This window comes from Calypte anna, chromosome 1 (assembly GCF_003957555.1).
Source record: "Calypte anna isolate BGI_N300 chromosome 1, bCalAnn1_v1.p, whole genome shotgun sequence".
NCBI lineage: Eukaryota > Metazoa > Chordata > Aves > Apodiformes > Trochilidae > Calypte > Calypte anna.
The window spans coordinates 194,323,858-194,390,405 of record NC_044244.1 but is presented as its reverse complement, the minus strand read 5'-3'; the positions used below and the strand labels follow the sequence as shown (position 1 = coordinate 194,390,405).

The following is a 66,548-nucleotide window of genomic DNA, read 5'->3' as shown; positions in this document are numbered from 1 at the left end:
CCCAAATTCCCCTCATTTTCGTTATTATTTTAAGTTAGATCATATGCAGAACAACATATAAATCACTGAGGCATGAAATGGTTTGGGTTGGGAGGAAACGTAAAGATCATTTGGCTCCAACCCCCCTGCCATGGGCAGGGACACCTCCCACAGCCCAGGTTGCTCCAAGCCCCATCTATCCTGGGCTGAGACACTGCCAGGGATGGGGCAGCCACAGCTTCCTTGGGCAACCTGGGCCAGGGTCTCACCACCTTCACCAGAAAGAATTTCTTCCTAACACTCCATCTAAATCTTCCCTCTTCCAGTTTGGAACCATTCCCCCTCATCCTGTCACTTCATGGCTTTGTAGCAATTCCTCCCCAGCTTTCCTGGAGCCCCTTCAGGCACTGGAAGATGCTCTAAGGTTTCCCTGGAGCCTTCTCCAGGCTGAACACCCCCAACTCTCTCAGCCTGGCTCCAGAGCTGCTCCAACTCTTCGAGCATCTTCATGGCCTCCTCTGGACTCACTCCAACAGCTCCATCTCCTCCTGGTGTTGGGGACCCCAGAACTGGACCCAGCACTGCAGGGGGGATCCCACCAGAGAGTAGGAGAGTGGGAGAATCCCCTCCTTTCCCTGGTGCTGGTGATGCAGCCCAGGACAGTGGTTGGTTTCTGGGTTGCCAGAGCACTTTGCCAGCTCTTGTTGAGCTTCTTATCAACCAATACCCCCAAGTTCTTCTCCTCAGGGCTGCTCTCAATGTAACAAATAATAATTTATTTTTTTTTTTTTAGTAGTGTGGCATGATATTTCCAGGCAAGTTTGCATTAGACACTGTCCTGGTTTGGGCCAGGATAAAGGGAATTTTCTGTCTTGTGCTTTTGCTTTCAGCTCAGTCTCTTGTAAGCAGCTGCACTGCTGAAATGAACAGCAAGTTTCTCAGGCAGTGGCTGCTGCTGGGACTGATAACACTTGATGTTTATAGTTCCAGCTGGAGCCTGGGGTGCAGAACCAGGGACACTGCTCAGCTCTGACAAACATTTTGCCCTCCAGAAGGAGTAAAGAGATCCCACCTGCAGCCCTCCTTTGGGGAGGAATGGACAAAATAGATGCCAGAATTGACCAAACAGAGGATTCCATCCCATCCACCTCATCCTCAGGATAAATTGGAGGGATCACGAGGATCAAACCCCTTCCTGCTTCCCCTTCTTGCCCTGTCCCTGTTTGGTTGGGCATCCTGGGAGGATCCCATCCATTCCTCTGCCTCTGCTCCTGATCCATCCCTGCCTGAATCTGTGTGTTCCTACCTCCAGCTCCCAACTGCTGCTGACTCCAGGATTCCAGCCTGGACTTTCCCAGGGCTTCCCTGCAGCCTGGGTGGTGACGTGAGAGTTATTGGGGGAAAGGGAGAAGGAACATGGGATCAATTTTCCTGTATATTTGGATAGATTTAGTCATTTTTTTCCTATTTATCATTAAAGCTGTGTAGTTCAGTTTCCAACCCATCAGTCTCCCTCCCTTATTCTCTCTCCTTCCTTTATCAGGGAGGAGAAGGGAATTAATAGAGAGCATCTGTTAATTGGTTTAATTGCCAGGCCAGTGTTAAACCCTGACAGAGGCACAGGACAGCTTGGCATGGCCTTTCAACACATCTCCTTCAAGGAGAAGGGAAGGAGGACCCAGCCCTGAGGAGATCCCTGATGGATCTGTGTCCAGTAAGGTGGCAGGAGACACCAGTTCTATTTGTGATGCTGTGTGGCTAGAGGTAGCCAGAGGTGACCATGGTTTGGTCGTGTCTTAGGGACAAAGCAATATGGAAAGGGGCTGAAAGGGAGGTGAGCAAAGATCTGGAGAATAGATTATTCCAGGGAAGACTGAAGGAGCTTGGTCCCTGCTCCCTAGGGAGACCTCAGCACAGTGTTTCCTGTACCAACAGGGCACCCACAAAGGAGATGGCACCTTCTCTCTCTTTGCAAAGTGCCATGTGGAGAAGAAAAGGGGAACAGGTACAAGTTGCATCAGGATAGGTTTCATCTGGACATAAAAAACAATTTTTTTTTTATATACTGAGAACCATCATTCACTGAACAACCTCCCCAGGGACATGGTGCAGTCCACATCACTGGTGGTTTTCAAGACATGACAGGACAGGGTGCTTGATAATCTCATCCAGGCTCCCTTTCCCACCAGAGCTTGGACTAGATGAGCCTCCAAGATGATCCCCTTGCAGCCTGGGCTGTTCTATAAGACCAATCTTGATGAAACTCTTGAAATTTCTCATGAGATCAGTCTGGAAGTCTTAGGAGGTTTGTTGGCTTGAGGCTTTACCAACCCTGTAATCAGATTTTTTTTCCTTCTAATATCCAATTTTAATCTCCTTTGTTGCACCTGAAGCCAGGAGGCCTCCTCAATCTCTTCTTCTAGGCTAAGCACCACCAACCACTTGGTTATAATCAAAGGTATGATCATAGATCTCCTTTTCTAAATCTTTTTGTTATGATGAACAAAAATGATTGTGTCCATTCTTAGCAAAACAAAAGGTCTCAAAGAATCCCCTCACACCCACAGCAGAACTGCCCTGAGGTCAGTGGTTTGACTCCTGACTGTTCCTGGTGGAAAATCTGTGCTAGGATAAGCACATCTGAAACCAAGATTATTTAGGAATTATTCAAAACCATTAGCATAAAGATAAAACTTCAGGTCTTTTGAACTAAGGGATATGTAGGGGGAAGATCTCAGTTAATAAAGCATTTCTGTAGTCATTCAAAGAGGTTATTTATTTAACATCCCAGAGATTATTTTCCATAACTGGACAAAAAAATCCCATGTTCTGAGAAATGAAGGAAATATGATCATAATCAAATTAGCAATTATGATTTTCAGATTGATTAGAACCAAGCTAACAGCTTTCTCCTGTATAAAAATAAACTTTCTTATACTAAGATTCTTAAAACATGATGTAGGACCCAACCTATGTGCTGTTGAAGCAAGTTTACACTGAGGTCCCAGGCTATTGCTTCAGTAGCATTTCTATCCTATGAGATCTCTGTGTGGTTTTCCTCTTCTTTCAGAAGCTTATAGATTTAGAAATAATATTGTAGTAATTATGAATATCACAAGAAAATGATGGAAATAGTGTGGCATGAGAGAGGAATGTGTGTCCTTTGATTGCAAACTCAGATCAGCAATGGCATTTTTGCCTTTTGTTGATCCTGGGTCATAGCTGAGGTTCTCTGTCTTTCCTTCACAATAAATAATAAATAATATTAATAAATACATTGGCTAGAGAGTAAACCATCAATTGGAGGAACAAGAAGAGAGCATGGGACGCTGAATCCTTTTAAACCTTGGTTCTGGTGTGGAAAACACTGAGAAGAAGAGATGTTGCCTGCTGATTAAGGATCCAACTTTAAGCTGGGCATGTGCTAAGACATCTGTCTGTGATTCCATTGGGAACGGAGTGTACATGACCTATTTGCACTGAGAAACCAACTCCACATGTCCATGAGATGCATCTGGGATTATTCATTTCTCTTAGGTTGAGTGAGGCTGGCTTGACATGCAGATCTGGCTCTCTGAATTTACCTAATAGCAATGTTGAAAGGGTAAAATTCCTCCTTTTCCTAATACCTTTTAATTTTGACAGTGATCCCCTACAGCTCCAGTAAACAGTGGTCCTTAAGTGCTCTTTAACATGGCAAGCAATCAGAAGAGACCCTTGCACTGGGCCTTTTTTCCTGTGCCTCTGCTGGGCCATGGCTTAGTCTCCACAGCCCAAATTGATTTCTTTTAATAACTGCTTTTTCACAGAAGCACAGAATGTTTAGGTTGGAAGAGACCTCCAAGATCATCCAGTCCAACCTTAGACCAACACCACAATCTAACTACTAAACGGTGCCCTTAACGACCAGGTCCAAATGCCTTTTAAATGCTTCCAGGGGTAGAGGTCAGAGTCCTAGTCCTGGGTAGGCTATTCCAATGCCTTTTTCCTCCATTCCCTACCAGTGGTGACACTTTGCTACCACCAGGTGAACAAGAACTTGTAGAAGTAGTCGTGGGATTTGAAGCGAAAACCTTTTTCGGCGATGTGGGGCTGGAAGGATGTTTTATACCCTTTGGCTTCCAGGTCCATTTGGATGCAGTCCAGCAGATCCGAGATACCTGGGGCCGCTTTCCAGGGCCCGAATTTCACCACGGATTTTTTATCCATGTCCAAACTGCTCAAGGCATCCTGACATCTGGCCACGTCCTCCTCACTTCTGACCACGCAGACGATGACGCTCGACCGGCGGGACGCGACCGCTTCGGCCCTGGCGATGTGGATCATCAGCTCAATGTTCTCACTGTAGTTGGGCACACGGGCCAGGAACTGCTTCCTCGCCACCACCTCCCCAAAGATCTGTGGGGAATCTTCTAGCTGCTTGATGAGAGGGTCAATGTTGTAGAACAAAGCCTCCTTGTAGACCTCCTGGATGCACTGGGTGGGCACCTGGTTGCTGCGCAGGTATTCCAGGATGTATTTGAAGTGGGTGCCTGGCCTGTCGATGAAGAATCTCCCTTCAGAGTCAGTCCTGGGTTTGTGGTTGCCTGTGAACATCTCTGCCAGCTTGGAGCCAGGGTGCTTCTTTAGAGTGCTCAGTGTTGTGGTGTACATTTCCCCACCGACATTTAGCTCCACGATTGGAGACACCTGCAAGGGTGACAAAAAGCCACGTGTGTTACCCATCTGAAAGCAAGGAAAAAGGGGAAAAAAACCAAACAACTGATTGCAGCTGGAAATTGGGGTGATGGTGGGAAGAGCAGTGTGAGCTCCCATCTTTTAGGGGACAGATGGAAGCACCAATTGCCTTTATTTCTAAAAGCAGATGTAGGGTGTTTATACTGCCCTCATAGCCAGAGCAGCAGAGGCATTTCTAAATTTCTTAAATTTCCCACATCCTTGGGATATAGGAAAGTGTTGTTTTGCCAGTGAGGAAGAGGGACAAGAAGTACCCTTCCCAGGGAAGCTGTCAGCAACTACAGGATCCAACATCAGTCTCCTAAAACCCACACAAGCATTGTCCCTCCTGGCCCTTGTCCTTCCAGCAAGAGTGACCTGAGCTCTCTCCCTTCCCATGGGCAGAGGGCCAAAGGCTGTGCAACTCCCTTCCTCTCATCCAAGCCACTGTTTTCTCTTGAAAGGAGGAACTAAAGCTGTTTGAAACATCAGAAATGGGTGGAATTCCACTGGTCTGGAGGTTTAGATATAAATACTGAATGAAGACCGAAAAATTCAGCAAGTCAGAGGTGGAGGACAGAAGCTCTTTCTCAAAGCACTTTAAACACGTGTGATAGCTTTAGCTGGGAAGCAAACAAAATACTTCATGCAAGTGACGTGGATTTGAGAAGGGAGAACATAAAGACTGGGGGGTTATGTGTGTATTTATTTATGTATTTTATTGCACTGGCCACAAACACCTTTCCTATCTGAAACACATGGGAGGAGGCCTGGAAAGCTGGATCTAGTTTCTGGCTTGACCTTCCTGAAGTGCTGAAGAGTTTGTACAACCTGCCTTTGCCCTTGGACCTTTTTTATGGTACTCAGCAGAGAACCAGGAGAGGGAAGAACAGAGGCAGTGACTTTCCCTCCCCTCGCCGTCACTGCTGTAATGCAAGTCACATGCCTGGCCAGGACCACACCTGCCATTGGGAAGGTTTGAGTCAGTAAACAACTTTTTTTTTTTTTTTTCCAGAAGCTCAGCTGCTCTTTCTTGCATCTGACCACGCAGGGCTATGCTCCAGTGCTGCCAGTCACATGCCTGAAGGGAGCTGTGTACTCAGGAGCTCAGCTGGATCCCACGGGTACAGACCCAAGGGATGACGTGAGCTGATCTCACAGCTCAGACCAAGAGGAGGGGGAGCTCCTGCTGCCCTCTCCCCTTTCCATCCTTGTCCCTACCCATGGGTTCCTATTGCTCACCTCGTGCCAGCTCTGCTTCCCTTTCACCTTGCTGAGCTGAGGATCACAGAGGATTTAACAAACAGATGGAAGGGGGGAGGAACAGACAACAGAGACCACGGGGAGAGCCTTCCCTCCAGGTAGCAGCAAGCTACTACCAGATTTAGCAGAAATTTCCTCACAGGGAAGCAACAAAAGATTCAGGCCAGAGATCCAGCTGGAATATTTCTTTGCCCAAGTGTGGGTGGCTTCAACTCAATATCAGTCATTTACACTACGACTAAGGAGACAAAACCATTATTTCTAAGACTGTGTGGTGATTTCTGTCCACTGAAGAACATGGCCCAAAGGTGTTTCTGTAGTAAAGCCTCTCAGTTAGGAAATTTACTATTGGTCAAGTGATAACAACAACTTTCCCCTGCAGGGATCATTTGATGGGAAAGTTTCATTCTTTCGAGTCTTTTGCAGGTCAGATATTTGATGCTGCTTGTCACTAAAACACATGGATAACATGTTCTTCATTAACACAGTAGCCCAACTATCCTTACATTGTCAAATCTTGATTAATGGTTTTGGTCTGGGATTAAATTGGTTCCCAGTGGACTGGCAGTACTGGGACCAGGTGATTCCCAGCTCTGTCATTAGCAAGCAAGGTGACACTTGGGAAATCATTCCACCTATCTGTGCCCCAGTTTATTAATCTACAAAACAGTTACCTCCTTGGGGAGGCATTTTGCAACCTACACCTGAAAGGTTGGATTTGTTAAAGCAGAGGTTGTAGGGCTACAACAGAGACCAAACTGCTCAGCAGTAAACTGAGGGCAGAGAGGAAAAACGAAACATCATCTGGGATCTTGTCACTGATTTCTGCCTGGTAATACGGTGCTTGGCTTGAGATTGTCATTAATTTTCCTTAGAGATAGAAAAACTGCTGCTCCCACCTGGTGATTCCTCAAGTCTACAACACAGGGCAGCTCTTTTATCATTACAGACTCTTAAGGAAAAAAATCCAAAACTCACCACAAACTTTTATTTAGGGTTCTAGCCAATTAAAGTTCATATTAATTTAGTTTTACCTCAAGTCAAAGGAGAAAAAAAGAACCACTCTGGTTATTCGTTGTTGCCAGATCTTGTATGCCAGAGAGGGACTTGGCAAACAGGCCAGAATCAGACACAGCTTTTTACCTAGAGTCCTCTTCTTGGTCATGTATCTGGCAAGCCCTGAAATCTTCAAAACAGCAGATGAGGGAGTAAAAAACATCTTAGATATCCTGAAGGGGATACTTTGATCCCACAGGAGGAGTTTGTGTCCCCGAGCCCATACCTTACTCACCGTGTGCAGGCTGCTGGTCACCTGCTTCCCAAGGGGCTTGTGCTCCGATGAAAGGTTCATCTCCTCCAGACCTTGGCACCCACCCTAGATGTAGGATGACTCCTTCCTGCACTCCAATCCTTTTTCACCTGGTTTTTCTTTAGTGGATCAGTTTTTTTTTCCCCAAGCTCCCAGCCCAGCTGCTTCCCTGGAGGCTCCCAGTTTGCTCCTGGTACGGGTTGCAGGTGTAAGGAGAGGGGAGGGAACAGCCTGAAAGAGGAAGTATTTGCTCATTAGTTTTCTGGCAACCAGCAAGGTGCAGGGTGGACTCAGGCTGCCTGCCAGCACACTCCTCCTGTAATAGTATCAGTGATGTGAATAAGAGTGAAATAATCCTTCCCAGAGGAAGCTCAGTGCCCAGAGCACCTGCAAGGAGCCCTGCAATGTATGACTGCCCCCTGAACTGGTTGTAGCAAAACCAGTAAACATTTTCACAGCTTTTTGGCTCTTTTAAACCAAAGTTTATCCCAATCCATCCCATCAATCCCATTTGTCATACCCATCAGTTTCAGAGCAGGGTGTCTACCATCTGTCCCAGGTGGTGCCATTTTCTTCCTTGCCAATACAGTCTGTGGGCAGGGAGTAATATGGGCAAGGTAAATAAAACCAAACCTGAATCTCTGCTTGAGCCTGAACTATTCTTTTCAACTGCTCATAAATATTTTATTTGTATCTTTGCATGACATTGTTTTCTGATACCCTGTGTCCACCAAATATCAAAAGTGGAGAGCACCACAGGTTTAGTGGTAGTGGGACTGCTTCCCACAGGGGTGTCTGTGCTTATTGCATTGTTAAATGCAGAGGATTAAATCAGAGTGAGCATAAAGAACCTCTCTAGATCCATACCTGCAGAGTCTCCCTTTGAGATAAGGATAAACCTCAGAGGTTTTATTCTATTTTGTCTTCAGGCCACTCATCACTTCTGTGTCTTTGTTCTATTACAGTGGCAAAATTGCTGTGTGGACACAGTTGTCCAGATGTGTAAATCCATGTTTGTAACAAGACTCAATATTTTATTACATCAGCTGATACAGATAGATAAAAAAATCCATGCTTTAGGGCACACAAGGCTTTCTCAGGTCTCAAGCTTCTGTTGCAGCTTTTTTGATGGTTTTTTTTTGTCCATTTTTCCCCAGTTTTCCAGCTTCTGTTTGTCTAATAAAAGGTGTAATCTCCTCTACCAGCCTTTCCTCACTCTCTTTCATTTCAAGGTCCTCCCTGGTACCAGCAACCAAAGGAAAAATCTTAGACATATACAGTGCTTCCTAAAAATCTTGCTGGGGGAGTTTTGATGGTGAAGAACAACAGTGTGGTATATAAGGAAACTGCTTGCACAAAATCTGCACTGTGCTCATGGGAACCAGCTTTGCTGGTTTTCTATCCTCCAGGGGTGTTTCTGGATATATATCTTCCCAGAAAAGAGCATTGATCTGACCATATGCTAGAGGATTGGAACAAAAAATGTTATAGTTTTCAGTGACTCACTCACCTTGAGAGCACATTCAGTCCTTACCCAAGGCTCTGTTAAAGCTGGACCAAGATTCTTTTGGATATTTTCTGCATTTGAGTGAACCTCACATCAACCCCAGCTTTATTTCACTTATGCTGCTCTGAAGTTCCTTAAAATCATAGAATTGGCTGGGTTGGAAGGGACCTCAGAGATCATCAAGTCCAACCCTTGATCCACTACTGCTGCAGTTCCCAGCCCATGGCACTCAGTGCCACATCCAGTCTCTTTTGAAATAGCTCCAGACACAGAGAATCCACCCCTTCCCTGGGCAGCCCATTCCAATGTCTGATCACTCTCTCCAGAAAGAAATTCTTTCTAATATCCAACCTCAACCTCCCCTGGCACAACTTGAGACCATGGCCTCTTGTCTTGTTGAAAGTCGTTTGGCAAAAGAGCCCAACCCCCCCCGGCTCCAACCTCCTTTCAGGAAGTTGTAGAGAGTGATGAGGTCTCCCCTGAGCCTCCTCTTCTTTAGGCTGAACACCCCCAGCTCTCTCAGCCTCTCCTCATAGGGTCTGTGCTCGAGTCCTTTCACCAGCCTGGTTGCCCTCCTTTGGACCTGCTCCAGGACCTCGATATCCTTCCTGAGCTGAGGGGCCCAGAACTGGACACAGGACTCAAGCTGTGGCCTCACCAGAGCTGAGCACAGGGGCAGAATCACTTCCTTGGACCTGCTGGCCACGCTGTTCCTGATCCAGCCCAGGATGCCATTGGCCTTCTTGGCCACCTGGGCACACTGCTGGCTCCTGTTCAGATTCCTGGCAATCCAGACTCCCAGGTCCCTTTCTGCCTGGCTGCTCTCAGCCACTCTGTGCCCATCCTGGAGCTCCCCATGGGGTTGTTGTGGCCAAAGTGCAGGACCCGGCACTTGGCCGTGTTAAACCTCATCCCATTGGAATCAGCCCAACTCTCCAGTCTGTCCAGGTCCCTCTGCAGAGCCCTCCTGCCTTCCAGCTGATCCACACTCCCCCCCAGCTTGGTGTCATCTGTGAATTTGCTGATGATGGACTCAATCCCCTCATCTAAATCATCAATGAAGATATTGAACAGAACTGGGCCCAACACTGATCCCTGGGGGACACCACTAGTGACCGGCTGCCAACTGGATGCAGCCCCGTTCAGCACCACTCTCTGGGCCCGGCCCTCCAGCCAGTTCCTAACCCAGCACAGAGTGCTCCTGTCCAAGCTGCGGGCTGATAGTTTTTTCAGGAGGATGCTTTAGGGATCCCCAAAATAACCTGTGTGTGAGTTATCACTGCTGAGTGGAAAGGGCTTGAGTTTTCCCTTTGATAGAGCAGAAGATTTAACAATACTGGATGGACTGGTGAGGTCTGTTTGGGAACTCAGGCTTTGTGACTTGTTATCAATTTAATAACAATAAATATCCATGCTTCCTGGAAAAGAGGGAGAGATGAAAGGTCTGCATCTTCTGGACCTTTGATTCCTGTAAATCCCATTCTTTGGGCTGGCTTATATGGGTGCTTCAGGAAATATCCTGGCTGTAACTGAGAGGTGAAGTTTTTCATTCCATAATGGCACATCTTCAATGTTTGGGGTGATAACCTTCCCTCCTCCAGCTGCAGAACTTGAGAGCCCAGTGGACCATCAGCTCTTTGCTCACACAGACTTTTCACCAGGGAAGGCTCAAGAGCAGCAGAAGAGTTTTCTTTGCTCATCTAGAAGGCTTCCCCAAACCAGAATCAGAGGTGAATGATTGTCCTGGTTTGGGCCAGGATAAAGATGATTTTCTGTCTTGGACTTTTGCTTTCAGCTGAGTCTCTTGTAAGCAGCTGCACTGCTGAAATGAACAGCAAGTTTCTCAGGCAGTGGCTGCTGCTGGGACTGATAACACTTGATGTTTATAGTTACAGCCAGAGCCTGGGGTGCAGAACCAGGGACACTGCTCAGCTCTGAGGAAGATTTTGCCTTCCAGAAGGAGTAAAGAGATCCCACCTGCAGCCCTGCTTTGGGGAGGAATGGACAAAATAGATGCCAGAATTGACCAAACAGAGGATTCCATCCCATCCACCTCATCCTCAGAATAAATTTGAGGGATCACCAGGGTCAAACCCCTTCCTGCTTCCCCTTCTTGCCCTGTCCCTGTTTGCTTGGGCATCCTGAGAGGATCCCATCCATTCCTCTGCCTGTGGTTCTGATCCATCCCAGCCTGAATCTGTGTGTTCCTGCCTCCAGCTCCCAACTGCTGCTGACTCCAGGATTCCAGCCTGGACTTTCCCAGGGCTGCCCTGCAGCCTGGGTGGTGATGTGAGAGTTATTGGGGGAAAGGGGGAGAAGGAATATGGGATCAATTTTCCTGTATATTTGTAGGTATTTAGTAATTTTTCCTATTTCTCATTCCTGTTTCATCAAAGCTGTGTAGTTTAGTTTCCAGCCCATCAGTCTCTCTCCCTTATTCTCTCTCCTTTCTTTATCAGGGAGGAGAGGGGGGATTAATAGAGAGCAGCTGTTAATTGGTTTAATTGCCAGGACAGTGTTAAACCCTGACAATGATGGAAGCCAAACCTTCAGTGCTGCAATGCAGATCCTTACCACTTCAGCAAACAGAGTAGCTGTTAACTGATGTCCACAACTCTTTTCTACTGCTAGGCCAACCACAACTGGTCCTTTAATTTGATGCTGATATCGGAATGGTTCCCCTACTCTTTTACTCCTTTTTTATATCTCAGCCACTTCTGTTGGCACATTGTGGGGCAAAGAATCAGTCTGAGAATCTGTGAAGTATTTTGTCTGGAAGTCACCATGGATGTAAAAAGTCTGATTGTTATGATTTGTGCTCCCTCTGGGACTTTTGAATCCTACCAACTGTGTGTGTCCTGCTTTATGATGGCATTTTTCAGTCCTGCTGTGCAAATTATTCCCAGTTGGGTTTTTTTTTCCCTTTCTCAAGAACAATTTCATTTAGACTGCCAAATCCATCTGATCTCAAAAGAAGCCTTAGGAAGAACTTCTCACAGCCCAACCCACTGGTATATCCCTGCCTGCCTGTGAGGAATTGGTGCCTTTTTTTAGGTGGTCACAGCAAAGGTGGCATCCTGGATTCCTAGGACCACATGCCCAACCTCTTTGGTGTCAGAACTTTGCTGGGCAGGCATCCAACTCTTCATCAAAGCCCTCTGTGCCTGCACCAAGTGGAAACAATTGCTCTTAAAGTTTTTTTACTCCTTTTACCCCACAGTCAAAGCTGTACTGTGGAAACCAGTGGGTGAGGGAGCAACCCATGAAAGGCAAAAGTGGGATCAGGATTTTGGAGAGGATCAGAGAAGAGGCAGCTCTGAGAAGGCTTGCAGCAAGCAGTCCCTGCTGCTGGTGACAGCCAGCTAAGGCTGGTTGGAATTTCATTTCAAGACAGTAAAAAGCCAAGACCTTGAAAATCTCCATAGCCTCAGGCAACCAGAGTGTTGGGGATTCCCACCACCAGCAGATCCATTGTAGCTTCTGCCCCACACCCCCTGGAGAGGGCTGTTTCAGGATGGTTAGCTGGGTTTTTCCTTTTGGAGAATGGGATTTGATTCCTATCCAGGGTCTCTGTGGGGCTTTATGTTTGTTACCAGTAACATAAAGCCCCATAAAACAACATTACCTGGATGCCCGAAATCTTCCATCCTTTGGGTTTTTATTTGCATACAACACCAATCTGGGCAGGATTGTTGATCTTCCTGTGGGTGGGAAGGCTCTACAGAGGGATCTAGACCAGCTGGATCAATGTGCCAAGGTAAATGGTAGGAGGTTCAAGCAGGCCAAGTGCTGGGTCCTCCACTTTGGTCACAACAACCCCATGCAATGCTCCAGGCTTAGGGAGGAGGGGTTGGAAAGCTGCCAGAGGAAAAGGACCTGGTCAACATCTGGCTGAATATGAGTGTGCCCAGGTGGGCAAGAAAGCCACCAGCATCCTGGCTTGTACCAGCACTAGTGTGGCTCAGAGGACTGGGGAAGTTCCCCTGTGCTCAGCACTGGTGAGGCTGCACCTTGAATCCTGTGCTCAGTTTTGGGCCCCTCACAATAAGGAGACTGAGGGCCTGGAGTGAGTCCAGGGAAGTACAACAAAGCAGATGAAGCATCTGGAGCCCAAGTCGTATCAGGAGCATCTGAGGGAACGGGGGGTTTTAGAAAAAAGGAGGCTGAGGGCTGACCTTGCTGTCTTGGAGTGATGTGAGGGTTGCTCTCTTCTCCCAAGTACCAAGGTATAGGATGAGAGGAAGTGGCCTCAAGGCACACCAGGGGAGGTTTATATTGGATATTAAGAGAAATTTAGATTGGATATTGAGAAATTTCTTCACTGGAAGGGTTGTCAGGCCCTGGTACAGGCTGCTGAGGAAAATGGTGGAGTCAACATCCCTGGAGGCACTTAAAAGCTGTGTAGGTGTGTGTAGGGACATGGACTGATGGTGAACTTGGTAGTAAAAGGTTTAAGGTGGACTCAACCTTGAATGTATTTTCCAACCTAAATGATTTGGTGGTTCTCTGATATCAAAGCTGAGTGTGTTGCACTGATGATCAGTTTGGGAACCATGTGCTGGCTGTGGAATAGAGAAAGAAGGCTCTGAGGATGTTTGCAAAGGACATCAAAACAAGGTCCTATTAAAGGAGAGGCTGCTGATACACTGGTGCAGCTGGACTGGTGGCTCTGCACTCCAGGAGCCACTCCTAAACCAAACAGAGAGCCACAAACACCATCAGCATTTCCACATGGTGCCTTCCAGCTGTTGAGCAGCACCACCCACCTTCATGGAATGCCTGGTTTGGGACTTTTGTGGAGATCTGAGCTGGCTTTGAAGAGAGCCCAGGACACCATCAGAAGCCCAATGAGCAGAATGCCTCCTGACCAAAGGAGTGCCTGTACCATGCCCAGTGAATGCACAGGGGGAGGCATCCTTAGGTTACAAACCTGTCCACTCATCTTGACATCAGTTAAAACAACTCAGTGTGCCCACATTCCCAAGAAACCACATTATTCTCCTGATCCTCATGCCCACTGACTTCTTTCCCAATATTTATAGCACTTTCAGCTTAGTTGGTAGGATGCCCTGGAGTAAGAAGCCAAACTAGCTAAAGCAGTGCTTTCTTCCTGCCCCTCTTTATCTTCTCATGTTCTTCCCCTTCCTGAGCCACGTGGAAGGTGTAGGGCAGAGCTGCTGTGTGGGTGCCACTATTCCCATGTCACACAGCAGTCCTATTGAAGGTGTTGACATGGATCCATCCATTCAGCTGGTCACTCCATGCTGAAGGACACTGGGCTGTCTCCAGTCCAAGTTCAGGCTGGTGCTGTCAATCCAGCCAGAAAAAGGACACAGCAGAAGAAGGGAATTTTCTTTGTATTGTCTGTGAAGGATGACAGCCCAACCAGGGGGTTTGTGCCTTCTTGCTGAGGCTACAACTCCCTTCTCCTAAGCTAGTCGAAAGGAGAGGCTGGGCCAGGTATGGATAAGACCATTTGCTGCCAGCTATATCCATAGGAATGAGGGAAAGGAAAGACAGAGTTTGGCTGTGGATCTCTGGGACACTGTGAGACCAGAGGTTCAATCAAGAGGAAATCCTTGGGCAAACCAAGCTGAGGGAGGCAGTGCTGGTAAAAATACCTCAAATGACACATCCTTTGGCAGGAATATCTCACCAGGGAACAGGGATATCTGCCACCTATTTATGGTGGGAGCCTCAAAAGTGTAGATCCTTCCTCCAGCTCCCCAGCAGCTTATTTCCAGAGGAGATTCATATGATCCCATGATTAGGCTGTTGATGCAGTGGGATGGTTTTAACAGTCCCTATTTCACACATTATTCACGTTTTGCTCACACTTGCCCATTACAGCAGTGCAGACTGAGTGGAATAAAATTTCTCAACATTTGCTTTTGTTCCCTTTGGGGATCCTCATTGCAATGATAAGCTCTGGTTTCTATCCACCAGGATGAGGCAAACAAGAAATTGCCCTTGCTCTGAGGTCAAAGCTCTGAATGACCATTAACTCTTGAGCAAGGAGAAGGGGAAGCTGAGGACCCGGCTGGCAAAAGGTTTTCTGGGATTATGTAAGGAGTGCTGGGCAAAAAAAAGAAAAATACTGCTCAAAGGTCCTGTATTCTATGCCCTAAATTCTCTTCTTTCAAAATCTGAGTCTGCTCCCTCCCCATGAGAGGTTTTGTGTGAAAAAAACCCATTAACATGCAAGAATATATGTATATACACACATAGCATGCTGCATTTGGAGTGTATCTCTGTAGAAGACATGTATGTCTCTTACCAATATTTTTGTCCCCCCCCCCATGTATCTACAGGAGTCCCAGGTTGATTACCAGTCTTCACTTATTAAAACAGTGTAAAGGAAACCATGTTTTTATTTTGATTTATGGCAAAACTCTGCCTGGCCATGGGAGGATCCTGCTTGTCAAGGAGAATGTATTCCCCTTAGGGCATACAAGGTATCTCCAGACCACTGCTGGTTTCCTTCTGTGCAAGGACTGTAGGACAGATGGTGCTTCTGGGGGTGTTTTACAGACTCTGTGGAAATTTAAGCATGACTGGTTTCAAGATAGAACCAACCATTGCTCAAGATGTCAGGCTAGGGTGGGTGGTGGGGGGATGTTGTGAAGCCACAGTGCATTTTGTTGTATGATTGTGAAATCAGTTTTCTCTTTATTTTTCTGTGCAATTAGAATTTCACTAAAATAAAAGCAAGAAATTGAATTTCGGTTTTGTTTTGGGTTTTTTTTTCTGTATCTTTACAGTGCTGTGGAGTTTCAAAGTTCTGAGTGATAAGAGCTCCACTGTGGGGCTTAACATGAACCTATGACCAAAGCATGGAGGTACCCCCAGGTAATGGGAAGAAACAGGGGAACCATCTGCAGAACATTTGCTCATTTTAGACTGAGATTTTTAGAGCTGTTGAGTCTCTTGTTTCAGCCTGAAGGGTGTTATTTCACTCTTGTGAGATGGCAGAGTCACACCTGGAGCCTGCAGCCCAGGGGATGTGTTGGAATCTTCTCTTCAGAGATGCTTGGAGATTTCTGGTTTCTCTTATCAAAACTGCAAAGCAGGTTTGGATGAGCAGTGTTGGTTCAGTGAAAGCAACACTGATTCAACAGTTGATTTTGTTTTGAAACATCCTGAAGAGGCAAAGGGACACCTCCCTCTAGTGCCCAGCCCAGTAGGACTTCCCTGGAGTGTTTTTTCTGGGAGGGAAGGAGTCACCTCCAGGTGGGACCCAGCCTGTGCTGAGGGCTCCATCCAGCCCCTGCCCACCCACCCAGAAAGGGCTTTGCCCCTGCTCTCCTCACCTCTCACAGGGATTAAAGTCAAGCAAAGTGCTGCCTTAATGCTCACCCCAACTGAGTGCTCCTCCCTCCTTCTCTGCCCCTGGCTGTGGGGGTATCATGGCCAAGTGGGCAGGAGGCAGAATTGCCCCCTGGTGTTGCTGGGGTTCACAGGGTTTGCAGCAGGTTATCCCTTGAGTTGTGTGTGGTGAAGATGGTGCTGTGTCTGAAGGGCTGGACCAGTGTGGGCCAAAGGAAGGGATGTGCAGGTTCCACTTGGGTTTGGGAGCTGAGAACTTGGGAGGTCAGGAGAGGAGAGGCTGATGGGCAAGGGAAAAGAAGGATGCTGGGTAGCAGGTTGGGATCCCAGCACAGGTTGATGGGCAAGGGAAAAGAAGGATGCTAGGGAACAGGTTGGGATCCCAGCACAGGTTTCTGGTAAGCTTACACCAAGCTTTTTCAAGGTGTGAGTGCCAGAGAGATGGAGGAACATCCAACCCAACACAAACCCAATTCCTGTGCCCTGCCAGAGGAAACCAGATTTGCTGGAGCATGACCTCAGTGGCCAAGGTCCCCCCAGTCTCATGGGCTGGGAGAGAGCAGCTGGTAGGTAACACAGGACACATTTGCACAAGGATTTGTGTTTCATTTCAGATCAGCCTTTGGAAGCTGTTATATTGTCAGAGAGACTGGTTTGGAAAAGGGGGTTAGGCACACGCAGAAAAAAAAGAAAAAAAACAAAAAAATGTGCATGGCTTCAAAGTTACAGATGCCTTTTACAAAGCAAAAACCACAAAACACTCATTTCTGCCCCGCAGAAATCCCCCTGGGACAGTGGTGAAATGAAGCAGCAAGGATGGTGGTGGTGGGATCTGACACGGGGCAGCTCAGATGGTTCAGGCAGTGCCCAGCTCTGCGCTGCTCACGAAGGACGTTCCCTGGTGGGACTTGGCACAGGAGGAAATGTGCTGCTGGGCTGCATGCAACAGACACCCTGTGGGGATAATGAACATGGTTTGGCCAAGATGTCCTCATTTCTGGCTGTGTTTCCTCCAGTACAAGGGTTAATTCTTCAGACTCCCTGTTTTTGCTCCCTGGTTGCTGTTGCCTCTCTGCACTCTCTGTTTCACTACAAGGACCTTGTTTGTGAGCCCCCTCTCTGGTGTGGCACACAGATTTCTTCCCAAGAGAAGAAATCTCTTTCTTCCAAGAGATAAAAAGTCCCAGCAGCACAGAGGATGGGTTTGCTTCCCAGGCTACGGGAAGAGTAAAATGTCTGAGCTGTTTGAGGGTGATGTGTCAAATGTGTAAACCTGAAAGTGCCAAATTGCTGCCTAAGAAGGACTCTCTTGCATTTTCAACCAAAGAAGAAGGAGAAACAGATGGAGCACCAGTGTCTGGCAGCTCCTGGGGTCTAGAGCTCAGGGGTCTCCAATTACCCATCCCTTTGGTCTCTGGCACTTTTTGTGTCTGCCCAGCAGCAGCAAGAGAGCCTACACTGTGAGTGAGGGTGTCTTGGAGACAGTGTGGGAGCTCACAAAGTGACCTTTGCTTGATGACACATTGTGCAGCAGTGAACAACTGAGAAAGACAAATCCAGGAGGATGTACCTGTTGAGCAGCGCAGTACAGGCTCATAACTCCTGGGATCTGAACACATTACAAACATTGGGAAGCCACCCAGCTGGTGGGGTGAGGGGACAACCTATGTTACCCCCCACTCAGCTCCTCCTTGGTGCTACCCCGGGTCTTACCTCAGAGGATGAGGATGGAGGCTCACTAGCTAGAATGGTCATCAGTGAGGTGGATCTCCTCCAGGATCTGGCTGTACCTTCGGGTCAGGGCTTTGGTGTTTTTGGTAAGGTCAGTCAGGACTTGCTGCAAGCCATTGACGTGGTGGGACAGGCGTTCTTCCAGGTTGCTGTCTGTGTCCTCAGCTGAGACGGTGTCGTCGTCGGTGTCGCCGTGGCTCTGGTCGGTGACAGAGGCCAGGCCTTTCTCCACCACAGGTTTGATGGATTTGAGGAGCTGGTAGCGCTCATAGAGGTCCGTGTTGCCTCCTGTGGCCGGGTCTGCCCCTTCCTGCTCTGGGAAGACTCCTCGGAGCAGGCTGGGGAACATCACCTCCTGCTCCATCTTCTCGGTAGCTGAGAGGTACTGCTCCATGGCTTGGCTCTTCTGGGCTCCTCTGGGTTTGCTGCCTTGTCTCTATCCCTGCCCAGGGCTTTTTATGTGCTGCTGGGGCACCTCCCTCCTCTGCTGTCCTCTCCTGTGTGCACCAATCCAGGCTGGATATCCGTGGGGGTGGGCTTGGCTGCAGCCCAGCTGGGGTTCAGCCATGCAGTGTCCCTGGCTCTCTGCAATCTCCCCTGGCCCAGACTCCCCACAGCCTTTGCCCGAGCTGGACAGGGGTCCCACTGCATCCCCCTGCCAGGAGTGGGATGGTGGGGAGGGAAGGTGGCTCCCCCGTCTCATCACCACAGGCAGCACCACAGGAAAGGTGCCTTGAATTAGGCAGTGTTGAAAAGGGAGAAAGGAGACCAAGTCATGGGATTTTCTGGAGATGGGGGAGTCCTCCAGAAGCCCTGTGTGGCCATCCTCCTTCGTCAGGGATGCTCTGAGGGTGTCCCATGGCCCCACCTTGGCCAGCAGCTTTGATAACAACCTCTGGTGAAAGGTGATAATGAAGAGGTGAGACTTGTGTGAAGGGTGTTTGTCCCAGACTGGTTGTGTTAAGGATGAAGATGGTGATCAGCTGGATTAAGCAGTGACCAGGGAATCATAAAAGGGACTTTGAAAACCAAGCAGCTGAGAGGATTCCTCTGAGCCTTTTCTTCTCCAGGTGCCAGTCCAAGCTCAAACAGCTTCTCTTGAATGTGGAAGATGCTCCAGTTCCTTCAACATCTTTGTGGCCCTTCATTGGACTCTCTGCAGTATGTCCAGGTCTTTCTTGTACTGCTGACCCAGACTGGACCCAAGTCCTAGATATGTCCCACCAGGGCTGAGCAGTACAGAAGGGTCCCCTCTTTCCATCTCCTCCCAGGAGGCTGGTGGCCATCTTCACCCTGAGGATGCTTTTCTGTCTCATATCCTACCTAGCTAAGGTGGGAGCCAGATGTGAGGTGTGCAGGTGTTAATTTTGGGGTGCTTTTCCCTAAGTGCCTTCAGGAGCAGGTGAAAGGCAGCAGCCAGAGCACCCCAAATCCACAGGCAGGAGTGCAGGCAGAGAAGAGGGTGGGTGATGGCAGCCCATGCATCCATGGGGCTGTGTGATGAGGACTTTTTGACACAAGCCAGAGAAGTTTGTTTGGGTTTTATTGTTTATTTTTGTGTTGAAACCTTGCTTTATCTCTTGTCTCCCTGGTCCTGACCCCCATACCCAGGCCACAGCATTCTGCTTAATTTGGTGTCATCTAACAAAAACCTGCATAAACTTTTTTACATAAACTTGCAAATAAACCTGCAAACCCCTGATTGGCTCCAACCCTGTGAAGGGGGAAATGTCTCTCCCCGTGGTGCCGGTGTCCCGGGAGCTTTTCCAGGGCAGTGTGGAGCCAGCATCCCCCTGCCAGGCTGGAGCAGGCCTGAGCTGCCCCGGCTGCACTCCTCCTGCCAGGCAGGGACCAGCGTGGGGTTTGTCAAGGTCAAAGACCTCTTCTGTGGCCACCTCGTGTCTCTTATCAGCCATGTGCAAGAGTGGTGGCCAGCAGCAGGGCAGTGTCAGGGCTTGCTGCAGCCCGGGGCAGCGTGATGCAACGCCTGCGAGCGGAGCAGCAGCACTTTCCTCTGGCACAGCCCGGGCTCGGGGCCGCCTGGCCAGACGGCGCCTCGCAGAGAGCTGCCCACAAGTCCTCGGTGTGTCCTTCCAGCTGTCCCACGTCAGAGAGATTTTCTGGGAATGTCTTGCATCCCCTGGCATTCGTGTTCAACAGTGGTGAGGAGCGCATCACCCAATGTCCTGCTCCCGTGGTTCCCTGGGGCACCCCAAAACTCTCCACTTGCTGAGCTCACTGCCAAAGCCAAAATCCATTGCTGGAGGTAACTGCAGGTCTCTCTTCAATGTCTCCCTCACTGGGACCATTATCTCCTCATGAAGTCACAGCTCTTTCAGATCCAGCCATATAAATTCCCAGAGGGGCATCACCTCCTCCATGGCCCTCCCCTCAGTAGGAACCTAATGTCCCTCCATTCCTCATCGTTCATCAGCTGGCACTGCCATCAAGCACAGTGACAGAGGAGCAGCACAAGGGGGGGTTGGGGACCTCATACACATCCTGCAGCTCTACTTGTGTCCTACTCTGGGCTACTGCATCCAAACTTGAGGTGGCATTGCACTGGGGACAGCTCATGTCTCTCCCAGTATCCCCCTGATGCTCCATTTTCTCTGGATAAGAGAAGGCTGCAACCTTGCCAAGGTTGAGCACCTGCTGCAAAGCTCTCACATTAGTGGGGTTGTGATGGGGGTTGTGTTTGAGCAGAGTTTGGATGATTTGGTCCTTGGCAGCTGTTTTGTAGAAGAGGAAGAATTTTGGGTGGTGGTGCAAGGAGATCCTGAGGTCTCTGCAGCTGCAGTCCTGGTGTTAGGGCAAGCCTCCCCCCAGCCTCCCATCCTCTGGGGAAGCCCGAGCTCAGACACAGCATGGGAAGGGGTACACATCTCCCCACACATGTGTCCATGAGTGTCCCAACTTGATCCCTGGCACTTCTTCTTGCTCCATCCATCCAGACCCTGTTTCAGGTGTTGGAAGGCTCCAAATCCAGCCCCCAGCCCCACTGGAGAGGTCTCTGCCATCCGTCCAGAGCTTCCTGTTTGGATAGGAAACTGAGCTCCCTGACCCTGTTACAAGAAAGACATGGATGTGCTGGAATGTGTCCGGAGAAGGGCCAGGAAGGTGATCAGAGGGCTGGAGCACCTCTGCTGTGAAGACAGACTGAGAGATTTGGGGCTGTTCAGTGTGGAGAGGAGAAGGCTCTGAGGAGCCCTTATTGTGGCCTTCCAGTACCTGAAGGGGGCTACAAGGAAGCTGTGGAGGGACTTTTTAGGAGGTCAGGGAGTGATAGGACATGGGGGAATGGAATCAACCTAGAGGAGGGGAGATTTAGATTAGATATTAGGAAGAAATTTTTCACCATGAGAGTGGTGAGACCCTGGCACAGTTTGCCCAGAGAGGTGGTGGGAGCCCCATCCCTGGAAGTTTTTAAGGCCAGGCTGAATGGGGCTCTGAGAGGTGGTGGGAGGTGTCCCTGGACATTGCAGGGGGGTTGGACCTTTATGATCTTAAACATCCATTCCAACCCTGAAAATTCTATGATTCTGTGAACCTGTGGGACATGTTCATGCACATAGCAGGGGGTTAGAGTACATGGCTTCTCCAAAGTCCTTTCCAAAGCATTCAGGGTCTCCTGATTCTTTCTCCCTTCACCTTCCCCATCCCTGCACTGCAAAGTTCCCTCCCAGCACAACCCGAGTCCTCCTGCCCCACGCCTGGGCACTCCCTGAGGACACCAGGCAGAGGAAAGCACCACCCAGACAACAGCTTCTCAGGGATGGTTTTATTAGCAAAACTTGGGGAAAAGGCCCTCCGAGTCCAGGTACCAGCTGGAAAAGGGCTGGGCAGTCCCAGGGGAAGCTTGGAGGTTGGGGCCACCCAGCAACGTCACCACCTTTGTGCTGCTCTTTGAAAATAAAGAGGAGGGCACGAGGGGTGCAGTCCAATGGACCTCCCAGCAGGAGCAGATGCTTCTTCCTATGAGGATAAGGTGCCATCTGGGTCTCCAGTGGTTGCAGCCATCACCGAGGTTCCAGTGGTTCCAGTGCTGGGAGATCAGCTGCCAGGGTGTGGGTTGGCTGAGTGGGCCTGGGGCCTGTGATGGGTCAGCCATGGGGATGTCCTCTCTGGGGTGTCACCAGCAGCCATCCTGCAACAGCAGCTGCTGTTACCCACAAAGCTCTTCCCAGGGAGAGCCCAGCTCAGCCAGGTCCATAGAGCCTGAACCCCTTGGAGGCTGTGCACAGAGGGAGGGGCTGAGTCCCCTCCACCAGCAGCATGGCCATGGGGATGTGCAGTGTTTAAGCAGGGGACAGCTTTTTTTCCCAGTACCTAACTCAGTCTGCAGTGTGGGAGAGCTGCCCAGGGACTGTGCCCACCCCCACTTTGTCCCTGTGCCCCTCCCTTTTGTCCCCATTCCCCCCACACAGCTCCTACCTGGTGGCTGTGGCAGGGTCACCAGCTGGGCTGGCCCTCGGTGGGGCTGATCTGCTCCAGGATCTGGCTGTACCGTCGGGTCAGGGCATTGGTGTCCCTGGTGAGGTGGGTGAGGACCTGCTGCAAGCCGGAGAGGTGGTGGGACAGGCGCCTCTCCAGCTGAGCATCCACAGGGTCCTCACTGTCATTGTCATCTGAGGCAGCATCGGCGTCGGCATCGGTGTCACCGTGGCTCTGGTCGGTGACAGAGGCCAGGCCTTTCTCCACCACAGGTTTGATGGCCTTGAGGAGCTGGTAGCGCTCATAGAGGTCTGTGTTGCCTCCCGTGGCTGGGTCTGCCCCCTCCTCCTGTGGGAAGACTCCTCGGAGCAGGCTGGGGAACATCACCTCCTGCTCCATCTTCTGGGTGGCTGAGAAGTACTGCTCCATGGCTCTGCTCTCACCACTCTGCTCACAGTGCTGCTCTGGGCTCTTCTGCCTTTGCTGCCTGCTCCCTGTCCCTGCCCCACGGCTTTTTATGTGCTGCAGAAGTACCTCCCTTCTCTACTGTCCTCTGCTCTCCTGCCTGTCCTGGGCAGGGCTGGACATCCCTGGGGCCAGGCTTGGCTGCAGCCCAGCTGGGCTTTGGAGAGCATCACCTCTGCCCCCCCCTCACTGCCCTCGGAGGACATTGAGCAAGTCCCTGTCCACAGTTGCTGAGCTCTGGAAAATTCCTCTGGGAATGGGATGCACTCTGGGCTCCTATGGTCACATTGGTGACCAGCAGCTGGGTTTTCCAGAAACATCCCCGTCCCCTGGGCTCCCCTCCCCCTGGCATGGGGACACAAACAATCTCCTGCCCCCACACTCTGGTACTCTCGTGGCAGGACATGGAGCTGTCTCTGTCTCTGTCTCTGTCTCTGTCTCTGTCTCTGTCTCTGTCTCTGTCTCTGTCTCTGTCTCTGTCTCTGTCGTCTCTGTCTCTGCTCATGGGGGAGGATGGACAGGGCCCCCATCCTGGGGCCAATGGCATTGCTGGGCAACAGCCAACACTGCCTGTCCCCGTGTGTCCTTGTTGTGTGTGGCAATACCCAAAAAAATGTCCTATTTTGGGAATGGCCGTGAGGTCTCTTGTCCCTTTTGCAACCCTCGGTGCTGGCAGGTCTCCCACTGCTCCTCACCATGTCCCAGCCAGGTGCAGATGCTTCCACCCACCTTCTTCTTCCCCAGCCTGTCCCTGCCACCCTTCTTGTCACTTGCCAGGTGCTCTGGGGTCTCTGGGTGTCCTGCCATGGGGTTCAGCATTGTACCAAGGTGTGCTGCTGGCCCCGTGCAGGCACCGGCCAAGGAGCTTGGCCATGATGTGGGTCTGGGACATTGTGGAAATGCTGGAAATGAAATGACATCTCCAGGCTCCTGGGGCAGAGGGACACAGGGACACTGCACCCCCCTGCTGCTCCCTTTTTGCTTTGACTTGGTCCTTCCAAGTCACCTCAGCAAGGGCAGCAGCAGCAGGCCAGAGGATGGCAGTGCTCTGCAGTCCCAGGTTTCTCCCCAGCTCCCTATCCCTGGGATGTGAATCCCAAGGGGACAGTAATCCCATCAGCCAGAAATGGGTCCCCCACTGGGTCCAACACATCCCTCATGTCCTGCTGAAGGGCCCAATCTCTTTTCAGAGGTACCCAGTAATAGGACAAGTAATAATAAGTTTAAGCTCCAAGATAGGAAGTTCCACCTCAGCATGAGCAGAAACTTCTTCACTGTGAGGGTGACAGAGCTGCCCAGAGAGGTTCTGAAGTCTCCTTCTCTGGAGGCTTTCAAAACCCACCTGGATGCATCCCTGTGTGACCTACACTGCCTGGTCCTGCCCTGGCAGAGGGATTGGACTTGATGATCACTCCAGATCCCTTCCAAACCGGAACATTCTGGGATCCCATAGCAGAGGCTGTGGAGAGCTGCCAGCACCATCAGCCATGTCAGGAGCAATGGGAGGGAAGCTGGGGCTGGAGACTGGCACAGCCAATTTGGGGCTACTGCAGGGCTGAGGTGGGCTGAAATGGGGTACCCAGCCCTGGCTGGGGCATGGGAGGGGGTTCTCAGGGCCATTGGGACCTCCAGGAGGGGCAGTGATATCCTTGGGTCTCTGCAACTACAGTCGCATCCTTGGGCAAGCCTCCCCACAATCTGCTCTCCTCCTGCAGATCCCATCCCCAGACATGTCTCATGTGGGAAATGTCACCACACACACAGTTCCAGGTGTCCCCATCTTGTCCCACGCACCTCCTGCTGTCACATGTCTCCATGTTCAGGGAAAACAAGTTCAAGAAAAGTGTAGATGTGGTACTTCAGGACAAGGTTGAGGTGGCATGGTCTTGTATGGTTGACAGTTGGACTCATTGATCTTTGAGGTCTTTTCCAACCTTAATGTCAATCTCCAACGTTAATGATTTCAAGATTCCCCCTCGAAGTGTTCAAGGCAAGATAGGATGAGGCCTGGAACAACCTGGTGAAGAAGAAGGTGTCCCTGCCCACGGTAGGGCTGGTGGAAAATGATTACTTTACAGATCCCTTCCAACTCAAATCATTCTATGAGTCTATATCCCTCCATGGCACCTCCAAAACACAGAGGACCAAGGTGCCACATCCCTGTTCCTTGCTGTCCCTTGCCCATGGCAAGTGCAGTGGTGTTTTGGAAACATGGGAGGAGCCCAGAGGCTGATGTGACAAATTGCTGGAAGCACCCCTGCTTCCAATGCTGGCCCTGCCTCTGGCCAAGGACAAGTAGATATGGGAAGCTGGATGTGCCTCTGGGAGTGACATATTCAAGCAAGGGAGAAGAAAAGTTAAAAAACATAAAAAGAGACAGAGGAGAGCAGAGGAGAGAGAGAAGGAGAAAGGAGAGAAAGAAAAGAGAAGAGAAGAGAAGAGAAGAGAAGAGAAGAGAAGAGAAGAGAAGAGAAGAGAAGAGAAGAGAAGAGAAGAGAAGAGAAGAGAAGAGAAGAAGAGAAGAGAAGAGAAGAGAAGAGAAGAGAAGAGAAGAGAGAAGAGGTGCGAGCAAGCAATGCAAGAACAAAGACACCAAGGTCAGAGAAGAAGGAGAGGGAGAAGTTGCCTGAGCAGAGATTTCCTTGCAGCCCATGGTGAGATGGCAGCTGTCCCCCTGAAAGCCAGGGAGGAGCTGTCCCTGAAGCAGCACTGTGAAGCAGTCCTGTAAGGACCACAGTGAGAGGGATTTGTAGCCCCTGAAGTGTCCCAGGGGGGCAGCTGTGAAGCTGCAGCCTGTGCAGGATCCCAGAGAGGGGCAGATGTGGCTCTGCAGCCCTGGAGGATGCTGCACCAGAGGAGGTGACTGTTCCTGAAGCAGCTGTGACTCTGTGGGCAGCCTGGGCTGGAGCAGTTCCTGAGGGACTGCACCCCATGGGAGGGACTCATGTTCCAGGTGTTCCTGAAGGACTCTCTGGCATGAGAGGGACCTGAGATGGAGCTGAGGAGGAATGTGAGGAGTCCTTCCCCTGGGGAGGAAGGAGCAGCAGAACCAACATGTGGGGAACTGACCCTGAACCCCACTGCCCATCCCCTGTGCCCTGAGGGGAGAAGGGAGGGCTGGGAGTGGGAGATATTAAGACCTAGTCATGTTTTCTCTTTCTCCTGGTAGATTAAACCAGGGTTTTCTTCTCTTCAAGTGGAGTCTGTCTGGTTTTGCTGGTTACTGCAACTGGGGAGTGAAATCCCTCCTGTCCTTGTGTCACTGTAGGAACCTTTGTAGGAACCTCCCTGTCCCACAGTGGGAGGTGAGCAAGCAGAGGTTGGTAACTAGCTGAGCCTGAGGCGTGCCACCCAGCTGAACCAGGGAGAGGTGAAGATGCTGGTTTGGAGATGTCCCTGTGGGCTAAGGAGGGACCTCATGTCCTGCGGAGCTGTGTCACCAAGGACCCTCCCAGGGGCTGTCCCTGGGGGAAAGGACATCTCACAGCACAGCTTGGTGACTGTCCCCAGGTGCTACAGACCCAGATGTCCTCCATGAACTGCAGAGTGAAGCTGCAGCCCCAGGGTGCATGCAGTCCCCTCTGCCCACCCTGGGGGTTGTACTGGGACATCCCCCATCCACCACTCACCAGTGCCATGGTGGTCCAGACCCTGATGTGGCCACGCTCCCTGCTGCTGCCTGCACAGGGCCAGGAGCACCCACACACCATGGGCTCCATGGCAGGACACTCAGAGACCATGAGGAAAGGAGGGGTGGTGGGAACAGGTTGAGAAGGCAGAAGGAAGGCAGCAGTGTGGGCACTTGGCGGGGACCTTGGTGGGGAGTGGGAGAGCTGCCACTGCTGGGGTTTGCAAAAAGGACAAAGACCTCGTGGCCTTTCCCCAAATAGAACAACCTTCCAGGATTGCCACACACCACGGGGACACATGGGGAGGGACAGTGGTGGCCATGGCCCCAGCTGTGCTCTCTGACAAGGACAGGGGCTATGAGGGAGGTGGTGGCCCTGTCCATGCTCCCCTGTTGGGTGGCAGCTGAGTGTCACAGGAGTTTTCATTCACAGCATTTATCCCATCTCTCTCCCCAGCACCTCACTCCAGGACCCCATTTGAGCCCCAAATGGCAACACATCCCCAGTGAGATGTTACACACTGGCAGCTGCCACCATCTGCAGCTCAAATACTGTGGACAGGGGTTGCTCAATGTCCTCAGAGGGTTCACATCTCAAGCACATGACATGAACTCCCTGGGGGTCTCAATGGCCCTGAGAACCCTCTCCCATGCCAGTGGGACTGTCTGTGCCAGTCTCCAGCCTCAGCTTCCCTCCCATTGCTCCCAACATGGCTGATGGTGCTGGCAGCTCTCCTCAGGGCACAGGGGATGGGCAGGGGGGTTCAGAGTCAGTTCCCCACATGTTGGTTCTGCTGCTCCTTCCTCCCCAGGGGAAGGACTCCTCACATTCCTCCTCAGCTCCATCTCAGGTCCCTCTCATGCCAGAGAGTCCTTCAGGAACACCTGGAACATGAGTCCCTCCCATGGGGTGCAGTCCCTCAGGAACTGCTCCAGCCCAGGCTGCCCACAGAGTCACAGCTGCTTCAGGAACAGTCACCTCCTCTGGTGCAGCATCCTCCAGGGCTGCAGAGCCACATCTGCCCCTCTCTGGGATCCTGCACAGGCTGCAGCTTCACAGCTGCCCCCCTGGGACACTTCAGGGGCTACAAATCCCTCTCACTGTGGTCCTTACAGGACTGCTTCACAGTGCTGCTTCAGGGACAGCTCCTCCCTGGCTTTCAGGGGGACAGCTGCCATCTCACCATGGGCTGTAAGGAAATCTCTGCTCAGGCAACTTCTCCCTCTCCTTCTTCTCTTACCTTGGTGTCTTTGCTCTTGCATTGCTTGCTCGCAGCTCTTCTCTCTCTTCTCTTCTCTTCTCTTCTCTTCTCTTCTCTTCTCTTCTCTTCTCTTCTCTTCTCTTCTCTTCTCTTCTCTTCTCTTCTTTCTTTCTCTCCTTTCTCTCCTTTCTCTCCTCTCCTCTGCTCTCCTCTGTCTCTTTTTATGTTTTTTAACTTTTCTTCTCCCTTGCTTGAATATGTCACTCCCAGAGGCACATCCAGCTTCCCATATCTACTTGTCCTTGGCCAGAGGCAGGGCCAGCATTGGAAGCAGGGGTGCTTCCAGCAACTTGTCACATCAGCCACCTCTGGGCTCCCCTCATGTTTCCAAAACACCACTGCACTTGCCATGGGCAAGGGACAGCAAGGAACAGGGATGTGGAACCTTGGTCCTCTGTGTTTTGGAGGTGCCATGGAGGGATATAGACTCATAGAATGATTTGAGTTGGAAGGGATCTGTAAAGTAATCATTTTCCACCAGCCCTACCGTGGGCAGGGACACCTTCTTCTTCACCAGGTTGTTCCAGGCCTCATCCTATCTTGCCTTGAACACTTCGAGGGGGAATCTTGAAATCATTAACGTTGGAGATTGACATTAAGGTTGGAAAAGACCTCAAAGATCAATGAGTCCAACTGTCAACCATACAAGACCATGCCACCTCAACCTTGTCCTGAAGTACCACATCTACACTTTTCTTAAACATGGAGGGAGGCTATGACAGGAGGAGGTGCGTGGGACAAGATGGGGACACCTGGGACTGTGTGTGTGGTGACATTTCCCACATGAGACATGTCTGGGGATGGGATCTGCAGGAGGAGAGCAGATTGTGGGGAGGCTTGCCCAAGGATGCTACTGTGGTTGCAGAGACCCAAGGATATCACTGCCCCTCCTGGAGGTCCCAATGGCCCTGAGAACCCCCTCCCATGCCCCAGCCAGGGCTGGGTACCCCATTTCAGCCCACCTCAGCCCTGCAGTAGCCCCAAATTGGCTGTGCCAGTCTCCAGCCCCAGCTTCCCTCCCATTGCTCCTGACATGGCTGATGGTGCTGGCAGCTCTCCACAGCCTCTGCTATGGGATCCCAGAATGTTCTGGTTTGGAAGGGATCTGGAGTGATCATCAAGTCCAATCCCTCTGCCAGGGCAGGACCAGGCAGTGTAGGTCACACAGGGATGCATCCAGGTGGGTTTTGAAAGCCTCCAGAGAAGGAGACTTCAGAACCTCTCTGGGCAGCTCTGTCACCCTCACAGTGAAGAAGTTTCTGCTCATGCTGAGGTGGAACTTCCTATCTTGGAGCTTAAACTTATTATTACTTGTCCTGTTACTGGGTACCTCTGAAAAGAGATTGGGCCCTTCAGCAGGACATGAGGGCTGCAGGGGACCCATTGTTGGCTGTTGGGATGATTGTCCCCTTGGGATTCACATCCCAGGGATAGGGAGCTGGGGAGAAACCTGGGACTGCAGAGCACTGCCATCCTCTGGCCTGCTGCTGCTGCCCTTGCTGAGGTGGCTTGGAAGGACCAAGTCAAAGGAGAAAGGGAGCAGCAGGGGGGTGTAGTGTCCCTGTGTCCCTCTGCCCCAGGAGCCTGGATATGTCATTTCATTTCCAGCATTCCCACAATGTCCCAGACACACATTATGGCCAAGCTCCTTGGCCGGTGCCTGCACGGGGCCAGCAGCACACCTTGGTACAATGCTGGACCCCATGGCAGGACACCCAGAGACCCCAGGGGCACCTGGCAAGTGACAAGAAGGGTGGCAGGGACAGGCTGGGGAAGAAGAAGGTGGGTGGAAGCATCTGCACCTGGCTGGGACATGGTGAGGAGCAGTGGGAGACCTGCCAGCACTGAGGGTTGCAAAAGGGACAAGAGACCTCACGGCCATTCCCAAAATAGGACATTTTTTTGGGTATTGCCACACACAACAAGGACACACGGGGACAGGCAGTGTTGGCTGTTGCCCAGCAATGCCATTGGCCCCAGGATGGGGGCCCTGTCCATCCTCCCCCATGAGCAGAGACAGAGACGACAGACACAGAGACAGAGACAGAGACAGAGACAGAGACAGAGACAGAGACAGCTCCATGTCCTGCCACGAGAGTACCAGAGTGTGGGGGCAGGAGATTGTTTGTGTCCCCATGCCAGGGGGAGGGGAGCCCAGGGGACGGGGATGTTTCTGGAAAACCCAGCTGCTGGTCACCAGTCTGACCATAGGAGCCCAGAGTGCATCCCATTCCCAGAGGAATTTTCCAGAGCTCAGCAACTGTGGACAGGGACTTGCTCAATGTCCTCCGAGGGCAGTGAGGGGGGGGCAGAGGTGATGCTCTCCAAAGCCCAGCTGGGCTGCAGCCAAGCCTGGCCCCAGGGATGTCCAGCCCTGCCCAGGACAGGCAGGAGAGCAGAGGACAGTAGAGGAGGGAGGTACTTCTGCAGCACATAAAAAGCCGTGGGGCAGGGACAGGGAGCAGGCAGCAAAGGCAGAAGAGCCCAGAGCAGCACTGTGAGCAGAGTGGTGAGAGCAGAGCCATGGAGCAGTACTTCTCAGCCACCCAGAAGATGGAGCAGGAGGTGATGTTCCCCAGCCTGCTCCGAGGAGTCTTCCACAGGAGGAGGGGCAGACCCGGCCACAGGAGGCAACACAGACCTCTATGAGCGCTACCAGCTCCTCAAGGCCATCAAACCTGTGGTGGAGAAAGGCCTGGCCTCTGTCACCGACCAGAGCCACGGCGACACCGACGCCGACGCCGATGCTGCCTCAGATGACAATGACAGTGAGGACCCTGTGGATGCTCAGCTGGAGAGGCGCCTGTCCCACCACCTCTCCGGCTTGCAGCAGGTCCTCACCCACCTCACCAGGGACACCAATGCCCTGACCCGACGGTACAGCCAGATCCTGGAGCAGATCAGCCCCACCGAGGGCCAGCCCAGCTGGTGACCCTGCCACAGCCACCAGGTAGGAGCTGGGGGGGGAGAACAGGGACACCAGGGAGGGACATGGGTACCAGAGGGGGTGGGCACAGTCCCTGGGCAGCTCTCCCACACTGCAGACTGGGGTGGTACTGGGAAAAAAAAGCTGTCCCCTGCTTAAACACTGCACATCCCCATGGCCATGCTGCTGGTGGAGGGGACTCAGCCCCTCCCTCTGTGCACAGCCTCCAAGGGGTTCAGGCTCTATGGACCTGGCTGAGCTGGGCTCTCCCTGGGAAGAGCTTTGTGGGTAACAGCAGCTGCTGTTGCAGGATGGCTGCTGGTGACACCCCAGAGAGGACATCCCCATGGCTGACCCATCACAGGCCCCAGGCCCACTCAGCCAACCCACACCCTGGCAGCTGATCTCCCAGCACTGGAACCACTGGAACCTCGGCGATGGCTGTAACCACTGGAGACCCAGATGGCACCTTATCCTCATAGGAAGAAGCATCTGCTCCTGCTGGGAGGTCCATTGGACTGCACCCCTCGTGCCCTCCTCTTTATTTTCAAAGAGCAGCACAAAGGTGGTGACGTTGCTGGGTGGCCCCAACCTCCAAGCTTCCCCTGGGACTGCCCAGCCCTTTTCCAGCTGGTACCTGGACTCGGAGGGCCTTTTCCCCAAGTTTTGCTAATAAAACCATCCCTGAGAAGCTGTTGTCCGGGTGGTGCTTACCCCTGCCTGGTGTCCTCAGGGAGTGCCCAGGCGTGGGGCAGGAGGACTCGGGTTGTGCTGGGAGGGAACTTTGCAGTGCAGGGATGGGGAAGGTGAAGGGACAAAGAATCAGAGAGACCCTCAATGCTTTGGAAAGGACTTTGGAGAAGCCATGTACTCTAACCCCCTGTTATGTGCATGAACATGTCCCACAGGTGCACAGAATCATAGAATTTTCAGGGTTGGAATGGATGTTTAAGATCATAAAGGTCCAACCCCCCTGCAATGTCCAGGGACACCTCCCACCAGATCAGGTTGCTCAGAGCCCCATCCAGCCTGGCCTTAAAAACTTCCATGGATGGGGCTCCCACCACTTCTCTGGGCAAACTGTGCCTGGGTCTCACCACTCTCATGGTGAAAAATTTATTCCTAATATCTAATCTAAAACTCCCCTCCTCTAGGTTGATTCCATTCCCCCATGTCCTATCACTCCCTGACATCCTAAAAAGTCCCTCCCCATATTTCTTGTAGCCCCCTTCAGGTACTGGAAGGCCACAATAAGGGCTCCTCAGAGCCTTCTCCTCTCCACACTGAACAGCCCCAACTCTCTCAGTCTGTCTTCACAGCAGAGGTGCTCCAGCCCTCTGATCACCTTCCTGGCCCTTCTCCGGACACATTCCAGTACATCCATGTCTTTCTTGTAACAGGATCAGGGAGCTCAGTTTCCTATCCAAGCAGGAAGCTTTGGAGGGATGGCAGAGACCTCTGCAGTGGGGCTGGGGGCTGGATTTGGAGCCTTCCAACACCTGAAACAGGGTCTGGAAGGATGGAGCAAGAAGAAAGACTGTCCCAGGATCCTTGGGTAAGAGGCAAAGAAATGGGGGGAAGAGTAACAGGAGGTGCCAGAGATGAAGTGGGGACACTCATGGACACGTGTGTGGGGAGATGTTTGCCCCTTTGCATGCTGTGTCTGAGCTCGGGCTTCCCCAGAGGATGGGAGGCTGGGGGGAGGCTTGCCCTAACACCAGGACTGCAGCTGCAGAGACCTCAGGATCTCCTTGCACCACCACCCAAAATTCTTCCTCTTCTACAAAACAGCTGCCAAGGACCAAATCATCCAAACTGTGCTCAAACACAACCCCCATCACAACCCCCCTAAAGTGAGAGCTTTGCAGCAGGTGCTCAACCTTGGCAAGGTTGCAGCCTTCTCTTATCCAGAGAAAATGGAGCATCAGGGGGATACTGGGAGAGACATGAGCTGTCCCCAGTGCAATGCCACCTCAAGTTTGGATGCAGTAGCCCAGAGTAAGACACAAGTAGAGCTGCAGGATGTGTATGAGGTCCCCAACCCCCTGTGCAGCTCCTCTGTCACTGTGCTTGATGGCAGTGCCAGCTGATGAACGATGAGGAATGGAGGGACATTGGGTTCCTACTGAGGGGAGGGCCATGGAGGAGGTGATGCCCCTCTGGGAATTTATATGGCTGGACCTGAAAGAGCTGTGACTTCATGAGGAGATAATGGTCCCAGTGAGGGAGACATTGAAGAGAGACCTGCAGTTACCTCCAGCAATGGATTTTGGCTTTGGCAGTGAGCTCAGCAAGTGGAGAGTTTTGGGGTGCCCCAGGGAACCACGGGAGCAGGACATTGGGTGATGCGGTCCTCACCACTGTTGGACACGAATGCCAGGGGATGCAAGACATTCCCAGAAAATCTCTCTGACGTGGGACAGCTGGAAGGACACGCTGAGGACTTGTGGGCAGCTCTCTGCGAGGCGCTGTCTGGCCAGGCAGCCCCGAGCCCGGGCTGTGCCAGAGGAAAGTGCTGCTGCTCCGCTCGCAGGCGTTGCATCACGCTGCCCCGGGCTGCAGCAAGCCCTGACACTGCCCTGCTGCTGGCCACCACTCTTGCACATGGCTGATAAGAGACACGAGGTGGCCACAGAAGAGGTCTTTGACCTTGACAAACCCCACACCGGTCCCTGCCTGGCAGGAGGAGGGCAGCCAGGGCAGCTCAGGCCTGCTCTGGCCTGGCAGGGGGATGCTGGCTCCACACTGCCCTGGAAAAGCTCCTGGGACACCGGCACCACGGGGAGAGACATTTCCCCCTTCACAGAGTTGAAGTCAATCAGGGGCTTGCAGGTTTCTATCTGGCTGTTGGAAAACACCGAATTCAGCAGAAAGTTGTTACCTGGGCAGGGGGGTCAGAGCCCCATCCAGCCTGGTTTTAAAAACTTCCAGGGATGGGGCTTCTACCACCTCTCTGGGCAACCTGTTCCAGGGTCTCACCACCCTCATGGTGAAGAACTTCTTCCTAACTTCCAATCTAAATCTCCCCTCTTCTAGTTTGGGTCCATTCCCCCAGGTCCTATCACTCCCTGACATCCTTAAAAGTCCCTCACCAATTTCTTGTAGCCCCCTTCAGATACTTGAAGGCCACAATAAGGTCTCAGAAATGGGATGAGGACTCCAGAACTGGACACAGGACTCCAGGTGGGGTCTCAGCAGAGCAGAGCAGAGCAGAGCAGAGCAAAGCAGAGCAGAGGGGGAGAATCCCCTCCCTCAACCACTGTCTGTGTTTTCCCTGATGCTCCCAGGACAGGGTTGGTTTCTGGGCTGCAAGCACACACTGATGGCTCATGTTGAGCTTCTGGTCCAGCACCACCCCCAAGTCCTTCCCCTCAGGGCTTCCCTCAATCCTTTCTCCTCCCAACCTCTATTCCTGCATGGGATTTTCTCCACCCAGGTGCAGAACCTTGCACTTGTTCTTGTTGAACTTGATGCAGTTTGCACTTTCCAAGGCTGTGAAGGTCCCTCTGGATGGAATCCCTTCCATGTTACCAATATGCACAAATCCTGATGGGTGGTGTGGGGAAGATGCCCCTAAGCTCTTCCCAGTGGTGCCCAGTGACAGAAAAAGAACCACTGGGCACAAACTGAAGAGCAGGAAATCCCATCTGAACAGAGGGAAATCTGTTTGTGAACAGGGAACGTGGTCAAGAATTATCTCAGGCTGCCCAGAGAGGTGGTGAAGTCTCCATCATTTGGAGCTATCTGTAACCAAACCAGACTTGATCCTGGGCCACAGCCCAGTTTGAGCAGGGCTGGAATTCCCCCATCACTTTTTAGCCCCACAGATATTCATCTTCCCCTTTATCATAACCTGATTTGAGCAAACATCTTCCACGAGATCAGGCTGCTCTAAGTGCTGTCTAACTTATCCATAACACTTCCAGGGATGGTTGTGTTTACCAGCAGATCCGAGCAGCTCTGAACCTCTGTAGAAACATCACTCAGGAGGAGAACATTCACAGCTGGAGTAGCTTCAGTGTTTTATTTTGCTTTCCCAGCCTTCATCAGGTAAATTTAACTGGAAGTGCTTGAAGCTCCAGGGTTGCTGAGAACCTTGCAGATCCTCAGTGTGTCTGGAACATGTGTGAGTTCAGCACATGGATTCAGGAGCCAACAACCAAGTGAGAAAGAAAAAGGTTGGATCCTGATCCCCAGCAAAGAAAAAGCACCACGAGACTCCAGAACAGAGAAGGGAATTATTTAGGGAGAACATCTATTTTTGTTAGTAGGGCAGAATTAATTTCACAGGAAGATTTTGGCTGCAGTGTCTACAGGGGTTGGTCCAGAGCACAGTAAGGGTCAGGAGAAACACCAGTGAGAAATACAAAGGAGGAATTTCCATACCTGCATTCTGGGTTTGTTAAAGTTATGCTGCATTTTATCCTCATTTACTGCCCAGGTAGAAGTGACATGGATAGAAGGAGCTTAATCAAGTCTACGAGTCATCTTTAATGGAATTAAATAAAGTTTTGTGATGTGAAAATTATGCTCAGAAACAAGAGGCACAACCTCAATTTAAGTTCCAGCATTTTACCTTCTTGAGTAAAATTGATGTCACTACAATAGCTGCTTTAAAAGGAAAAAAAAAGGGATATGGATAGAACAGCATTGAAGTTATTTATATACCTTCTACATATTGACATGTTCTAACTGTTTAACACTAAAAGCTGGAAGTCATACACTGAATTACCCTAACACTTGAAAAGAACTGAAATGTAACAGAAATGATGTAACTTCTATCATAAATCACACCAGTATTTTTTTCCATCATATCATCCATTGCTGGCAGTGGATGGATTAAAAGTGAGGAGAGTGTGTGAGAAATTAAAAAAAATAATAAAACAAGAAGAAATGGAAAGCAATTTGAAACATTTTGCTGATTTTTCTTAAATTATTTTGAATCTGCTTCTAAAATAACCAAAAAAAGAGACCCAAGGATATCACTGCCCCTCCTGGAGGTCCCAATGGCCCTGAGAACCCCCTCCCATGCCCCAGCCAGGGCTGGGTACCCCATTTCAGCTCACCTCAGCCCTGCAGTAGCCCCAAATTGGCTGTGCCAGTCTCCAGCCCCAGCTTCCCTCCCATTGCTCCTGACATGGCTGATGGTGCTGGCAGCTCTCCACAGCCTCTGCTATGGGATCCCAGAATGTTCTGGTTTGGAAGGGATCTGGAGTGATCATCAAGTCCAATCCCTCTGCCAGGGCAGGACCAGGCAGTATAGGTCACACAGGGATGCATCCAGGTGGGTTTTGAAAGCCTCCAGAGAAGGAGACTTCAGAACCTCTCTGGGCAGCTCTGTCACCCTCACAGTGAAGAAGTTTCTGCTCATGCTGAGGTGGAACTTCCTATCTTGGAGCTTAAACTTATTATTACTTGTCCTATTACTGGGTACCTCTGAAAAGAGATTGGGCCCTTCAGCAGGACATGAGGGATGTGTTGGACCCATTGTTGGCTGTTGGGATGATTGTCCCCTTGGGATTCACATCCCAGGGATAGGGAGCTGGGGAGAAACCTGGGACTGCAGAGCACTGCCATCCTCTGGCCTGCTGCTGCTGCCCTTGCTGAGGTGGCTTGGAAGGACCAAGTCAAAGGAGAAAGGGAGCAGCAGGGGGGTGTAGTGTCCCTGTGTCCCTCTGCCCCAGGAGCCTGGAGATGTCATTTCATTTCCAGCAGCCCCACAATGTCCCAGACCCACATCATGGCCAAGCTCCTTGGCTGGTGCCTGCACGGGGTCAGCAGCACACCTTGGTACAATGCTGGACCCCATGGCAGAACACCCAGAGCCCCCAGAGGTACCTAGCAAGTGACAAGAAGGGTGGCAGGGACAGGTCTGGGGAGAAGGTGTGTGGAAGCATCTGCACCTGGCTGGGACATGGTGAGGAGCAGTGGGAGACCTGCCAGCACCAAGGGTTGCAAAGGGGACAAGAGAGTGAAGGGGTGAAGGAAAATTATTATCCCACAACAATTACCAGTCACAAACTGATACACCATGACCAACAGAACAAATCACCAAACACTGTGGATTTCATGGTAACTTTTATTACATGAAAATAAGCAATGGTTCATTTTCTAACCTCTGGATAGTTGAAGAGTTACAGCCAGCTCTCCAAAAATCCTCAGTAAGGAATTAGTTCAGCAGCTGCATCCTGGGACACCACGGGAGAAAACCTCAGCGGATTGGGCGGAACTCTTCCAAAAGCTCTCCCACCTTTTTCTTTTCTGCAGGAGGCAAGGGGCAGAGTTGCAAAAAACCTGATAAACATTTGAGATCACTTCTGAAGACTTCTAATATTAAGTCTTAAGGTTAAGGAAGCCACTAGATTCTATTTTTTTTTGTTTTTTGCTACCACCAGTAAACTGTGAGCATAAACTGAATACCTCACGTCTATTCCGTGGGGCTCCCTGTGCAGAGATCTCAACACCAACAGTTCTCTATTCCTTCAGAAATGGCAAAACGGTGATTATAATCCAAAAGCCTCAGTCACCCAACTGTATTCTCTTAGATAGAGGCAATTTTCACCAAAATTTGCCATGGCATTGCTGGGCTTAGTGACTACTTTTAGTAAAATGCCATTTTTACCCAGGCTCTAAGCCAGCAAGAGCCAATGGTGCTTCAAGCCTCCTGATGTTTCTATTTATTCTTTTTTTACCTCTTCTACTGAATTTCTGAATCTTCAGCACCCTGTTTTTAAATCAACATGCACTGCTTACCACGTACAATGTATTCCTTACAAGTAATCTTACAAGAATAAGCAGGAAAATCTTGACTTAGAATAAAAGTAATTTGTACTTAGAATCATAGAATCACAGAATTGGCTGGGTTGGAAGGGACCTCAGAGATCATCAAATCCAACACTTGATCCACTACTGCTGCAGTTCCCAGCCAATGGCACTCAGTGCCACATCCAGTCTCTTTTGAAATATCTGCAGACACGGAGAATCCACCCCTTCCCTGGGCAGCCCATTCCAATGCCTGATTACCCTCTCCAGAAAGAAATTCTTTCTAATCTCCAACCTAAACCTCCCCTGGCACAACTTGAGACCATGGCCTCTTGTCTTGCTGAGAGTTGCCTGGGAAAAGAGACCAACCCCCCCCTGGCTCCAACCTCCTTTCAGGGAGTTGGAGAGAGTGATGAGGTCTCCCCTGAGCCTCCTCTTCTCCAGCCTCAACACCCCCAGCTCCCTCAGACTTTCCATTACTTTGTTTCTCCTTCACTGGCACAAGTTTGGCCTTGCTCCTCTTTTTGGCTCTGCAAGTCTTATGTTAAAATAGGAAAGGTTGGCCACCAAGGCAGCTGATCAGCTCAATGAAAACATCAGTTTTCATACCATAAAACCCTTAACACTGCTGCTATTTAGATCATGGATAAGCAGGGAAGAGGCAGCAACCAGCAAGACTTGTTAAAAAAAAAAAAATTTCAGGTTCCGCGAGCAGCCCGACAACATCTTTACTTCATTAACCACTTACATCATTACCACTCATTAACCAGGGTGCTGTGGCAGGCTGTGTGTTCTTTCTTAACACACCCACTCCTCGTACCTGCTGCCTTGAAGTCCTCTGGGTGCTGCCTGACATACTCCAAGAGGTCTCTGTCCAGCTTGGCGTACATGTACTCGGTGCGTTTGATCAGGTAATACCCAACAAACCACCCCACGGTGGTGAAGAGCACCTGGCGGTGAACACCTGCAGCAGGAGGACAAATGTCCCCTCCTCACCCCCAATCCCAGACCCAGATGGACCCAGCACCCCCCCACAGACCTTGTTTCCCCCCCACAGACACTTTCCCCACACACACACCCGGCTCCGTTCTCCCCGCTTTGCCCCCACCCAGCCCCTCTGCTCACCTGCAGAGCTCCCCTGGCCCCTCAACATCCCTCCAGAAAATTCCCCTCTTTCCTCAGGGTTCCTTCCCCTTCCTGCCTGCCCCCCCATATCCCTCACAGTCACCCCAAATCCCCTCCATCCCCATATAATGTCCCTTTGCCCTCTGATTAGCTGCAATCCCTGCCCTGCCTGCAGATCCCTTGCCTCAGGGCTCCTTTCCCTACAACATCCCACCTACAATTCTGCCCCAAATCCCACATGGCCCCTCCTCACCCCAAATCCCCCACAGCCCCTCCTCACCCCAAATCCCAGACCCAGGTGGACCCAGCACCCCCCCACAGACCTTGTTTCCCCCCCACACACACCCGGCTCCGTTCTCCCCGCTTTGTCCCCACCCAGCCCCTCTGCTCACCTGCAGAGCTCCCCTGACCCCTCACAGTCCTCCAGAGAATTCCCCTCTTTCCCCAGGATTCCTTCCCCTTCCTGCCTGCCCCCCCATATCCCTCACAGTCACCCCAAATCCCCTCCATCCCCATACAATGTCCCTTTGCCCTCTGCTTGCCTGTAGTCCCTGCCCTGCCTGCAGATCCCTCACCTCAGGGCTCCTTTGCCTACAACATCCCACCTACAACTCTGCCCCAAATCCCACACAGCCCCCTCACCCCTCCTTTGATCCCCCATCCCCTCCCCTCAGGGCTGTGTTCCCTTCCCACCCCACCCCTATGGCCCTTAACAAAATCCCAGATACTCTCTTACCCATCCCCTCACCTCAGATCCCCCCACCCTCCACTCCCACACCCCAATATTCCTGGAGATTATTACCCCAAATCCCAGGCACCCCCTTCCCCAAACTCCTCCCAAACCCCTTCAACTCCCTCATCTCTCCCCTGCCTCTCAGCTCAGGCTTTTCTCTCCTTTCCCCTACCCCTACATCCCTCAGAGTCACCCTAAATCCCAAATACACCGTTCCCTCCTCCCAGCCCCTCACCTCAGAATCCCCTGCCCTTCACTCTCATCCCTATACCCCTTAAGGCCACCCCAAATCTCACCTCTCACCTTCTCCAGTCCCCCCAATCCCCTTTGCCTCCCCATCCCCTCACCTCAGGGCTCTTCCCACTTCCCACACACTCCTGTATCCCTCTCACTCACCCCAAACCCCTCAGGGCTTCCTCCCCTTTCCCCTACTCCTACATCCCTCAGAGTCACCCCAAATACCAAATACACCCTTCCCTCCGCCCATCCTCTCACCTCAGAATCCCCTGCCCTTCACTCTCATCCCTATACCCCTTAAGGCCACCCCAAATCTCACGTATCCCCATCTCCAGTCCCCCCAGTCACCTTTGCTTCCCCATCCCCTCACCTCAGGGCTCTTCCCACTTCCCACACATTCCTGTATCCTCACCCCAAACCCCTCAGGGCTTCCTCTCCTTTCCCCTACTCCTACATCCCTCAGAGTCACCCCAAATACCAAATACACCCTTCCCTCCTCCCAGCCCCTCACCTCAGAATCCCCTGCCCTTCACTCTCATCCCTATATCCCTTAAGGCCACCCCAAATCTCACATCTCCCCTTCTCCAGTCCCCCCAATCCCCTCTGTCTCCCCATCCCCTCACCTCAGGGCTCTTCCCTCTCCCCACACACTCCTGCATCCCTCAAACTCACCCCAAACCCCACAAACCCCCTTCCCCAGCCCCATATGCCCCCTCTAACCACCCTCTCCTCACCACAGGGCTGCTTCCCTTTCACCTCACCCCTATATCCCTCAATCCCACACACCCCATCCCAAAGCCCTTTACCTCAGGGTTTGCTCCTGAGGTAACGCAACACCCCCTCCCCTCCTTCCCTCACCTCAGGCCTCCCCCATCCTCCCTCCCCTATCCCCGCCGTACCGGCTCGGATGATGGGGCGCTTGTTGAAGCCGTTGTCCAGCAGAGCTGTCACCCAGCCGGTCAGACCCAGCCAGGCCGAGCCCTTGTTGAGCAGAGGAGGAGGCGGCAGCGACCGCGCCTCGTCCGGCAGGAACACCATGGCCGCCAAGGTGACCGCGGGGGAGCGGTGCGGCAGCGCTCCCCTCCGCCGACCCCGGAGCCGCGCACTCGGGTTCCGCCGCCTCAGATGGAAGGGACCTGGGAGATGGGATCTGGAGCCTCAGGTTCTCTGCTCCCACATCCTCACCGGGAAGAATTCCTTCCCAGGAGCTCTTGGGATCGCTTTTCCTGAAGTTTGCAGTGGGATGGAGCAGCTCCCTGTAGAGGCAGGCTGAGGGATTGGGGTTGTTCATGCTGGAGAAGAGGAGGCTCAGAGCAACCTTCCAATATCTGAAGGGGCTCCAAGAAAGCTGGGGGAGGGCTTTGGACACGGGAGGTAGGGAGAGGAGAAGGGAAATGGGTTAAAACTTGAAGAGAGGAGAGTTAGGTTGGACATGAGGAAGAAACTCTTGAATTTGAGGGTGGTGCCAAGGAAGCTGTGGCTGCCCCATCCCTGGCAGTGTCTCAGCCCAGGTTGGATGGGGCTTGGAGCAACCTGGGCTGTGGGAGGGGTCCCTGCTCATCCAGGGGGTTGGAACTGGATGATCTTCAAGGTCCCTTCCAACCCAAACCAGTCTATAATTCTATGATCTCAATCTCTCTTTCAGTTTGAAACCATTCCCTCTCATCCCATCACTCCAGGCCCTTGTCCAAAGTCCCTCCCCAGCTTTCCTGGAGCCCCTTCAGGCACTGGAAGATGCTCTAAGGTTTCCCTGGAGCCTTCTCCAGGCTGAACAACCCCAACTCTCTCCCCCTGAGAGAGCTGCTCCAACCCTCTGAGCATCTCCATGGCCTCCTCTGGACTCACTCCAACATCTCCATGGCCTTCTGGTGTTGGGGACCCCCACAACTGGACCCAGCACTGCAAGGGGGACCTCACCAGGGAAGAGGAGAGGAAAAATCCCTTCCCCTGACCTGATAGTGAGGTTACTTTTCATATATTCCAGGACCCACTTGGTTTTCTGGGCTGTGATCACACACTGCAAACTTACCTTGAGTTTCTCATCAACCATCTCCAAGTCCTTTTCCTCAGGGTTCTTCTCAATCCATTAAACCTCCCCCAAAATTCCAGCCCACAACCCTCCAGCCCACACAGCTTTACTGGGGATTGAGTGGGGGGAGTCACAGAATCATGGAATTACTGAGGCTGGAAAAGACCTCTGAGATCATCCAGTCCAGCCTGGGACTTAACCCCACCACATCAGCTCCCCCGTGGCACCGAGTGCCACATCCAACCTCTCCTTAAACACTTCCAGGGATTGGGACTCCACCACTTCCCTGGGCAGTTCCCAAAGTCCTGAGCTTTCTGGGTGAAGCAGCTCAGCCCTTGCTGCCTGCATGGTGTGAGGGAGGCCAAGTCTGTTGTTAAATTAGGGTTTTAATTAAATGTGACATCAAACCCAGTTTCTTCCCAGAGCTCTTCCTGCTAACAGAGTAACAAAGCCCTACAGTGCTGGTGGGGTTCATTACTATACAAACCCCATTAAACCAGTTGCAACAGGACCAGGATTGACATAACCATTAAAAAAAATATTAATCACATTTGGACACCACACTGGTCCTCAAGGATTCTGCCTTTTTCCTAAAAAAAATATCATTTAGCTTGTCCACAGAGGAGGTGGTTGGGTTGTGGGAGATACTGAAGTTGAGGCAGGAATCCTTGGAGGATTTTGGCTCACCTTGCAAAGTGCTGCTGGAGAAAAGGATAAGGAGGGTTTTTGGGGGATATTGCCTTTCATTCCCCTACTCCAGGCTGCACCTGTAGGTGATAAACTGGAGCACTGAGGCTGATTTCCATGTGCAGAGCTTTGAGGCTTGGACCAAATACACGTGGAAGCAGCACCAAGGCACTGCCAGCAGCTGAAAAGTGTGTGGCCAAGTACTTCCTAGTGTAAAAAAAAAATAAATTAAAAACCAAACTATGAGAAATTATTGAAAACTGGAGAGGAAAAGTCTGAAAATGAGCTCACTGGCTGTAAAAAATTTAACTGTACAAGCTACCTGTTTACACAAGTGGCCACAGGAACTACTCTACTGCCCACCTGCTGTCTGTACAGAAGCCACTCTCTATTTTAACATAAAAAACATTCAAAGAATATATGAACTATCTCCTCTGAAAGGGTCATGTCTTCAAGTGGTATGGAAGAATGATCAAGAAGTGCTGGAAATAAAATAATTCATCCCTTCAGCCCTTCCAATTTGCTGTGTCAGCACTGGAATCCAAACCTGATGCCCATTTTTGCGGGTCCTGCACTTTGGCCACCCCAAGCAGCGCTACAGGCTGGGGACAGAGTGGCTGGAGAGCAGCCAGGCAGAAAGGGACCTGGGAGTCTGGATTGACAGGAAGCTGAACATGAGCCAGCAGTGTGCCCAGGTGGCCAAGAAGGCCAATGGCATCCTGGGCTGTATCAGGAACAGCGTCACCAGCAGGTCCAAGGAAGGGATTCTGCCCCTGTACTCAGCACTGGTGAGGCCACACCTCGAGTACTGTGTCCAGTTCTGGGCCCCTCAGTTTAAGAAGGATGTAGAGGTCCTGGAACAGGTCCAAAGGAGGGCAACCAGTCTGGTGAAGGGACTCGAGCACAGGCCCTATGAGGAGAGGCTGAGAGAGCTGGGGCTGTTCAGCCTGAAGAAGAGGAGGCTCAGGGGAGACCTCATTGCTGTCTACAACTACCTGAAAGGAGGCTGTAGCGAGGTGGGAACTGGACTCTTTTCACAGACGACCTTCAACAAGACAAGAGGACACAGTCTTAAGTTGTGCCAGGGGAGGTTTAGGTTAGATATTAGAAAGAATTTCTTCACGGAGAGGGTGATCAGGCTATGGAATGGACTGCCCGGTGAGGTGGTAGATTCTCCGTCCCTGGAGACATTTAAAAAAAGACTGGATGTGGCACTCAGTGCCATGGTCTAGCAACTGCTCCGGTGGGTCAAGGGTTGGACTGGATGATCTCCGAGGTCCCTTCCAACCCAGCCAATTCTATGATTCTATGAAAAAAAAAGCACAATGAGGACCTGCACCAAGCTGAAGGCAACTTCCATCTCTCAGGGTATGTGATTCTGTGCAGGGGCAGAACATAATATTCCTTTTCCTCAGTTTATCAGAGGAACTCAAACTCAGGACATTTGGGTCCTTTGCCACAGCTGCAGTTTTACATGAACTGTAAATAAATGTGATTATCCAGCCCCATTTTCTGACACAGGTTTTAAAAATTCCTCATCTCAGAAGCTGCCTCAGTTTGGTCATCTGGGTCTACAAAAATAGCTGTTAGAAGAATATTAAAACCACTTTGCAAAGAAGTTTTATGAAACAAGGTCAGAGGGACACAGACACATTAAGCAACCATTTTAAAGCCTGAGATTTGGGTGTTCAAGAGATGGACAAAGCACCTCTGGGTGAGTTTCCTGCTAGACACCACATTATTATTTCTGAGTGTCCCTCAAAAGCAGGGCTGAGCCAGGAGATAAAGACCACAAGAAAGGCTGAAAAAAAAAAAAATCAAGTTTTTAATGTAAATATTCCACAGAGAGCTGTTACAACACCCCCTTCCACACAGCAATGATCCCTTGTCCTTTGCCACAGTGATTTTTATTCAGATACAAACAATAATGGGCAGGTTTTCCTCAGTCTGGACCTTGTGAAGCTTCACAGTTTAACCACAGTTTAACCATCTTACTGTGCCCCCTGCTACTGGGACACTTCTGACCAGAGGTATCTTCATTGTAGGAGTGTTGGAAGAGAAACTACACTTGTGGCAAGGGTTTGACCAAGAGTTGTATGTCCTTGTGACAAAGCCTCCCAGTGGCCAAAAGTCCCCTCAAACCCTGGGACTGGTCCCCAGACTGGGGTTTTTACTCAGTTTTTTGCCTCCCAGAGATTCTTTCAGTCAAGACTGAGACATAGAGTTTCAGCCAGGCATAGGTGACACCCAGGGCACAGTACACAGAGGTCAGCAAGAGGGGGACAAAAGGAAAGTGCTGTTGCCAGGGGGTCAGAGGAAAGACAAATTCACAGAAGATTTCCAAAGGCACCAGTTGGATGAGGTAGATTGTTTCAAGCCAGTTAAGTAGAGGCCTCTCTCTCCTGTCAGAGGAATTAGGAGAAAAAAAAAAAGTGTTAAAATATACACTGTTAATTAAAAATAACTTCTGCTTTGTAGCTGCCCCTGGTGACCAGTGCAAACAAGATCCCCCCATAACTTCACAATAAGGCTTTAAACAATAATTTAAACATTGATATTAATTTAATTTAATAAATTTCAGCAGCAAAACATGTGATAACAGAGTACAGCTGATTTATCACAGGGTTCTTACACCAAGTTCCAAGATGCCCTGGAATCTAAGTAGAAAACTCAGCATCACCTCACAATCATCACCCTGAACAGAGACCTTCACACACACATTTGTTCCACCAAAGTTGTTCTTGCTAATATCAGATTTATCCTAATTTCCCCCAAGCTTTCTGTAGGATCTATGAGCCAATCTCTCTTGCAAAGGACACTGGTGGGCAGGGTTTTGACTGCAGGTGTTTTGACAGGGGAATTCATGTTCTTCTGGGAAGGAATTTGGTGTTTTTAGAAAGTTTGGAACAGGACACTTGCAAAAGGTTGATGACTAGAGAGAAACTGAGCTCCTACAGAGGTTTTTAGTTAAGAGTTCTTGAGAGAGAAAAACTGAATTCTGGAATTCCATGGGGGCAAAAGACTGTTGGAAAGAGAATCATAGAATAGAATAGAATTGGCTGGGTTGGAAGGGACCTCAGAGATCATGAAGTCCAAACCTTGATCCACTACTGCTGCAGTTCCCAGCCCATGGCACTCAGTGCCACATCCAGTCTCTTTGGAAATAGCTCCAGGGAAGGAGAATCCACCCCTTCCCTGGGCAGCCCATTCCAATGCCTGATCACCCTCTCCAGAAAGAAATTCTTTCTAATATCTAACCTAAACCTCCCCTGGCACAACTTGAGACCATGGCCTCTTGTCTTGCTGAGAGTTGCCTGGGAAAAGAGCCCAACCCCCCCCTAGCTCCAACCTCCTTTCAGGGAGTTGGAGAGAGCGATGAGGTCTCCCCTGAGCCTCCTCTTCTCCAGCCTCAACACCCCCAGCTCCCTCAGCCTCTCCTCACAGTATCTCTGCTCGAGTCCCTTCCCCAGCCCAGTTGCCTCCTTTGGACCTGCTCCAGCACCTCAATCTCCTTCCTGAGGGGCTGAGGGGCCCAGAACTGGACACAGTACTTGAGCTGTGGCCTCACCAGAGCTGAGCACAGGGGCAGAATCCCTTCCCTGGACCTGCTGGCCACGCTGTTCCTGATCCAGGCCAGGATGCCATTGGCCTTCTTGGCCACCTGGGCACACTGTTGGCTCCTGTTCAGCTTCCTGTCAATCCAAACTCCCAGGTCCCTTTCTGCCACTCTGTGCCCATCCTGGAGCTCCCCATGGGGTTGTTGTGGCCAAAGTGCAGGACCCAGCACTTGGCCGTGTTAAACCTCATCCCGTTGGAATCAGCCCAACTCTCCAGTCTGTCCAGGTCCCTCTGCAGAGCCCTCCTGCCTTCCATCTACAAAAAAGCAGGGGACTGAGGCTGTGAGTGCAGGTTTGTAACATTTTTGGCATTCTTCCTTACAGCAGAGCTTTGCAAAGTGAAGTTTGGGAAATAGGGAAGTGGAGAGCAGGGGAGTTACAAGGATAAGCACTATCTTTGGGTCAAGTGAGAAAGAAATCACCAGCCTGTGAAAACAGACAGGATGCTTTGGGTAATATTATGATTGGTAATCAAGTGTTTGCAGAAGACTGTTTGGCAAACTACAGCTTAGAGGAGTCTGCTGCTGCTAACCTGCCCCTTCCACACATGGAAATAGTAAATACCACTGCACAACACACAGCAGCATTCACAGCTGCCAGCACAGGCAAACAGTCTCCAGGTAACTTGCTGTAGCACTGAATTAAACCCTCACAGACTACACACAACTTGGAGCTTCACCAGCACATCAGGCAGGTGGGGGTTTGCAGCCTGGGGGGTGCAAGTGGCTGCTGCAATTCAAACATAATGAGGATTTGCTAAATTAACCTCATTTAAGCCTTGTCTCCTGAAAAGAGGGAAGGGGCAGCATAATTTTTTTACTAGTAAGACTTCAATTTGATATTTTCACCATCAGTTTTCTGTGCTGTTTGCCTCTTATGACAACACTGATCCCCACTGACAGAAGAAATGGTTTTGCTCCTGGCTTGGGGAACAGGATTCTTTAATTACCTGAATAGAGATTTCAATGAAGAGAAGCTGTAAACTGTAAACAGCAGCATAAGAAGTATTTTAATTGGAAGCTCTGAAATACAAGAAACACAACACATGTATAAGATTAATTATAAAATCCTTTTGCCATATAAGCTGCAGTATTTATATAATTTATGTATTTATTTTCTCCCCAAAGAACTGAATGTTTTACTGCTTAGGACATCTAAACCCAAACACAGGTATTTACTAAAGCAAACACCAAACACTTACTTCAGTTATTTATAAACATATTGCACACACTAATTATAATTAGGACATAACACTGCAAATAAGACTTTCCTATTTAAAAAATAAGTCAGAAATTACTGGGCTAGGAAGCTTGAAACATAAATGTAGCAGCCAAACCAGTCCTACCCAGTTTAGGTTGTGTGGTAGAGAAAAATTAAGGAGAAGACAGAGGAAGTTCCTCCTTTCTCAATGCAGCAGCTTCAGTATTCATCAGACTACAGAGTGTGTCTGGATTTGAACCCTCCCAGAGAGAAGAAAATCATGATGCAATGGTTACAGTGTTGACAAAGCTGTGATGGTCCAGGATTTAAATAAAGCAAAAGGGGGGGCAGAAGAGGATGGAAGAAAGTTTTGGTCAAAGACAAATCTGTCCTTGCACACCTGATTTAACTGATGCTTCTGGATGATTTTTTAGTTTACTATTTACTATTTTTACTAGTTTACATGGCAGCATGAAGTGGTAGTCAGCTGGAAAACAGCCTTCCAGGCTTGTGGTTTCAAGCTGCCTTTATCACTTTTGCTTCACATGGTGGTATTAGACAGGGGGAAATTTCTAGAAGCATGGCAGAATGAAGGAGAACAACCACTGACTATGAGAGTTCCCCATCTCTACTTCCACTTAAAGGCTCTGGCTCTTGCACAGCTCTTTAAACCAGCATTTCTGTTCACTAGCTGGAGAGTTTGTATTTATGGACACAGGCTGACATACAGCCTCTTGCAGCTTTCCACTTAATACATAAAATAATCCAAACCTGTTACACCTGCACATTATCTTTAGAGAGAAAAAAAACAATAGACAAAGCAGTAGGATGAAAGCACAGAAAGAAGGAAAGGACTTTACCTGGTAGTGTGAACAACAATGGAAAAAGTGAGAAGTGCCCTGTGGTTGTCAGTATCAAGTAGATGCCAGCATCCTTTGCTCTCTGAACAGACAGCAAGCTAAAAATGACAAGGATTTGTTAAGGCTTTTGAAACTTTATTTCAGCAAAACACTACTCAGTTTACAAGAGACTGAAGAACTTTTCATAATAGCCCAGACCCAGCCTGTCCCCTACACTGGAGCTGTGATGAAGTCTTCTGCTTCCTGCCTCCTTCTGAGGCCATGTGGCCTTAGATATAAATGCAGGAGTAAAATCAGCCAGGAAACCCTTCCCCAGAACACTAAACACTGACTGAACACAAATATTAGGAAAGCTTGGAGTTTTCTACACCCTTTTTCTTTCCCCAGCTGGCTGCCAACACCCTCACCCCTACTTTTTCTCCTTCCTTTTGTTTTTCCTGTGTTAATTCCCTCCCACAAATCCCACTTCAGCTGTTTGAGGATCACTAAACATCTGAAGAGGAAAAACAGAAGTGTTTGCAGCAATACTGGTCAGGCAGCTTATGAACTACAGCCTCACTTCTACCCTAGCAGGTCTTAAGTCCTTTTGGTAGAAATGGTAAACTTCTTGTAAGGGCAGTGCAGAAGGTTCCTGTCCTCAGCTCATGAGCAATCTACCTAGCATTTAAATATCAATTACAGCACTCATCAAGGCTTGAACTGTGCAGGAGAATGCAATAGAAGAATAAATAAATAAAATATTTAAATATTTAAAACAATTATTTAAATATTTACAATATAAATAAATAAAAGAATGCAATGTTTTTACATTTATGGCAGATATTTACATTTTACATTTATGGTAAATATTTAAACTTAACTACTCAGAGAGAATAAGAACTTCAACAACAGATTCTTGCCAAACTTGAGTACAACAGCAGTGTCAAATGCTTCAAGCCAGACAAGCCAATTGTTTTTTTTCTCTTCAAAAGACAAAGGCACAAGACAGACAATAAACAGGTCTTGGACTTGTCAGGTACAAAGAATGCATTGCATAAATGCAGTAATAACAGTGGGGGAAACAAAAGACCCTAAGAAAGCAGCCTGCTTCTGTCCACTGTGCCATGTGAGTGAAATGTTCTATCCAACCTCTCACTAAGATGAGGAGGCTTTAAGGGGCAGCTTAAATTAAAAGCTGTCACAGCCTTAAGTCTGAACCTCATTCTTTCATAAGCATGGTTTGGTTTAGTTGCTTTGGGTTTTTTTTTTTTCCTCCATCATTCTAACAGCAATCAAAAAACAGATTTTCTGGGTACTTTGCATCTTCATACAGCTCAGAATTCAAAGAAACACAAAGAGTGCATGGAGTGGGAAGGTCTGTGTGCCAGATTCCTGAACTGGTCACTTGCATCATCCCAACCCCATCCACTTCTGCTCCTCCCATCATCTGTAAATTAATACAAAGCCCCTGTTGAGATACCATAAAAGATGCTGCTTAACACCACACCAGTTTACTACACATGTTACACCTGCATCAGCACATTCTGCTGTTAAGGCAGCCACATTTTACTGTGCCTGAAATTAATTTAATTGAAGCGTGCTAAAACTTCAGAGCTTAAGGCACCCCACAGACCCTTTCCTTTCCTGAAATGTCCTGAAAACAAAGTGATCCTCTTTGAGGATTCCTCAACAAGTGGCTGCAGGTTTATTTTGGTGGGAAACTCACTCACCTTAAAGGCAGGATAGCAAGGAGTATTGCTTTTTCATGGACGTGCCAGCCAAACATGAAGGAGCTCAACGCACAAAGGACAAGGCACTGAAGGAAGCCCCTGGGCCCTTGAGGTTTAAACCAAAGACAGAAAACAGAGGGCTAGAAACAACAGGCAAAAACAGGACTTCAGTGAAAAGTCTGGCAATCCTGGACACAAGCCATTGTCCAGTGAAGAAATTCTTTTTTTTTTTCAGTGTTAATAAACAGCACCCAGGTTGTGCTCACTGGGCGCAAGCAGTTTGTAGCACTGGAGGAACTGGATCTATCTGGGTGTACAGCTACAGCCTCAAGGACTTCATCCATGTCACAGGAGGGGGGAAAGGGGCCTGAAATTCAGACTGCTGACAGCTCCCTGCCATTTGTTTTGCAGGGACTGCCTTTGAATTCAAGCCACTAAACTCATTTTATCAACATCACTGCATAAATGTGTCGAAACAAAGATTTTCAGCTAAAGGCCAGGCACTCACTAGAGTGAAAAGGACTTTGTATCCAGGTAATTACTTATTGAGCCTCTAATTCCTTGCTGGTTGCATGAAGGACACTTGGCTTAGCTGTAGCTGATGCTATCAGAACACCCTAAGCCCACCAAATATTTCCATCAGTATCTCTGCTCAACTCCCTTCTATCACAAAAAGGTTACTTCTAGCTCAGCATGCAGCCTCTTTGACCCAAGATTGCTTTTAACAATTCCAGAGCTGACAGGGGCCACCATTTTAGCCATACTTGAAGAAAGTAATGTTTTGTATCAAGCTACTAATTCCACATTTAGCCTTATAATTATTTTTATTATTTTTTAAAGAAAACTTATTTGTTGACCTAGAATTAAAATTCATGTGAAGTCCAGGATAATCAAATAAAAACTACAGGGGGACAAAACACCTCAAGTTTACAAAAAATATCATTTTTTCTTACCAATATAGATATGAAAGTACAGATTAATGTTGCCAGTGGAGTCACAGAGGGGAGAACAGTGTGCTGAAATTCTTGAACCAGCCCCCCCGTCATGGAGGCTCTTGGAATTTTTGTGGGATCAAGGAGATTACACTTTAAACCTGAAAACAAAAGATAAAAAAAGCACAAACTGAGAAATGTTAACAAAGAAAATGATAAAGCTGAACTAAGTACCTGGCTAAGTCTATTCTTTAAAGGACAGAGAGAGGAATGATTTATTTCTGGCTTACTGCTGGAAACATGCACTGTTCAACACGGCCAAGTGCCGGGTCCTGCACTTTGGCCACAACAACCCCATGGGGGGCTCCAGGCTGGGGACAGAGGGGCTGAGAGCAGCCAGGCAGAAAGGGACCTGGGAGTCTGGATTGACAGGAAGCAGAAGAGGAGCCAGCAGTGTGCCCAGGTGGCCAAGAAGGCCAATGGCATCCTGGGCTGGATCAGGAAGAGCGTGGCCAGCAGGTCCAGGGAAGGGATTCTGACCCTGTCCTCAGCGCTGGTGAGGCCACAGCTTGAGTCCTGTGTCCAGTTCTGGGCCCCTCAGCTCAGGAAGGAGATTGAGGTGCTGGAGCAGGTCCAAAGGAGGCAACTGGGCTGCTGAAGGGACTCGAGCACAGACCCTATGAGGAGAGGCTGAGGGAGCTGGGGGTGTTGAGGCTGGAGAAGAGGAGGCTCAGGGGAGACCTCATCACTCTCTCCAACTCCCTGAAAGGAGGTTGGAGCCAGGGGGGGGTTGGTCTCTTTTCCCAGGCAACTCTCAGCAAGACAAGAGGCCATGGTCTCAAGTTGTGCCAGGGGAGGTTTAGGTTGGAGATTAGAAAGAATTTCTTTCTGGAGAGGGTGATCAGGCATTGGAATGGGCTGCCCAGGGAAGGGGTGGATTCTCTGTCCCTGGAGATATTTTAAAAGAGCCTGGATGTGGCACTGAGTGCCATGGGCTGGGAACTGCAGCAGTAGTGGATCAAGGGTTGGACTTGGTGATCTCTGAGGTCCCTTCCAACCCAGCCTATTCTATTCTATTCTATTCTATTCTATTCTATTCTATTCTATTCTATTCTATTCTACAGACAATCAAGTGATTTAAGGCTGAAAATTGCCAATTACTGCCCACATTACAAAAGTGGAAGGAAGATTAAAATCCAAAGAGCTCTACCTGCAAAGAGCAACCAAACAGCAGGATTAGCATACTGTACCAAAAATTGTTAGTGCTTTATCCATGGCATTGTACAAAGCCCAGAAGTTAGGGGCCCAATAAGCATGGCAGAGGCCTCTCTTGAAAGGAAAAAGCCTTGAAATTACTTGAGGCAACTGGCCCTGGAAAAAAAAAAGAAAACAAATAAGAAACAGTCAACTCAGATGAGACATGGTTTATACTCTTACAAGACAATTTTCTAACAGTTCAGGGGAATGAGACAGGGGTTATTACCAAGACTATGAAGGGCCCCAGTGAAAGAGCAGAAACAAGACAGACAATCAGTCCCAGAAGAGTTACATGAAGAAAGCTGAAACTCCTCCACTTCAGGGATCCATCTACAAGGAGCAAAAGAGATGATGAAAACAGTTAGTGCAGGAAGTGGAGAGGGAGACAAAGCCCTCCAAGCCAACAGTGAACTGTTAGCTCCCACCTAAAAGCAGCATTGAGCCTTTTATGTCAATACATTCAATTGCTTTCCTCAGCATAGTTTGCATTTACTTTTTCCATGCTGTAATTCCTCCATTATAAAACCTTTTTATAATTTATTTTAAAGAGAAAATTCTCTATTAATGTGACAAATACCACATGTTTTCCAGTGCAAAGTAGTGGAGAAAAAAAAGAGGAATTCAGAGTAGTTTCTCTTCCAATTTTAATTGTTTCACAGCCAGAGTAATTCTTACAGCTTCACAATGCCACTTCCAGTTTGTTCATGTGCATTTTTCTTAATAAAGAATATGTCTGACCCACAGACATTTTGTTCTGATGGTATCTGTGTGTCCTGTGTCTTCCCCAGGCTCCACTAATTACCAAAACCCCCCAAAAAGGGAGTGAGGAAGAACCCATCTTACCTGCATTATTTGCAGTAAAACAGTAGGATCTCAGCAAGTAAATGCCATATGCTGGGGCCACGTAAATGTAGATGTGTTTGAAATGCAGAAGAACAGCAAAAAGAAGAGCACCCTCCAAGTACCTTTTCTAAAGGAAACAAAAAAGAAAAACACCAAGCTTTTTCTACTTGTTATCCCTTTCTACTAACTTCCATTTGTCCTCTGCTGACAGGACATTTATCAAAGACATAAAAACACCACATGACTATTTACTTCAAATTACAAATTCCACTTCAGAGGTTCCTTTCCTGAGGACTGGTGATTGGAAAAAGATAAAATGGCAGAGAAGCACTCCAAGTTGCTGAGGTTTAACAGAATTTAACGTTATGGCAGGGAACTGCAACACTGGAGCATCAGCAAGCAATTATGGTGAGTTTCAAGTTCTCCTCTTCCCCCCAAACTAAACCAATAATTAAGACAGCCAGCTCAGCACCCCTCAACTTTAAGCTGCCCCAAAAACATTCAATTTGAGCAACTCATGCACCCAAAAAATGGCAAAATATGGCAACAAACAGAAAAGAGTCACTGAGGTTTACCTGACATAGTCTGGCTACAGAAAGAAGCATCAGCCCAAAGAGAAATCCATTGTACTGGAAGTGAATATCTGAACTTGAGTCAAGAAAGGAGTAAAAAGAGTTTTCTTTGCTGCTGTCCAGCTTCTGGGGAAGGCTCAAACTTACAAACAAAACGGAACTTAAATCAAGAAAGTAAACTTGAATTCATGCCACACAGACACGAAGTCCTTACTTAATCATAATGTAAGGACAGAAACAAAATCTTCTAAGAAGATCTTTCCAAGAAGGCCAATGGCATCCTGGCCTGTATCTGGAACAGCGTGGCCAGCAGGTCCAGGGAAGGGATTCTGACCCTGTACTCAGCCCTGGTGAGGCCACAGCTTGAGTCCTGTGTCCAGTTCTGGGCCCCTCAGTTCAGGAAGGAGATTGAGGTGCTGGAGCAGGTCCAAAGGAGGCAACTGGGCTGGTGAAGGGACTCGAGCAGAGATCCTATGAGGAGAGGCTGAGGGAGCTGGGGGTGTTCAGCCTAAAGAAGAGGCGGCTCAGGGGAGAGCTCATCACTCTCTCCAACTCCCTGAAAGGAGGTTGGAGCCAGGGGGGGGTTGGTCTCTTTTGCCAGGCAACTCTCAGCAAGACAAGAGGCCATGGTCTTAAGTTGTGCCAGGGGAGGTTTAGGTTGGAGATTGGAAAGAATTTCTTTCTGGAGAGGGTGATCAGGCATTGGAATGGGCTGCCCAGGGAAGGGGTGGATTCTCCGTGTCTGGAGATATTTCAAAAGAGACTGGATGTGGCACTCAGTGCCATGGTCTAGAAACCGCAACGGTGGATCAAGGGTTGGACTTGATAATCTCTGAGGTCCCTTCCAACCCAGCCAATTCTATGATTCTAATGTTAGTGCATAATTTTGATTAAGTGAAGCAGCAGCCTGACTGCACGTGTCATGCAACCAGCACCTCAAAGGGCTGCAGGAAAGCTGGAGAGGGACTTTCTCCAAGGGCATGGAGTGAGAAGATGAGGGGGAATGGTTTTAATTCCAAGAGAGGATTTAGATGAGATCTAGAAAGAAACTCCTTAGTGTGAGGGTGGGGAGACACTGGCCCAGCTTGCCCAGAGAACAGGTTAATTCTCCACTTTCTGAATTCTTAAATATTAGTTTCTGCCTTGCATTGGTTAATGGATGGTGATGGCAGCCTTCACTTATCACCTACCACCAGGAAGGTGGCAACTTAAACGAGGACAGGGACAGACAAAACTAGTCCTTTCCATAAAAGAATTGCTGTTGTTTGTCCCTTGTTTCCTCCTCAGCTGGAAGAATGCACATTATCAAGACCAACCAACAAAAACTGGGCTTCCCAGAGGGGTTTTTATAATCTCATAATAACCCTTAGAATCATAGAATTGGCTGGGTTGAAAGGGACCTCAGAGATCGAGTCCAACCCTTTTACCACCGTTGCGGTTGCTAGACCATGGCACTCAGTGCCACATCCAGGCTCTTTGGAAATATCTCCAGACACGGAGAATCCACCCCTTCCCCTAGGCAGCCCATTCCAATGCTTGATAATTCTCAGGTAACATTATCCAACTGAATACATCCTGAAGATGAAGCAACTGTAGAAATTTTTCCTTTTCATGGGACAAACCTTTAACCAGACCCAGGAAAAAGGCTCTCTGCTAACACTCCTGAAGGCAGGGGGAGGCTGGAGCTGTCAGCAGGAACAGGCATGTTGCTGCCAGACTGGTGCTCCTGCAATTTTGGCAAACCAGACCAAAAACTGAGCAATTTCCAGTTTGTCAAATAATTCTAAGGAGAAAACATTGTTATTCAACTAGCCCCAGAAAAAACAAACAGCAGCATCACTTGCTGTGATAGTAATAATAAACATGTTTGCACCACCCACTGTAACAGATTAAACAAACCCCACCAACAACCCACACCAGTTTGAAAGGATACGATCCACAATTAACAACCCAAAATTCCACAAGAGCAGAACAGCAAGAATAAATGTTGGCTTTTCTAGGATATCCTTTGCAGCTCGTTTCCCATTCACACATTTGCAGCACCTGAACAAGAGCAGAAGACAAGAGAGTTGAAGCAGCCAACAGAAATGTTACTTTTAAAGAGTTGTGAGGTGCATTTAATTTGAAGAAAACAGATTGAAGGTGGAAGGCAATGATAAAATTATTGTTCAATTCAGCACAAAGTATCATGAATGAAGCTGAATAATAATAAAAAAAATTAAATAAACTCAGTAGTTGTAGTATGTTCCACATGCTAAAGCTTATGCCAAGTAACTTAATCTCAGGTTTGAGTCCCACATCCAAGAGTAACTGTAAAGTTCTCATAACCAGTTTGTTATCAGCTTCTCATGATTAAACAATCCATTGCTACACCTGGAGACAAGATATCCAGTTGTGTTTAAGGTCCTCAGCTGGACATGAACCTCTTCCTGGCTTCCCCCCCAAAATTAGAAGCTCTCTCTATTGCTTAAAAATTCCCTACTACTGCTCAGTGTGATGCCATATGGTCTGTATTATTTTACAGAGCAGATCTAAAAGCTGTGAATTATTTCTGCTGAATTGCCACTAGTAGAGCCACTTTAAGAAAGCCAGCTCCTTCACACATCTTCCAGTCAAAACTAGGAAAGGAAAAAGTCACAATGCAAAGCTAACCTGTTTCTAATAAGAAAAGTAAATAAAGGAGCTTAGGTCATGCCCCAGTGCAACAAAGAACCTTCTGCCCAGATTCTGAACAGGATAGAACGAGGACAGACTGTTACAGCCAAACCATTAAGGTAGGCAACATAATACCCAAAACATCTCTCCCCTTCTAGTCTTTAAGTGCAAGATAATAACTTCTTCACAAAGTCAGGGTGCATGGAAATCATCCAACCTTAGTATTGTTAAATTAGACTTGAATAATCAGTTTTATCATCAAGAATGCCAAAAACACTGGAGTGACTTTGCATATTTGACCCTACTGGCATTTTGTCACAGCTCCCTTTAATCTTCTATTCTGGAACAAAGTAATAAGAAAAGTAATAGGAAGAAAGACTTGGCTGCACACTATCTGCCCTGCAACTCCTACAAAATGAACCCACCAATAGAAACAGAACAGTTATAATGTATGAAACAGCAGCTAATGTCTGAATGTGTACAAATCTGATCCCAAGTACAGCAATAACATTTCCCAAGAATAAAAGTTACCTCAAGTTTAGCAGTGTGCTCCAAATTTTTCCCTGAACAGGTTAAAACAACCTTGATATTTCCATACAAGCTTATTTGTACAAATAATTTGTTGTTACTGTAAAAACAGTCCATATATTCCTAGCTACCCACTGTCCCCATAATCAGAACATCAAGACTTACTCACGAACTGCATAGATGAAAAGGATATCTGTAAAGATGACAGAAAGCCTCTGGAAGATGATGGTTGCCTGACTGGTGTAATTTAGATTTTTGATAACTAACATCTTGGGATCAAAATACTTGGCAACATGTGAAAGTGCACATTCAAACCAAGCAAAAAATGGTGGATAATCCAGGGTCCATTCTGAAGTTGCCTGAAGATAAAGTGAGATAAAATAATAATTTAACACAACCCGTGCTGTTTACAGTCCTTCATGTACAGTTCATCACAGAAACTCAGTTGTCTTTATCTCAGTAGCCTGTGTTTAACCCCTCTGTTTATAAAGAACAGCCATTTATCTGTTGCTTAGGTGCAGTTTACTTTATTGTGAAGTAGCTGAAAATGGCTTGAGTTCCCTTTCTGTAGCACTGGTAAAGGGATGGGATGTCTCTTGATTACTAGAAAAAGATTAAACAACGTGTATCTGCACCTAAGCAACAGATAAATGGCTGTTCTTTATAAATCAACTTACAGTAAGGGAAATGATATTAAAAATTCCCAGTAAAATAGCTCACAATGAATATCTGTCTACAATTAGAGGAATTGCTAGCAGAATCAGCTTTGTTAGTCTCAAAATTAATTTTACTCATTAGTCAGCAAGTCCTAATTTTAATAAGACCTTATCAGGATCAAAGAGTCTTATTTGATCTTTTCCCATAAGGACAGTTACTATGCTCTGACCAGCAATTAACTCCTTGGTGGTGGAAAGAGGAGGGGAGAAAGAAAGAACAGGGCAGGGTGGGATGGGGTGTATTTGTGTGTTCCCAAATGCTGAGGTTATGCTGCCAAAAGGCATCCTGTGCCTTGGCACTGGGATCATGCTGGCCTTGCAGAAATCTGTCAGGAAGTTCTGACCTGCACAAATAATTTACTCCTGGATACACAGTTCCCAGACAGTTAAGTGGAACAGTACGAGGGACTATGACATTTATCCCAGGACTCCAGGAGACCTGTGAGACAGATTAAAACTCAATTGTGCAGGCTGAGTTTATCACCAACTCAAAGGTAATTCACTTAGATGAAAACTGATTCAAGCAATTAAAGACTACCATGCAACTTGCTCCTCTGCCTGTCTAATGCTCTGTGTGCCTTCATTATCTCTTCCATTTTGCCTTCATAAGTACTAGCAGCTTCCCCAAACAACTCATTTTTTTAAACTAAAAGCAACACAGGGATAACAAATGGTGACAACTACGGCTTTGGAGCAGCTGCTTTACAGCTGCTGACCATCAATATCCATGACATGTGCTTTCTGGCAACTAAAGGCTTTGTCCTCTGGCATCTACAGAGGGTGACAAACCCACTAAGCCTGCAATTTATACACAAATGGGGAGAAAAAACCAAACAACCCAAGGATGTACTTACTTCATAGTACCACTGCGAGAGGGGCAAGTTGTGAGTGATGGCAAGCCAGTTCCTATGTACTTCAAAATCTGTGGAAAAACTAAAGATAAAGTCCACATTAAGGATCATAGAGGAGCAGCATTTCCACCACAGGGAGATAAACAGGAAGCCTGAGATCGTCAGCCTTGAAATGAGCAAATTTGATTAAAAACCAACCCGAACAGCAGCAAAGATGCTGAATGAATGCTGTGCCTAAAGCAGAGGAGACTACAGGGCAGGAGTTACTTATAGCTCACCTTTTCATGCCAATAACACCAAAACTCAAGGTTCTGAGTTTTTAACAGAGCTGGATAATATCTATATATACACTTTAGGGAAAAAAAAGCTGCCGTGCCTCTTTAAAGTTAAAAGAAGTTAAAGTTTAGAGGCCCTCACGACCAAGACCCGCGCAGCACGGGCTGCGACCGCCTCAAACACCACAGCAAAGCCACTTCACAGGTGGAACAGGACCGGACCGAACCGAACCACCCCCCTCCTCACCAAAAAGGGTCCCTCTCAGGACCGGCGGAACCACCCCCTCCCCCCCGCTCCTCATCATCCTCCTGAGCGGATGTGGAAACACCCCCCCCCCCAAACCCAACCCAATCCCGGCTCTCCTCCTCACTATGCGGGGATGAGGATGCACTTGATGAAGGAGACGCGAGGGCCAAGGAGCGGAACAGCCGCGCCCGCCTGCCGCCATGGCCCAACGGTACTCGGGGAGGCGGCCGGAACCGAATGGAGCGCGGCAGCGGCTGCGCCTGCGCCGAGAGCACATTGAGCCCCCCCCCCCCCCCTTCCATCCCTTCCAACCGCGGCTCTTGGGGCGCATGCGCAGGATCGGGAATGGGGATGGGACAGGGACCGGGTGGGGATCGGGACAGGGACCGGGATCAGGGACAGGGAGCGGTTACAGCGTATTTAGGAAACCTCCACCAGCCCAGGTTGCTCTCCCAGCTCCATCCATCCTGCCCTTCAACACTGCTGGAGACAGCCAGGCAGAAAGGGACCTGGGAGTCTGGGATCGACAGGAAGCTGAACATGAGCCAGCAGTGTGCTCAGGTGGCCAAGAAGGCCAATGGCATCCTGGCCTGGATCAGGAACAGCGTGGCCAGCAGGTCCAGGGAAGGGATTCTGCCCTGTACTCAGCCCTGGTGAGGCCACAGCTTGAGTCCTGTGTCCAGTTCTGGGCCCCTCAGTTCAGGAAGGAGATTTGAGGTCCTGGAGCAGGTTCCAAAGGAGGCAACCAGGCTGGTGAAGGGACTCGAGCAGAGATCCTGTGAGGAGAGGCTGAGGAAGTTGGGGGTGTTGAGGCTGGAGAAGAGGAGGCTCAGGGGAGACCTCATCACTCTCTCCAACTCCCTGAAAGGAGGTTGGAGCCAGGGGGGGGTTGGTCTCTTTTCCCAGGCAACTCTCAGCAAGACAAGAGGCCATGGTCTCAAGTTGTGCCAGGGGGAGGTTTAGGTTGGAGATTGGAAGAATTTCTTTACGGAGAGAGTGATCAGACATTGGAATGGGCTGCCCAGGGAAGTAGTGGATTCTCCGTGTCTGGAGCTATTTCAAAAGAGACTGGATGTGGCACTCAGTGCCATGGTCTAGCAACTGCAATGGTGGTTCAAGGGTTGGACTCGATGATCTCCGAGGTCCCCTTGCAACCAGCCGATTCAATGATTCTGTGATTCTATGACTCCAGGGATGGGGCCGAATGCAGCTTCCCTGGGCAGCCTGAGCCAAGGGTCCCCCCAGCCTCAGAGGAGAGGATTTGTCCCAAAAGATCTCGTCTCAATCTTCCCCTCTGTCAGTCTGAAAGCTCCCCCTTCATTCCCAGCACTCCATGCCTGTGTAAAAAGTCCCCTCTCCCAGCCTTTCCAGAAGCCCCTCAGGCATTGGGAGGTGCTTTGAGGTCTCTTCAGAAACCTTCCCAGGCTGGAGAATCAAACTCCCTCAGGGTTCTCCAGAGTGGAGCTGCTTCCATTTCTCCCATCACTTTTATGGCCGCTCTCTGAACTCAATCCAACAGCTCCATGTTTTGTGTTTGGGGTCCAGAACTAGGACCCAGCACTTAAGGGGTTCTTATAATAGTGGAGTAAAGGAGGAGCATACCTCCACTGACACCTGGTTTTAGTGCTTAGGAACATGGCTTAATGGTGGACTGGACAGCGGGTGGGTTAGCAGCTGGACTTGATCTTCTCAAAGGTCTTTTTCCAAATCAAAATGATTCCCTGATTCTGTGGAACTTGGTGGTGCTGGGTGTGGGTGATGTGGGATGGAAGGGGTGGTGTGGAGCTTGAAGTGTGGGCCACGTGTAATGGAGTTAAATGGCTGTGAGCCCAGGGATGGGGTTAGAGGGTATTGGGCCTGGGTGATTGTGTGGGGTTGGGTGGTCTGGGGCTGCCTGGCCTTAGGATGGCTTTGGAGGACAGCATGTGGTGGTCACCAATGCTGAATAGGGTGGTAGTTTCCATGTTCAGCATCACAGGGGCTTGGCATCACCTGAGTGCAGCCCCTACTCCATCCCTTCACGCTCCTTCTCAGTATTCAGTAGAGCTGAGAAATGCTTTTCTCATATATAAAGCCATGGAAATCCTATGAGGAAAGGCCTGAGGGAGCTGGGGGGTGTTCAGTCTGGAGAAGAGGAGGCTCAGGGGAGACCTCATCACTCCCTACAAACTCCCTGAAAGGAGGTTGGAGCCAGGGGAGGGTCAGGTTCTATCAGTCAGGACAAGAGGAAAGAATTTCTTTACAGAGAGGGTGATCAGACATTGGAATGGGCTGCCCAGGGAGGCGGTGGATTCTCCATCCCTGGAGGTTTTTAAGAAGACTGAATGTGGCACTGAGTGCCATGGGCTGGCAACCACAGTGGTAGTGGGATCAAGGGTTGGACTTGATGATCTCAGAGCTCCTTTCCAACCCAGATTATTCAGTGATTCTTCCAGAAGACTCCTGTCTCTAAGCTTGAAGAGAATAAAGGGCTCTGACTCACCCTGGATCTGGGTAATCTTGTGGGATTTCTCTTTTACATCCTCTCTGTGATGCTGGGCAGGGGGCTGGTGATACCACCACCATCAGCATAGGCTTAAACCATGGTGATTTGGGGAAGGCACCAGTGTCCCCTGCACATCCAGAAACATGGTGTCTGTGGGTAAGATTTGTGGCAGCTCTCATGCTGACAGCTGCCTGGCATTGGGCAGAAGCCATTTCAAACCACACCAGCTCCAGGGAGGTGCCATCTCCCACCAGCATCTCCTGGGTCTGAGTAAAGGGCTCTGTCAGAGGAACAAGCTCAATTTTTTTAATACCTGGAAAAAAACTGCCATCCTGGAGGGTGGATGCCTGCAAGGCTCATGCCTTTCATTTCCATGCAGTAAACCTTCATCTGTCTAGGGATAGCTCATTGCAGAGGCTGCCTGAAACCATTTGGGTAGTATCTTAAATCTATTTTTTCCTGTTTTCTTCAAACTCAGGGACTATAGGCAAGGTCAACATTGGTAAAGCATTAGGGTTAAGTATGGTTTCCACTGGAGAAATGAATCCTCTGCTTATAAATGTTTGAAACATAAATGGGCAAATGCATTTAAAATGGTTTCGAATTATTTAGGAAGCTTTGTTCATCCAAGTTTTCTACAACTGCATTCATTTTGGGGGAGCTTCCTACAATTCTCAGCCATGTAGATGTCCAGGTAAGCATTGCAGTGATGCACTGTGTAAAATCCTTAAAGAGAGGAAATCCTACAGGTTCAGCAGGCTTTGCAGAATCCTCTTTTCTTAGGAAATGTATGCCAGGCAGAGCATCTCCTTAGTTTGCATTTTATTTAGTGTTTTGTAAAATATATAATTAGTAGAAGTTCACAAAAGAGTTACAGGCAGAGAAATTCAACCAGATTTCAAATGTAAGCCCATCAGGCTCTGTATGAAAGTGGTAAGAAATAAAACAAACAACTTTTGCCACTTTCCAAACAATTAATTCAAAAGCCTGGCTCTCAGTGTATCAGGGAACAAATTCTGATCAACAGGAGTAGGAGCAAGAAAATAAGGGGAATGGCAAGGGGAGGAAGAGAACAGGAATTATTTCACCAGCCCTCCCCTATCACTCCTTTTTTCCTAAATTCACAGGGAAAACATCCCTCCTGTAATTCCCAAGTGAATCTGGGAGCATGAGCTGTGTATTTATGCTTGATCCATCCCTCCTTGCAGTGGCTACAGGACTGCCTGTACCAATTCACATACTAGAATATTCCTGGGAGGACCACATATGAGCTCTGCTTCTACCCTGGATGCTTGTGTCCATCCTTGTGTAGATAGGGGAGTCATGAATGAGTGACAGCTAAATATTTCCAAAAAATACTGAATTTCTGAGCAGCTGCACCAGATTCAAAGGGATGGGGTGGAAATGAAACTCCTCAAGGGAGTCTTTGTAAATTCTTTTTATCTGTGAAGTATCAGAAGAACCTAGATTTTTTTCCACAGCCTGTGGCATGGGCTGAAGGCAATAATGTATCACTCCTGTAATCCTTCTATACAGACCCCAGCAGCCTTTTCTTTTCTGGAAATAAATCTGATTGATTGCAGGTATTTTCTGCCACTGAACTCCTGCAGCAATTTATATTCAGCAACCCAGTTAAAATCCGAGTAAGTCCAGTAGTGCATATGTTCAGTGATTTAAAGCACATGCAAATGGAAGCAAAGCAGTCTGCTCCAGACATGTTACTGCTGTAACTCTTGCCATGACCAATATTTAAGTTGCATAATAGGAGATTAAAATTGGAAAGGACCAGTGAGTCATTCTAATTGCAGCCTCCTGTAGCAAAATCTTTGCCTCCATTATTATCTTGCTGTTTTTTTTTTTTTCCTGAGCACCTTGAGATTCTTTATTGTCTCCCTCCTAAATCCTAGATTTCTTGTTAACATGTGGATTCCTCCAGGTCAAACTCTTTATACCTATTTATTTTACCTCCCTGTCTTCACCTGCAGCAATGAATAATCCTCTCTCTGACCTCTAATGACCTTTAGCAACAGCTGCATGAACTACAGATGACAATATTTATACATGGTTTCAGTCCCTTCATTATAACTGGCCATTGCAGGTATTTCAGAGCAATCAAGCCTAAAAACAAGCAGAGAATGAAACCCATTATTGAATCTTTCTGCACTCCACTAAGATGCTTCATGATGACCTTTTTCTCAAATAAGAAATCCCACTGTGCTATGCACATGCCCATATCCCAAAATGCCATTATACTACAGCTTATTTATCACCTGCCCTGATATTTTTTACATTATTGATTGCTCTACTTTAGGCCATTTAAAAAAAGGTGCAGGACTCTGCAGGACTCTGGGCCCCTCAGTTCAGGAAGGATATCGAGGTCCTGGAGCAGGTCCAAAGGAGGCAACCAGGCTGGTGAAGGGACTCGAGCACAGACTCTATGAGGAGAGGCTGAGGGAGCTGGGGCTCTTCAGCCTGAAGAAGAGGAGGCTCAGGGGAGACCTCATCACTCTCTCCAACTCCCTGAAAGGAGGTTGGAGCCAGGGGGGGGTTGGTCTCTGTTCCCAGGCAACTCTCAGCAAGACAAGAGGCCATGGTCTCAAGTTGTGCCAGGGGAGGTTTAGGTTGGAGATTAGAAAGAATTTCTTTACGGAGAGCGTGATCAGGCATTGGAATGGGCTGCCCAGGGAAGGGGTGGATTCTCCGTGTCTGGAGCTATTTCCAAAGAGACTGGATGTGGCACTCAGTGCCATGGTCTAGCAACCGCAATGGTGGTTCAAGGGTTGGACTCGATGATCTCTGAGGTCCCCTCCAACCCAGCCAATTCTATGATTCTATGACTGAGCCTCATTTTGTAGATGAAGGTGTTGAGGGAGACAAGCAAATGGCAGAATCAAAACAGGAGTTAAGCACCAAGATGTGGAAGAAAACACCCTTCCAACATTAAGGGAAAAAACCTCAGTAGATCTTTTCCTTGTTCTCAGGACCTCACAAGAAAAAAAAATAGTTTCTTCTGAGAGTTGAATATTCCACTCTCCACTGAAATAATTTTTGGACATTCCTGCTAAGAGATGCCAAGTGCTTTTCATGACCAGCATGGGGTTGACCTGTACTTAATATGGCTTTCTGCATGTTCATTTCTCTTTAATTCAGGAAAACACTTGAAAATAAGAATCCTCAGTGCTGTTGGCTGGTGAGAAAGCAAGTTACACCTCCAGGGCTCAGAAAAAGAAGGTAAACAAAAGGAAGTGCTTCTGCTCAGGAACAAATGTTCAGGAGAGAGAACATTCCCATGAACAGTCAGTATAATGTAACTCACATGATGCAAAATTAAGGAGCAGCTATAAATTTAGCTTGGTGTGTAATCTGAAAAAGCAACTGCCTTTGCATAACATATGTTTGACTGCAATCACAAGTGATTCACCTACTGCTTATTTCATGTACTCGAGTAGCATGCAGAACGACTGTGGCATTATAAATAGTATCTCATGCTTAAAGATGTTTATTTTCTTTAGCAAACTAGAAATATCTCAAGTTTTTCAGTTCCTCCCAAAACTTGCCTTCACCCATGTCCTTCTACTGGTTGGAAGCATCTCTCTATATATTAATAAACAACAGAGATTTGTGGCCAGCTGTACCTGTGCCTGATATACCTACTTGAGCACAGATAAATGCCAGTTCACTTTGTCCATCTTTTGTATGGTTTAAAGCACTCCAGGGGAAGACCTTGGGTCCCTTCTCAGTCTGTGGTGACTGAAACTTGTATTTCCATGTCAGCAGAATTACCCCCACTTAGTGGCCAGGCCAGGCTGGAGCACACTTCTCTTGTTTAGAATTTGAAGAAATGGTGTGACTGCAATTAGTGTGGGTGCTGCTGCTGTCTGAAGAAAAGGGGAAATGGGCAAAGAGGAGTAAATGCTTTAGATTAAACTGTACATGATGCTTCTGGGGACTCCTCTTAACATGCCTGTCACCACAAAATGCAGTAATGATTCAACTCTCCCAGGGAATATTTTGGTTTTGCTGAAACAGAATGGAGAAGTACAAAGGGTGTAGATCAGACTTCTTCCTCCTTCCAAACTCAAACTGCCAGGAAACAAATTACTACAGGTAAGTATTATTTTAGTCCTGACATCTGAGAACTCCTGTTGCAGATAATTTCAAATCTATTCTTAAGGGTGTGGGCTAAAAAGAAATTCTGCCAACAGCTTGCAAAAGCTCTGTTAGCATAAAACCAGCAAAGGCATATCTGTCTCAAGGCACAGATTTGATGAAAGAGGGTTCATGTATGGTATTTTACAGATTATAATATATTAACTGCATAGATAATCACTGTGGATGTGCAACTAGCAGGCAAACTCATGCCAGAAATAAGATTCACACAGGAGTTGCTTTGCTTTGTCAGTGGCATGCAGCAACCCCTGGAACACATTATTCCTGCTTTGTAACTCAGGATGGGGTGTGGAGGGGTGGGGGGAAAGGAGTTGTTCCTCATGCAACTTGAACTAGAAGAATGTTGTGTCTGAAGCTGGAATTTGGCTACAAAACCCTGTTTACAATCCTCAAAATACACAAAAACTTTCCAGGTTTAATGGTTCTCAGGGCTTCAAGCCCAATTAGTGCTTCCTAAGGAAGTGGTCCCACATGTATCATGCTGGTTTAGCACTAATTAATTTCATCTTGGGACAGTAGAAATATATTTGTTTCACTGGTCTTTACAGTGCTTGTTCACAAGGTCAGCTTGAGGTAAGGACAGACCTGGTTACTTTGGGAAACAAGAACACAAGAACATGAGCACTACTGAGCATTGCAGCCCTGGGCCAAGAACTTTTGGAAGCACTAAAATTCTAAAATGCAAAACTTGGTTATTGCATATTTGTTTTCCTTCTATCTCATTAGAGATAACATGAAATGTTCCAGAGGGTCTTTCATGCACATGTAGCAGCCTGTTAGGGAAAGAAAACAAAGGGATTTTCAAACATAATTTGCTGAGAATGAACCACCTGGAACATGGCACAAATGATGCTCAGAGCTAGCATGCAGCTAGGGGATTGTGATCATCATTACAGCACAGATTGGGTGCACAGGAAATTGCTTCACCATGGTCATCACCTCTGGTTCCCCAATTGCCTTACCCCCAACAATCTGGCACTGAAGCTGAGCAAGAAAGGGAAATTCTAGCTTAGTGACCTGACCACAATAATGTCAAAATATGGTTTGATGCACCAGGACAGGAAAATTGAGCCTCTGGTTTTGTAATGAGAAATACTAGGTGTAACCTGATGGAAATGTTGTCTTTTCAGATGGAATCCATCCTACCAGAGAGCATCCCATGCACTCCAGGCACTGATGAAGAGAGTCATGCCCCAAAGAAGGCCATGTCCAAGCAGAAGAGGTTCAAACCCTCAGAGGATATTTGGGGACCTCTGCTCTCTTAATGTGTCACCTCAGAAAGTGTTTTCAGCAGTATCCTCCAGACAAATACAACATGGTAAGACAAAGTTGTCTTGGATGCCTTTGGAATGTAAAAATAAAGGTTTAAGAGCATCCAAAGCAAAGTTCTCCAAACAGCTACCATCTTCTCAGTCTAAGAACACCATTCTCTCTGCTGTGGGTTCCTTGGTTGATGTCTGTTCCAGCCTCATCAAACTTGGCTTCCCTGAAAGCAGAACAGAGCAGGGGCTT

At 48.9% G+C, this 66,548-nt stretch overlaps 6 protein-coding genes across 7 annotated transcripts; 1 reads left to right on the top strand and 5 right to left on the bottom strand.

Moving 5' to 3' along the window:
* Nucleotides 1-3,996: 3,996 nt before the first annotated feature.
* KCTD14 (potassium channel tetramerization domain containing 14) lies at nucleotides 3,997-7,309 on the bottom strand. Of its 2 annotated transcripts, none has more exons than XM_030467264.1 (2): nucleotides 7,241-7,309; nucleotides 3,997-4,668 (listed from the first exon to the last, which is right to left on the bottom strand). In XM_030467264.1, the coding sequence occupies exons 1-2, from the start codon at nucleotides 7,307-7,309 to the stop codon at nucleotides 3,997-3,999; spliced, it is 741 nt and encodes a 246-aa protein (XP_030323124.1). The 2 variants fall into 2 exon arrangements, with proteins under 2 accessions (XP_030323124.1, XP_008493425.1); XM_008495203.1 differs by having other exon boundaries at nucleotides 7,250-7,309.
* A 9,376-nt stretch (nucleotides 7,310-16,685) lies between these two features.
* LOC103529726 (mid1-interacting protein 1-B) lies at nucleotides 16,686-18,280 on the bottom strand. Its single transcript, XM_008495204.2, has 2 exons — nucleotides 17,814-18,280; nucleotides 16,686-17,054 (listed from the first exon to the last, which is right to left on the bottom strand). The coding sequence occupies exon 1, from the start codon at nucleotides 18,223-18,225 to the stop codon at nucleotides 17,839-17,841; it is 387 nt and encodes a 128-aa protein (XP_008493426.1). The 5' UTR covers nucleotides 18,226-18,280; the 3' UTR covers nucleotides 16,686-17,054; nucleotides 17,814-17,838.
* Nucleotides 18,281-21,597: 3,317 nt separating this feature from the next.
* Nucleotides 21,598-22,771, bottom strand: LOC115598506 (thyroid hormone-inducible hepatic protein-like). The gene is made up of 2 exons (XM_030452845.1): nucleotides 22,266-22,771; nucleotides 21,598-21,978 (listed from the first exon to the last, which is right to left on the bottom strand). The coding sequence occupies exon 1, from the start codon at nucleotides 22,692-22,694 to the stop codon at nucleotides 22,284-22,286; it is 411 nt and encodes a 136-aa protein (XP_030308705.1). The 5' UTR covers nucleotides 22,695-22,771; the 3' UTR covers nucleotides 21,598-21,978; nucleotides 22,266-22,283.
* A 7,303-nt stretch (nucleotides 22,772-30,074) lies between these two features.
* LOC103529727 (thyroid hormone-inducible hepatic protein) lies at nucleotides 30,075-31,237 on the top strand. Its single transcript, XM_008495206.2, is given in 3 exon segments — nucleotides 30,075-30,224; nucleotides 30,226-30,570; nucleotides 30,857-31,237. Coding segments are annotated over 2 exon segments (408 nt in total). The 5' UTR covers nucleotides 30,075-30,143; the 3' UTR covers nucleotides 30,553-30,570; nucleotides 30,857-31,237.
* A 5,370-nt stretch (nucleotides 31,238-36,607) lies between these two features.
* On the bottom strand, nucleotides 36,608-40,496 carry NDUFC2 (NADH:ubiquinone oxidoreductase subunit C2). Its single transcript, XM_030453127.1, has 3 exons — nucleotides 40,303-40,496; nucleotides 38,129-38,272; nucleotides 36,608-36,807 (listed from the first exon to the last, which is right to left on the bottom strand). Exons 1-3 carry the CDS (start codon nucleotides 40,439-40,441, stop codon nucleotides 36,758-36,760), a joined length of 333 nt encoding a protein of 110 aa, XP_030308987.1. The 5' UTR covers nucleotides 40,442-40,496; the 3' UTR covers nucleotides 36,608-36,757.
* A 3,430-nt stretch (nucleotides 40,497-43,926) lies between these two features.
* On the bottom strand, nucleotides 43,927-58,583 carry LOC115598686 (probable dolichyl pyrophosphate Glc1Man9GlcNAc2 alpha-1,3-glucosyltransferase). Its single transcript, XM_030455534.1, is given in 14 exon segments — nucleotides 43,927-44,521; nucleotides 46,686-46,758; nucleotides 47,797-47,894; nucleotides 49,506-49,645; nucleotides 50,459-50,598; nucleotides 51,688-51,808; nucleotides 51,921-52,024; nucleotides 52,538-52,664; nucleotides 53,113-53,180; nucleotides 55,043-55,152; nucleotides 56,458-56,651; nucleotides 57,863-57,941; nucleotides 58,506-58,562; nucleotides 58,564-58,583. Coding segments are annotated over 14 exon segments (1,563 nt in total). The 3' UTR covers nucleotides 43,927-44,289.
* Nucleotides 58,584-66,548: the final 7,965 nt, after the last annotated feature.

Coding starts and splice junctions, on each gene's coding strand:
- KCTD14 (XM_030467264.1), bottom strand. CDS start 7,309: ATGAACCTTTCATCGGAGCACAAGCCCCTTGGGAAGCAGGTGACCAGC. Junction 4,669..7,240: donor GCCTGCACACGGTGAGTAAG/GTATGGGCTCGG, acceptor TCACCCTTGCAG/GTGTCTCCAATCGTGGAGCT.
- LOC115598506 (XM_030452845.1), bottom strand. CDS start 22,694: ATGGAGCAGTACTTCTCAGCCACCCAGAAGATGGAGCAGGAGGTGATG.
- LOC103529726 (XM_008495204.2), bottom strand. CDS start 18,225: ATGGAGCAGTACCTCTCAGCTACCGAGAAGATGGAGCAGGAGGTGATG.
- NDUFC2 (XM_030453127.1), bottom strand. CDS start 40,441: ATGGTGTTCCTGCCGGACGAGGCGCGGTCGCTGCCGCCTCCTCCTCTG. Junction 38,273..40,302: donor GCGCCCCATCATCCGAGCCG/GTACGGCGGGGA, acceptor CTCCTGCTGCAG/GTGTTCACCGCCAGGTGCTC. Junction 36,808..38,128: donor AGAGGACTTCAAGGCAGCAG/GTACGAGGAGTG, acceptor TGCCTCCTGCAG/AAAAGAAAAAGGTGGGAGAG.